Source organism: Haliotis rufescens, unplaced genomic scaffold, assembly GCF_023055435.1.
Source record: "Haliotis rufescens isolate VD_foot unplaced genomic scaffold, xgHalRufe1.0.p SCAF_8, whole genome shotgun sequence".
In the NCBI taxonomy this organism is placed as follows: domain Eukaryota; kingdom Metazoa; phylum Mollusca; class Gastropoda; order Lepetellida; family Haliotidae; genus Haliotis; species Haliotis rufescens.
In genome coordinates this window covers 42800053-42872141 of record NW_025964372.1, presented here as the reverse complement: position 1 = coordinate 42872141, position 72089 = coordinate 42800053, and the positions used below count along the sequence as shown (strand labels likewise).

Sequence of the window (72089 nt, the reverse complement as noted above, 5' to 3'; positions counted from 1 at the left end):
TTACCTTGAATTTTCAAGATTACAAAAAATGTTATGGCCCTGATGGGATTCCGTAAATTTGAGATGTCGTGAGAAACAAGAAATATATTTTAACACGCCAGATCATCATGAAATAAGAGCGAGGTGATGTGAGGAAACAGGTGCTCTTTTTTTCACAAAGAACTGTTTGATAGAAATGGAACAACTATTTCACGGGAAAATGTTTCAATAAAATTGAAATGAAATAATCATCATTTCTGATCGGTATCCCACAGTCAAACATTATTTGTGACCAGACCAGAGATCCAAACGATAATCATACTGAGCTGAAACTGCGTGTTTATTATAAACAAACTTCCAAGGTGCGGTACTTCAGTAAACAATAGCAGTAACCGCATCCCCAGACGTCCAACCATCCGATACCTGCGCCCAACCACACGCCCCCGTGGAAGAACTTGGCACACCTCGGTAACAACCTTAATGTAAAAGACAATACTACGGAATAGTGTACGGGACATTCTCGCATCCTCGCGTTCTCGTGATCTCGCGCTTTGGAAACAAGCTGGCAAAAATGAGAGAATGCGAAAACGCGAGATTTTGGCAATATTTTCGCGTTGTCGCATTCTCGTGTTTTTAGTGTTATTATGTTCCCTACAGCTTCCCATACAAAACACACATCGAGTCTGTGAATTGTATTACCCGTAACTCATCTCTCACGGACATCAGGTAGGAATGTTGATCTACATCGAGTCGCAGTTTGACACCCGAACACAACCTGGCTGACGCCCTCTGGCTGTTCTGTCATTTGATCTGACCCCCCTGACTGCCAAGAGCTATTCTGCTACCTGAACCCACTCCTTGTGGGGGGAGATGTTTATTGTGGAAAGTGCATCTGTTTATTACGTACCTGATACTGGAAATGTATCTTTTCTGTTGAAGTAGTGTTTATATATTGGTTTAAGATGCAACTTGAGTGCACGTGCATTGTGATATGTTTAAAGTTTTGTTTAAAGGAATAAATACAGAAAGTGTAAAGATATGATTCATTTCACGAAAAAAAATTGTTTTTTTTATAACGTTAAACCGAAGTCAACCGCTAAATTATATAAACAATCAAATATTACGACCTACCCACCAATATAGATTAATGCAGTGAAGAGTAAAATATTTTTTCACTCAGTCTGTTTAATGACAATACAACCATCAGACGCAAATAATTAATAAAAAATGACATAAAAATAACACAAATTTAACATTCCAGCGTGTTTGGTGTTCTTGTCTTGTACCCACAGTTTTAACATGAAAGTCATCCTAAATATTTCACTCATCCGTTCATGTAGTCTTACCATTATTTTGTCTTTTACGCCCAATGGAATCTGTTTCGGCGGATAATCGAGGCTGATTATTTTCTAGCGTTTACGGTTTATATGTATGCAGTTTTGGTATTTGGGAACTGGTGTAACTTCTAAAAGTAACCCTTACATATCAGGCGTGTTATCTTTTGCTTGTTTTGTTTGTTGTTTAACGCCGCACTCAGCAATATTCCAGCTATATGACGGCGGTCTGTAAATAATCGAGTCTGGGCCAGACAATCCAGTGATTGATATCATGAGCATCGATCTACGTAATTGGGATACGATGACATTCATCAACCAAGTCAGCGAGCCTGACCACCCGATCCCGTAAGACGCTTCTTTCTTTTCGTGGATCGATGCTATGTCAATCACTGGATTGTCTGGTCCAGACTCCAGTATTTACAGACCGCCGTCAATTAGCTGGGATATTGCTGGATGCGGCGTTAAACAACAAATAAACAACACTGGATACTCGAGGATGGTCTAGCGGCTGAAGAAGCCTAACGTTTTACCTGTGAATGATGCAATTTAGGACGCCCTGACCCAAAACCTGGATGACGTCAGTTGAATTTATTTTCAATAATGCGTTGATATGGGATTTTATGAGTAGTATCGAAAACAGTGAATATGGGATAATGTGTTTAAATTAGTCAATCATCATGAAGGAAACTTGTACGTCTCACAGTTTGACATAAATGTCCTTCAATATCGCCCCATGTCAATATATTAGGTTTCTATACATGTGTTAATTCGAAGAGTATGTATGTTAAATATTGTTATACTTCGAGTTTGAATTTGAATTGTGTTCTAAGGGGGACAACTGCAACGAACGTTTAAACAAGCCCTAAGCAGCGTTCTATCAATACATGCCACATGTATTAAGGTATTGATATTACATAATATATTTATTAAGAGAGTAAATATTAAACAGGAAGAATGCTTTATTTGTTAGTTTCCTTTGTAAACAAGTAATGTGTCAGAAAAATGTCAGATTGATAAATAATAAAATGCATATTTAAGTAATTTTTTTCATTACGTTTTTAGTACATGATAAAACATCCCTTTGAGTCACACAGCGATACAGGTACTTTAACAGTAAACGAGCGTTATGATGAAAGTGAAATTTGTTTTGATTATAAAGTAACTAAATTATTATGTTGCAATTGGTGATATTCCGTGAACTAATATCAGTATGTACACCATAGAAAACATGTATACAGGATAATGCGATATTCCTTAATGGCTTCCAAAGTCTCCAGTCCCTGCGTGTGATCGAAACTTTCAACGAGAATGTGGTTGATTCTCTGTCAACCAAGCATATTGTTAGTGTCTGAAGTTCATGTAAAATATACATTTATATCCAGCAAGCACACAAAAGAGTATACCCCATTTTCAGAGCGTTAGCATTTGCTTGAGGCCGATGTCTGCCAATGCCCGATGGAGTCCTTACTTATTAACAACAAGGGCCGGTGGGGTAGCCTAGTTGTTTAAGAGTTCGCTCGTCACGCCAAAGACTCGGGTTCGATTCCCCACATTGGTACATTATGTGAAGACCATTTCTAGTGTCCCCCGCCGTGATGTTGCTAGAACATTGGTAAAAGCGGATTAAAACCATACTCACTCACTCACTCACTTTTAACAACAAAAGAAAGGGATAAGATTTTTCTTTACATTTGCTAGCATTCTGTATTTTGTCATTAAACGAGAATTATTTTCTAAAATGTAAAACTTGAAACAAAACAATTGAGTCTGAACAACTGGTTGGGATTGTGATATCCAATACCGCCCGAATACGATGACAAGCACAATCAACCAAGTTACGAAGCCTGACATCCAACACACAAGCAATCGATTTATTCTGAGGACATCAGGATTTTTGGTAACGGACCATGTACAGTGGCAATGAATCGGTATCGCGATCGATCGTTTCACTCTTGAAGCCCAACCGCAATAATATATAGAGGTTATCACGTGATACAGGATGGTAATTACCCTGTATTAGGAATAAATATTGTATTTACCATCCCCAAACACACAAGCTTGATGACCTCTTTATCGTATTGTGTCATTCTTCAGGTCCGTGCTCGAAAATCTCTTACAAACATTACGTAAATATTGCACGTTTTCCTGGAATGTGCGCATTAATATATATTACGTGAGAGGGTAAGTGATGTGTCAGTCGGAGAGTGACAGTAGCCAGTATAGATCCAACTGAAACCCGTTTCTTACATTCGTGACCAACTCGTGTTATTCCGGGACATGGCCCCTCTCATGGCCATTTTGTGCGACCGGGTTCCGTCTTAGCGCAAACGGGCATACCTAAAACCATTGTCAACTCGTTGCGTAATGGTTCTCACATATTTCCCCATATATTATATATATTTCAGATGCAATTTAAAGCACATCGGGACGTGCGGAATTATACAGTGTGATTGAACACACTTAACTGTGTCTTGGGTATATTTTTAGACGCAGGGCATATGCAAAATCAAAAATTATTTCTGAGGGATTCTTTGATGAAGAACTTGAAATCATACGCGCATTCTGATTGGTTTGTCGTATTTTCGCACATAACATTCATCGATAGGGGGACGAGTCTTCTTGCAGGTTACGGAAAGGGGCGAGTGGTGACGAATGCCGTTTCTTATAAAGTGGTGAAACTACATAATTATGCACAAATCAACAATTGCCTACACACATTGTTATTACTTGCCTTTCGCGGCAATCCATCGGTCTGTCGAATAGAGTAACTGCCCTTTATCAAAGGGAAGCTACTCTAACCTTGGTCTATGAGACGTCACGGCCACAGTAAGACGTTGTTGACAGTCGGCCTGTCCTACCACAACGTTACGAAGTGCAGTCAGATGTACACAGCGACAAAACGAAACAAGGTAATTCGAACATATATCGGCCAAATCCAGCTATTTTAATTTGTGGAAAAGGTTCCAAGCTGTACAGGTCTACAAGCACAGATGGAAACTGATCCCGCTGAGCTAGTGCCCTTGCAAAATTGTTTCGCAATTTATATCTCCAAAGTTGCTGAAATTTGTAGAATGATTCAGCTACGTCACAGTTAGACACTGATTTTCAGTATAGAAGACTATTCTTTGGATAATGATAACAATTATCACAGTAGTTTCTCCAGATTCCCGATGGTTAATTCTGACTCGATCGCCGAATGACAAGGGCGACGACATGTCTGTTTATAAACACTGAAAGTAGTCCCTACTTGACCTTTGATATTTGCATCTCTATGACCCCATATGACCCCAACGAAAAACGTTTTTATCCGTTGGCTTTATCCTGCCGAGAAACCTACCTGTTATATGATAAATAAATGTTATCAATTTTATACATGTACGTGCTAGTGGATAGAAGTTGTCTCGATGGCATTTGGCGTCTTTGAAAAAATAGTGCCACGTTTACAGTTTACCACCTATTACGTCCATGGCGTCTTTATGTTGTGCCGAAAGCCTTTTTTGCTTACAGCTAACGATAGTCAATAATACAACATCTACACACGGCCAACAGAAACTTTACCAAAGTTAGAAAGAACATGGATGAAGTAAAATGCATTGAAAAGATCAAAGTCTCAACGAGTGAGTGAGAGAGTGAGTGAGTATGATTTTACGCCGCTTTTAGCAATATTCCAGCAATATCACGGCGGGGGACACCGGAAATGGGCTTCACACATTGTACCCATGTCAAAGTCTCAACGAAATCAGCATTTAAAATGACAGCTACAGCATCTGATGTTAGCATCTCAGTTTCCCCAATTGATGTAGGGCGAAGGTGTACCAGTCGTGGATGTTTATTTTGTGAAACGTTCTCTGGTTGGACTATCAATATATGCGGTTGTCCAATCATATTTAGCACAGGAAAGTAGGCTTGATGTGGCATGGGTGGAAACAGGACTTTGATAAAAAGGCTAGTGAACGCTCTTGCTTCGGAAAGATGTCTGTAACGTTGCATCAGGCTAGTGACAGCAATACGGGACCAACCAAGAGTTCTAACAATGTGGACATGGCTGACACCTGTCCGTATCATACCCAGGGCCCGCTCTCGTTGTTCAGGTGTCAGTCGTGGCATTTCTGTGATGTTCTTTTTATCAGTGTGAGTGTCTGACACGCCGTCCGTATCATTTATATACCATTATTGCACGTGTAGTTTCAGCTGCCCAAGCGACACGTGTTTTTCTCTTTTTCGCATTTTCTACAAACGAAAACGTGCCGTGGACGTGAAAATCTTTCTGCATAGAGCACTGTTGTGTTTGGACGATGTGTTTAGCATTTATATAGTTTGAACCTGTGTTTTTACATTTTCGCAAATTCATTTTTGAAGTGGTAAAGTTGTTTGGTCGTGAGTTTATTTCCTCATTTTAACGAAAAGTAACTTTGAAAATGAAAGAACACGATCTGGAGAATCGCTGTCATCAGACACAGATGACATTTGGCACGAATGAATTAGTAATCGATCACCGACCATCGATCACAGCCACAGTCTGTGACATTCTCAGTCAGACGTTGGTGGCATCTGTCAATGTGTGTCAGTGAGTGTCTATTTCTCGACGTGTATGCCCTGTTGTAGGACAAAAACCGTGCCTGTTGTGTCTTGGGACAAGTGTCTTGCCCGTTGTATCTTGGGACAAGTGTCTTGCCTATTGTATCTTGGGACAAGTGTCTTGCCTGTTGTATCTTGAGACAAGTGTCTTGCCTATTGTATCTTGGGACAAGTGTCTTGCCTGTTGTATCTTGAGACAAGGGTCTTGCCTACTGTATCTTGGGACAAGTGTCTTGCCTATTGTATCTTGGGACAAGTGTCTTGCCTGTTGTATCTTGGGACAAGTGTCTTGCCTGTTGTATCTTGAGACAAGTGTCTTGCCCGTTGTGCCCTGCCTGTTGTATCTATAGACAAGTACCTGGCCTGTTGTACCGTGGCATAAGCGTCTTGCCTGTCGTGTCATAGGACAACCGTCTTGCCTGTTGTATCTTGAGACAAGCGCTTTGCCTATTGTATCCTGGGACAAGCGTCGTGCCTCTTGTATCTTGTGACAGGCGTCTTGCCTGTTGTATCTTGGGACAAGTATTTACCTGTTGTGTCTTGAGACAAGTACCTTGTCTGTTGTATCTGGAGACAAGCGTCTTGCCTGTTGTATCTTGGGACAAGTATATTCCCTGTTTTGTCTTGAGACAAGTACCTTGTCTGTTGTATCTTGTGACAAGCGTCTTGCCTGTTGTACCTTTGGACAAGTATAATCCATGTTGTGTCTTGGGACAAGTACCTTTCCTGTTGTATCTTGAGACAAGCGTCTTGCCTGTTGTATCTTGGGACAAGTATAATCCATGTTGTATCTTGGGACAAGTATATTCCCTGTTGTATCTTGAGACAAGTACCTTGCCTGTTGTATCTTGGGACAAGCGTCTTGCTTGTTGTATCTTGAGACAAGTACCTTGCCTGTTGTATCTTGGGACGAGCGTCTTGCTTGTTGTATCTTGAGACAAGTACCTTGCCTGTTGTATCTTGGGACAAGTATAATCCATGTTGTGTCTTGAGACAAGTACCTTGCCTGTTGTATCTTTAGACAAGTACCTTGCCTGTTGTATCTTGGGACAAGTACCTTGCCTGTTGTATCTTGAGACAAGCGTCTTGCCTGTTGTATCTTGGGACAAGTATATTCCCTGTTGTATCTTGAGACAAGTACCTTGCCTGTTGTATCCTGGGGCAAGCGTCTTGCTTGTTGTATCTTTAGACAAGTACCTTGCCTGTTGTGACTTGGGACATATATCATAATAATGGTATCCTTTGAACCAGCAGAGTATTCTTGTCAATGTTCATATAAACACCGTCGTAGTTGTGGGCTACAAATAATTGGCTACAGATAATGGCAACACGTTCATCCTTGATGTGTAATTAAACCAAGGTTTCAGTCTGACACTATTTAAGGAGCGTCTGTATAGTAAACAAATGTGCATCAAATGCCTCGGGTTTTCCATCTGCCCTTTTTACAATTGATTGCCTATTCATACAAAGAGTTCGTGACAGCTCCATATCAGACAAGGTCCTCAGTATTCCTGCATGCCGTAAACTGCATCTAATGTTTGTTGTTTTATATTTTGGTTGTAACTTGGTTGTTTAACACCGCACTAGAAATAATCGTTTCTGGACCAGACATTCCAGTGATTGAGATACGAAAACCAATTCACCGTGCTTGACCACACGATGCATTTAGCCGGCTCTTATGACAAGGTCACTATATTCTAATGGAGATCGGACGGTTCCATATGTACCAGGCAGATCATTGCTCATGCCCTCATCCTTAGTGAGTTTGGTTTAACGCCGCTTTTAACAGTATTCCATTTATACCGCGGCGTGTCAGCTTAATGTGGGAGGAAAGCCCGAAGTGATGCAGGTCGAAGACGTTTACCACTTCGGTGAAACCCACGAGCACGGGTATGGTGCTGACAAACCTAGAAACATAATCGGGATTCGAACCCACAATCATAGGTTTCTGGCGTGCCCAAGGGACGCAACTCTGCACAGCGAATCGCAGCGCCTTAGACGACTGGGCCACCCCTGCCCTCACCCTTCAGCCTTAAGTTTGCCTGGTCGCTCGCTCACTAAGTACATAAACATTATGTTAGAAGCAGATTGCGACAGTTATATTTCCCTTTAAGTCTCAATTTGTTAATTACATACTACTTAAAGAGTTAAAGAACACCCGATTTTTTTATATGATTATTGTTAATGTAACATGGCATTCTAACTATAGTAATATGAAAGAATCGGGCTTTTGAGTAATATATTGACCCAATTTAATCGATCACATGACGTTGTGTAACTATGACGTTTACGCAACCGAAGGAGTGGGTATTGACTTGACTATTGACGTTACGGCCCTGCATAGAAGTCGTCGATAAAGCCTCTCTGAATGTGCATGTATTATGGAAGATTGAACAGGCTCCGTATTGTACTGGAGAACATCTGTTGCTATGCTGATTGTAGATTCGCTTTTGTCACACTCGGTGACTACATACCTGGGTTTACACTGTCGGCGACTTCTTACGCCCTGACAAGGGCTAAATCTTGAATTTTAATGTTAAATAGCTGCGCTAATGTCTCATCCCGACATCCCAGATTTCCCAGAGTGAGTGAGGCAGCAGGTGAAAGGTTAGTATTGTAGTTAACTTGTTATTCGCTAAATTTAGTCGTAAAATAGGTGGCAGCTGGCGGGATTGTGATCAAAGCGTTGCATTTCGCTGTGTCGAGTTGCCTCCCCGAATGACATCCAACTGATGACAGTTTCGAATCCCACATTCGTCCTGCTAATAGAATAATTGGTTTGTCAGTACCAAAGCCATTAGACCGCCTCCGTGGTCTAGTGGAAGGGCGTCCGCCCGGAGAGCGGAAGGTCTGGGGTTCAGTCCGAGGTCCGCGTCATACCGAAAAGACGTTAAAATATGGTATTTGTTGTTACCCAGTCTGGCGCTCGGCATTAGGGGGCTCAAACAAAGACTGGTCAGCTCGGAGTCAGTATTCTGTTTCTGAGTGGGGTATTCATGTTAAACTGCGGCATGGTATCTCAGTGAGCTAGCACTATAAATCGGCATCAGTCCGGACTAGTACAAGCAGCCCCCCCCCCCCCCCCCCCCACACACACACACACACACACACACGTGAATACGAATACAGTAAACTACGGTTATAACGAACTCAAAGGGACTACTAATTTTAGTTCGTTATAACCGTAATTCGTTATAAGCATATATACAGCATAACTACAGCATATAGTCGGGACTAAAAAGTTAGTTCGTTATATCCGTTAGTTCGTTATAACCGTGTTCGTTATAACCGTAATTTACTGTATATATTTTTGCAGATGTATCATCTGGTCCCGTCGCCTCATATAGGAAGGCTCGTCTGTCTGTCTGTCTTCATCAGCGTAATATTTAGTGCAATCCACGTTGTGATATACATACATGCTACACGAAAGACTCATGGCTTACGATCGAGGGAAGATGCACAACCGCAAATCAACTTGATCACCCCATTGGTCAGTGGAAATGTTTCCATAGCAACTATATCAAACAAATCTATCAAACTATATGCCAAAGACATACACACCAATGTTCCAAAAGAAAATGGCAACCAAAATATGCCATCAAAGACTGTAAATATCAGCGTCAATGGTAAAAAGGGATTACACTTGTCACATCTTTCCCAGTTCCGCAAAATTGGAAGTGAAACATTCAAACCCAAACCATACAAAAACATGGACGGAAACAAGAACAGGAACAGGAACGGGATTCAAAAGAACAACAACATCCCAAAAAACATGAATCAGACTGGTGTGCATGGTCACCACATGACAAAGACATTAACAGGACATGTTAGACCTCAGTGTAGAGACCTTATAGACGGAAACGTGAGTCAGATACAAGAAGCCATAGTGTATGGAGAGACTCACCCTTACAAGCCGACACTGTCGTTTACTGACATGACCAAGAACTGTACCAGATTCTTAAAGCAGAGGGGCTACATCATGGACGTTAGTGCTGAGGAGACTGGGTTCCCTCTCGCGTTTAGTATAGTAATGTACAAGAATGTGGAGCAGGTGGAGAGGCTTCTCAGAGCCATTTACAGACCATCCAACTTCTATTGTGTTCACGTGGACAAGAAAATGTATAAGAAGGACATGACTGATACTAAAGCTATTGTGGACTGTCTGCCTAATGTGTTTTTAGCATCAGCACAGATCAATGTGAGATGGGGCACCCTTTCCGTTCTGAAAGCGGATTTAAAGTGCATGGAGGACTTGTGGGCGTATCCACACTGGAAGTATTTTATCAATTTGACTGGGACTGAGTTTCCTCTCAAGACCAACCGTGAGATTGTCAGGATTCTGAAGACCCTCAAAGGTGCCAATATTGTTGATGCAGAGAAAGAAGTGTAAGTCTGTTTGTATTCATGGTTTAAAATATTCAGTGAACTCGAGTTAATGAGTGAGTTGGGTTTAACGCAGCTTTGAACAGCTTGGGCGTGTCAGCTTGTAAGGGGAGGGGAGGGTGGAGCTAGTGATGCAGGTCTGACACATTTATCACGGTTGTGAAAATTAAGAGCATGGGTATGGTGCTGAGTGAGTGGGTATGGTTTTACGCCGCTTTTAGCAATATTCCAGCATTATCACGGCGGGGGACACCAGAAATGGGCTTCACACATTGTACCCATGTCGGGATTCGAACCCGGGTCTTCGGCGTGACGAGCGAACGCTTTAACCCCTAGGCTACCCGACCGCCCCTGTATGGTGCTGAGAAACCTAGTAACATCATTAAGGCGAATCTTAGATTCGAACCCACGATCATAGGTGTCTGGGACGCCTTCGGGAGGCAACTCTGACAACTACGGGAGCCAACTCTGAGAACTACGGGAGGCAACTCTGCCAACTAAGGGAGGCAACTACAAATCGTTCACCTGTTAAACAAAGAGGCTCATATATGTGGTGACTAAGTGATTCCACAGAACTTAATAATGTGAGCACAACCGGTTAAACAAGATCTTGTATCGACGGGAAAAGAATTAGGATTGTTTTTGCTGGACTAAATAGCTCGCTTAGGGTATCCGGTAAAATATGAAACGTGAATGTCAACAGACCAAAATCTGCTGTGGTATTCTCCCAAAGGAGAAAGAGTTCCAGAAGTAGAGGATCATATGTTATCCAACAATTCAAAATATCTAAGATGGGTATTTTAGTCAAAATCCGGGTTCCGATTATAACAGGCCTCCTTCACTCTATTGCTGGTTGTAATTTTGTTGTTGTTTAACACAGCACAGATTTTAAGATACCACTGATTTTAAGACAATCCTGTGATTGATATCATAAGCATCGATCTACGTAATTGGGATACGATGACATGCATCAACCAAGTAAGCGAGCCTGACCAGCCAGCCAGTCCCGTTAGTCGCCTTACAAGCATGGGTTGCTGAAGACCTACCTATTCTGATCTTTATGGGTCCAGGCGTGTTATCAAGTTCAAACCATGTTAAGAATTTCTTTGCTATACATTATTGGCTAGGGATTTTAAAATACCAATATTTTTATTCCAAATACGGGACCAAATTAAATTTGACCCATGTCACTCAATCAGCCACTCACTGTATTATTTGTTTGTTTGTTAGTTTTGTAACGCCTCACTCAGCAATATTCTAGCTCTACGACGGCGGTAAATAATCGAGTCTGGACCAGACGATCCAGTGAATGACATCATGAGCATCGATCCACGCAATTGGAATACGATGACATGTATCAACCAAGTCAGCGACCCGGACCACCCGATCCCATAGCCGCCTCTTACGACAAGCATAGTCGCCTTTTACGGCAATCATGGATTCCCGAAGACTTTTTCTACCCGAATCTTCACGGGTCTTGCTAGTCGTGAGAGGCGATAAGGGGTTCGGGTGGACATTCTCTGTGAGTCGCTGCTGCCGACGACGCGTGTCGCTGCTCACGAGAACATCTGCTTGTCTCGTCCAGATTCGAATGTTTACAGGTCGTCGTGATGCAGCCGGAATATTGGGTGCGGCGTAAAACAACAACCAAACAAGCTACTCTCTCGTGTTCTTGCCAGGGAAAAGTGGAAGCGCATTCGATGGTCTGGAGCAGGACCTCCTCCAGCAGGCATCAGCCTACACAAGGGAAATACTCACGTTCTAGTTTCCAGAGAGTGTGTAGGCTATGTCCTCCACAGTCCTGTAGTCCACAACTTCACCATATGGCTGAGAAACACAAGGATACCGGACGAAACGTTCTTTCCCTCGCTAAATCACAGCCCGTCATTGAGAGTTCCGGGCTCATTTCTAGGTAAATAGTGAGTGAGTGAGTGAGTTGGGTTTAACGCCGCTTTTAACATTATTCCAGTTATATCACGGCGTGTCAGCTTAATGTGGGAGGAAAGCCCAGTGTGATGCAGGTCTCACGTTTACCACTTAGGTGAAACCAACGAGCACGGGTATGGTGCTGACAAACCTAGAAACATAATCGGGGCGAACCGGGATTCGAACCCACAATCATAGGTTTCTGGCGTGCCCAAGGGACGCAACTCTGCACAGCGAATCACTGCGCCTTAGACGACTGCGCCACCTGTGCCCCCTCAAGGTAAATAAACAGTAAACTACGGTTAAAATGAACTCAGAGGGGCTACTAAGTTTAGTTCGTTTTAACATATGTACATCGTTATAGGCATATGTACAGCATACAAAAGACAAATGGCCATAACCAAAACATAAGTTCGATATATCCGGCAGTTCGTTATAAGCGTGTTCGTTACAAACGTAGTTTACTGTGAATAGTCAATAACCAGCCTAGATTTTCTGCCGAAACAGATTCCATTTGACGTAAAAGGAAATTACCTGAGGACCTTCACGCCAGTAACAGCATAGGGTAAAGGACGCCCCGAGTGAGTGAGTGAGTGAGTGAGTGAGTGAGTGAGTGAGTGAGTGAGTGAGTGAGTGAGTGAGCTCTTCCTGCATTACTATGATCGGCACATTTTATATTTTGAGGAACGTTGAAAGGCTGTGGGATAGCCAAGTGGTTAATGCATTCGCTAGTCACGTAGAAGGACCGAGTTCAATTCTCCACATGGGCACCATTTGTAGGGTCCTCTGTGGCGATTTTGCTGAAATATTGCAACACGTGGCATATTCCAATGCTCATTTTCTCTGATGAACAAAATCCATTTGGGCTGCTTTCTACGGCAAACGCAGCTCCGCGATTATTGCTGTGATTGTAAACTATCAAGAACACCCACCACCCCACCCCCGCCCCGCCCCTCACCCCAATCTACCTTTTGGAGTGGTTTCGAATCCCGGTTCGCCCCGATTGTGTTTCCCTTTTTTTCAACACCATAACCGTGCTCGTGGGTTTCACTATAGTGGTAAATGCCTGAGACCTGCATCACTTCGGGTTTTCCTCCCACATTAAACTGACACGACGTGAATTGGAATACTGTTCAAAGCGGCGTTAAACCCAACCAACTCACTCATAGAACACCACCTGTCCTGGTTCTGGTACCCATACAAGGGCGGTGGGGTAGCCTAGTGGTTAAAGCGTTCGCTCGTCACGCCACAAAAACCCGGGTTCTATTCTCCACATTGGTTCAATGTGTGAAGCCTATTCCTGGTGTCCAACGCCGTGATATTGCTGGAATATTGCTAAAAGCGGCGTAAAACCAAACTCACTCACTCCACAGTCACTCACTCTGGTACCCGAAAGAATGCCGGCTTACTTCCTGTACTCTTTGTTTCAGGTGATGACTACGCCACAGATTATGACAATAAACCTTATATTGCTCGATTTAAAAACTGGGGCCCGAACGCTCCTGAGAAATCCTTTGAGTGGCCATGTCATGGTAAGCGCGTGCGTGAAATCTGCATTTTTGGCGTGGGTGATCTCCCCTTGCTCACGTCACGCCGAGAACTGTTTGCAAATAAGTTTTATATAAACTATCAGAGCCAGACACTGGATTGTATGGAAGAATGGTTGTCTAATAGGGCCAGGGAGGAGCAGAAAGGGCCGTTTCAGCTCAATGTAACTTTTTATGAACAAATGCCAAATCTAAAGAATGTATGTAGGCAAAATTGTACGAGGCTGTAACGGTATCGAAAAGGATTACCCCGGGTTTGAATCCGGATAAAATTCGTGCTTACCGATTTGCTGCAGAAATGAGGTGCCAGTTGCTACCCACACGAAGGAAGGTCAAGGTCACAACACAGTTGACTTCCATAATGTGAAGAAAATATGACATTACATTACCGATCACAAATCCAATCGGCGGTCATTTCTCAGAAGTAAATGTAGAAGTAAATGGACGTCTCAGAATGACAGTCATGTTGTGCCTCTTTTTAATCCTGACTTTAGTTCACTAAGCTCATCACAGCGATACATGTCCCGCGTCGTGATGGAGCTTGATTGCCGCTTGGCCTGAGGAATTCTGGACATCTGAGGACATTTGAGGACATCCGTTATCTGTCGCTGCTACAGCTGTTTGTTGATGCGTTGTTGTTTCTCTACAATATCCCTTTAATATCAACATGGGAACGACATGATTGATGTCTCATGTTAACAAAAATGACTCAACTCAATAAAGTAAAAAACATAACCTGAGTGACTGTAATTTCTAAAGTTTTGTTTTTGTTTTGTATTCCTGCCAGAACGCCTACACCTCCAGATGTTAGGATTATAATAGATATTATTCTAGTTTAACTCTACTTCGATCACCAGCTCCGAGGTCGAGTGGACAGAACGTGTCAGTGGTCCAGTAATCAGGCCGCGTCATACCAAAATACGTTAAAAGATGGTATTTGTTGTTCCCTGCCTGGCGTGCGGCATCAAGGGGCGAAAACAAGGACTGGTCGTCTCGGAGTAAGTATTATGTGTGTATTTGTGTGATATCCACGTTAAACGGCGACATGGTATCTCAATGGGGTGTCCCCATTAAACTAGAAGACCGAACTAGTATAAGCAATAAGCAAACACACACGTGCGTGCACGTAACTGTATGTGTACACGCGACTTTAAACCCATTTTCACTTCACACTTAGGTTCAAGCTACAACGCACCGTATGCACGGTCACACTACACTAATGCTCAAAGTTAATTCCCTTTATGGGCGATCTGTTAAGATTCGGGTTAGAGTAGGTCTTCAGCAACCCATGCTTGTCGTAAAAGGCGACTATTCTTGTCGTAAGAGGCGACTAACGGAACGGGTGGTCAGGCTCGCTGACTTGGTTGATGCATGTCATCGATCCCAATTGCGTGGATCGATGCTCATGATGTTAATCAATGGAATGTCTGGTTCAGACTCGATTATTTACAGACCGCCGTCATAAAGCTAGAATATTGCTGAGTGCGGCGTTAAACAACAAAGAAACAAACATATATAGGCAAGTGCAACCTGTTATCCACGCGTTTCTTAGGGAAAACACCCTTGACAATAAAAGTCGGACCCGTGTTAAGATGAAAGCGGAGCTTCATGTAGTACCAAGGGTGCAAATGCAGTTTTCCTGAAATGAGCAAGAACACCGTTATGGCGCGTGCAACCCGTGATGAACCCGCATCAGACCCGTGGGCCGAGTGTCCTCAACGCGGGAATGTAGTTCAAGGCGGTAGTGCTGGTTGTCAGGCAGGGTTTCAGTCAGGTTAAAGTTCTAGGACTTTGGCTGATTCTCATCAAAATATCCTAAAGATTTGTTCCAATTTGAGAATGTTATGGAAGAATATCCTTTCAAACAGTTAAAACCATAAAACTATCATTATGAGGTGTGTCTTTGTAAGATGAACTATTCGACCCGTATGTTAGTGAGTGAGTGAGTATGGTTTTACGCAGCTTTTAAGCAACATTCAAGCAATATAAACGCAAGAAATGGGTTTCACACATTGTACCCATGTCGGGAATCGAACCCGGGTATTCGGCGTGACGAGCCAACGCTTTAACCATAAGGCCATCCGACCGCCCCTATTCGACCCGTAAAGATCCGGGGTAGAATAGGTCTTCAGCAACCCATGCTTGCCTTGAATGGCGACTGTGCTAAGCGTAAAAGGCGATTAGCGGGATCAGGTGGTCAGACTCGATGACTTGGTTGATGCATGTCATCGATCCGCATTGCGTAGATCGATTCTCATGATGTCAGTCATTGGATTGTCTGGTCGAGGCTCGATTATTTACAGACCTCCGTCATATAGGTGGAATATTGCTGAGTCCGGCGTTAAACAACAAACAAACAAAAGGTGCTTCAGAAACATGTTTTAGATTGGCCGCTACGTGCCTTAAAATTCAATGAACAAACAATATTATATATATCAGGTGATCAATGGCAGTCGGGGAGCCTAGTGATAAAAGCGTTCTATCGTTATTCTCAAACCCGGTTGTAATCCCCATAAAGGTTCAAAGTTATAGTTATCACCGTCGTGGGATGTCTGTAATATTGATAAAAGCGGCATAAAATCACACTTACCCACTTACTCAGGAGACCATGCATACGTGAAACTCGGGACCACTCGGCTTCTTCCGTCACCTTATCAGTATGGCGTAGTGATATGGCATGTTTTCAATGTAAACCTCATACCGACCGATCCTTCCGCATATAGTTCGTACAACATGTGACCATTCGCTTTGCACCTGCCTTACGCCTTTGGCAATTTTTTATGAAGAGTAAAAATTGAAAAGATGAAACGTGTACGTCGAAATATCTTTTGGGTATACTGACAAATTACTTAGTGGATGTTTTTGAACAATTAACTTAATGGTCTTTAATTTATTCAAGCATTTACGGAAGGTGAGAAAGAGGGTCACTTCATATCTCATAAACCGTTTAATGTTTCTACAATAACAATCACTTGTCTTACTCACGAAGTCACCTGAATTTGAACCATTCACCCACCTGCAATGTTCATAAAACCAGATTTCACTGTTTTACAGACGTACACAGAAAGACACCCACAGACACACCCACACCCTCACCCTTCCCTAATATAAGATGACTGGTCTTTAACACAGAGCTGTCTTTAACACAGCCCATCTACCACACACATCCTTGATGAAATTGCCTATAGGCTATGAGGTAGCATGGTGGTCCATGCGCATTGTTACACGTGAAGTGAAGTAAAATTGTGTGTGTGTGTGTGTGTGTGTGAGAGAGAGAGAGAGAGAGAGAGAGAGAGAGAGAGAGAGAGAGAGAGAGAGAGAGAGAGAGAGTGCGTGCGTGCGTGCTTGTACTAGTCCGAACTGATGCCCATTTATACTGCTAACACACTGAGATATATTCCTATTGTGATCTAACCGTTGTTGGGAGTTAATGGGGCCAGCTATGTGTAACATCTGGCGTAAGTGGCCCGTCGATACTCACACGTTCTTCTAGAAATCAATATACTGTTCACAACGTGTTCAAACTTCGTTATGCATAATAACTATTTCACTATTTTAATGTACCACTTTGTGTCCGTCAAGAAATTATATAAAATAAATTCCTTACTAAAATTAATGGTAAAATGAAAATTCACCCTGAAAATCAGAATGATCAAATATAACGGTATATCGTTAAATAAATATCAGTTAATCACTAGAAGCCAATTATCAGATCCTCGTTATGACAATAACTACCTTTGTCTTGAATTCGACTAATTTCGGTACATTATTGAATAACAAATCATAGCTACATGTCAATATATTCGCTATATAAAACTAATGCTAAAATATACCAACAATTTTGATAACAACCCTGAGGTCATCGTGAACATATATGAGAAAACCGTTCTCAAACAAATAGCTCAAATTGGCAGGTCAGTTGTAAAAGAGTCGGCACATCCACCTGTTTATTGATTAGGTACAGAATAATTGGGGCACAGCTGTTGCAGTGTGTCGTTGGCGTCATAGTATTGAACGTGGAAGCTGGTGGGTACAGCCGTTAATGCAGCGACTGCGGTGACGGAACATGTGATGGGATCACGCATATAACGAGGGTAAGTAGTTTATAATTACTGTAACCATCGGGTACCCAGTTTAGTACAGGTCCACAACACTTCCGTGCTCTGTCCCAACAAGCGTGGTTACAAATTATTCGAAAATTAAGCCTGCCTATTGACGGGCTGGTTGTGACTGAAGTAAATCCTCGAATAATATTGCATTTGTTAGTCATGTTAATTGTGTTGACATCATGTGTTGAAATGAGTGTTTGTTTGTTTGTTGTTTAACGCCGCACTCAGCAATATTCCACCTATATGACGGCGGTCTGTAAATAATCGAGTCTGGGCCAGGCAATCCAGTAATTGACATCATGAGCATCGATCCACGCAATTGGGATACGATGAAATGCATCAACCAAGTCAGCGAGCCTGACCAACCGATCCCCTTAGTCGCCTCTTACGACAAGCACAGTCGCCTTTTACGGCACGCATGGGTTGCTGAAGACCTATTCTACCCTGGCTCTTCACGGGACGATGAAATGAGTGAGTTTCGATACTCTTAACTATATACCCGAGCACGCATGTACAACCCACATTGTATAAATGTTTAGTAGGATTTCAAAAGGAGAAGGGGTTAGACTTCCTTCATGCTTGTATTGGTTTCTCTGTAACCCAAACTTAATACCTTAAGCTTTGCTGGTTGTACGAGCCGACTGAAACGAGGGTGGTTTTAATGTATGACGTAGCTGATTGCGCGTTCCCGATGGCGTGGATAGTAGCTCATGTTATCACTCACTTGTTTCCCTGGTCCACACTTGATTATTTACGTTCTGCTATAGCTGGGATATTGCTGCGGTGTTCATCAACATTCAACAATAAAGGAACTCTCATGTATTGACATGAGGTGAGGTGAGGTGAAATGAGGTTTAACGTCGCGTCCAAGATTATTGCACTTATATAGCGACGTGCATGTACGTGTGTGTGTTTGTGTGGCTGCTTGTACTAGTCCGGACTGATGCCGATTTATAGTGCTAGCTCACTGAGATACCATGCCGCAGTTTAACATGAATACCCCACTCAGACACAGTATACTGACTCCGAGCCGACCAGTCCTTGTTTTAGCACCTCATGCCGAGCGCCAGACAGGGTAACAACAAGTACCATCTTTTAACGTCTTTTGGTATGACGCGGTCGGGGATCGAACCCCAGACCTTCCGCTCTCCGGGCGGACGCTCTACCACTAGACCACGGAGGCGGTCTGTATTGACATGAGAGTGAGTGACTCGGTGTGTCTTTACACCGCTTTTAGCATTGAACCAGTCATCAACATGATTGTAAGCTAGCATATTATATCGCAAATGTTTTCGTTCAATTAATATGATTTCAGTTAATTAGTATTATAACAATTCAGATTCAGTCTATTAACTCCAGGATAATAGTTTTAGGAATGTTTTTGTGGTTTTCTAACTACATCATAACAATTCACAAAAAAGCACATATTTCTCGATGTCCTAGATTTCTATCTTCTATTCACGAGGGGCACAGATGGTCCAGTCGTCTAAGGCGCCATTATTCCTTGTGCAGAGTTACGTCCCCTGAGACGTACCAGAATCCAATGATCTTTAACTTGAAATGCACTGTGTTCGTAGGTTTCACTCAAATGGAGAAATCGTACATGACCTGCTCTCCTCCCCTATGGCCTATCAAGACACACAAAAGGTCACTGAAATAAGGTTTCAAGCTGCATCAACCCATATTCCCGAGGCAAGGGAGTTAACTGACTATAAAAGTCCAGTTGCCACCCTTGCCGAACTAGGCTGGAATTACAGAGTTATATTTTGGCTGGACTAACGAGCCTTTGCATAGTCCAATCAAAATGATGTAACGAAATCAACATCCGGTTCATACACTGCCGTGCAGATTTTGGTCGATTGCAGGATTTGCAAAGCATGTGTACCGTCAGCTTAGCTTCAACAGATATTTTTTTTCATGCTCTTAATCAAGGTGCTCAAGTGATTTCATGCACTGCACCCGTTTTATTACAATACAGATCTTGATACCAATCAGATCGTCTTCACTGGGCTCCGCCATTTTGCTTTGAAGCAAGTGATATGAGACACGGAATCTGATTAGTCAATAGGAGGGACAAAGAAGGATATAACTCGTAATAGCCACTGGTGGCACTAGGATCGAACCCAGAAATTCCTGCCTAGTTCGGCAAGAGTTGAAACTGGACTTTTACAGTTAGTTGACTCCCTTGCCTTGGGAAGCTGTACAAACTCATAAAGCACATCTGGTGCCAGTCGTTTCAGCTCTATGTATACTTAACATCTTATATACTTTGAAAATTGGTACTCGTGTTTGGGGAGTTACATTGAGGTGAGGTGAAATTGGGTTTAACGTCGCGTCCAAGATTATTGCACTTATATAGCGACATGCATGCACGTGTGTGTGTGTGTGTGTGTGTGTGTGTGTGTGTGTGGCTGCTTGTACTAGTCCGGACTGATGCCGATTTATCAGTGCTCACTGAGATACCATGCCGCCGTTTAACATGAATACCCCACTCAGACACAGTATACTGACTCCGAGCCGACCAGTCCTTGTTTTAGCCCCTTAATATCGAGCGCCAGACAGGGTAACAACAAGTACCATCTTTTAACGTCTTTTTGTATGACGCGGCCGGGGATCGAACCCCGGACCTTTCGCTCTCCGGGCGGACGCTCTACCACTAGACCAAGGAGGCGTCGGAGTTACATTGATAAGTACGTACATTTTGTGTTGGTGACGGGGCGTAAGTCTGGACAAACGCCGATTATATAGTGTTAGCCCTCTGAGATACCGGAGATAACATGGATACCCTATTCAGATACTGTAAACTCGACCAGTCCTTTTTCGTCCCCTTAATGTCCCAAGTCCCATCTTTTGAAGTACATGTAGTTTGTTCTTTTGGCTAGGGGTTCGAACCACCGACCTTCTGCTCTCCGGGCAGGTGCACTATCCATTAGACAACAGAGGGGGCCTCCACATTGAGTTGTAAGCCCGTGTAGCGTGAATGAGTGAATATGGTTTTACGCCGCTTTTAGCAATATTCCCGCAATATCACGGCGGGGGACACCAGTAATGGGCCTCGCTCATTGTTACCAAGTGGGGAATCGAACCGAGGTCATTGGCGTTACGAGCGGACGCTTAAACCACTAGGGTACTCAACGCCCACAAGTAGCAATTTCATGCATTTAGCTTTGGTTCGTTGTGGCGACCTTCTAACAGAAATGGTAGATAATTCAGCGGCTTAGAGGTTTTCATAATCATGCTCATATTTCTATCTCTAGATGTAGCGCCGGTGACATATCCAAGGCGGTGAAGCGTCAGCTCATCAGGTCAAACGCTTGGGTTCGATTCCCCATCTGTGTACAATGTCTCCAACCCATAACCTTCTGTACCCCTGGTAAGGGGCCCTCCATTGCCTCGCTCCCATGAAATGATGATGTGTGTTTATTTTGTAGACTTCCTGTGCTGAAAGCTGCATTGGTCGTACAAAACAGGAGGGACAAAGAAGGATATAATTCGTAATAGCCACTGGTTGCACTAGGATCGAAATCAGAAATTCCTGCCTAGTTCGGCATGAGTGTAAACTGGACTTTTACGGTTAATTTACTCCCTTGCCTTGGGAAGCTGCACAAACTCATAAAGCCCACCTGGTCATAGCCAAGGTGGTGAAGCGTCAGCTCATCAGGTCAAACGCTTGGGTTCGATTCCCCTTCCTGTGTACAATGTCTTCAACCTATTTCCTTTGTACCCCTCTGGTTAGGGGCCCTCCATCGCCTCGTTCCCATGAAATGATGACGTGTGTTTATTTTCTAGACTTTCTGTGCTGAAAGCTGCAATGGTCGTACACAAAAGGATCAAATATGTCCTTGTTGCATTGACAGTAACCTCAGTAGCACTCAGTGCAGGATTATACGCGTTGCTAGGAAACGTAAAGAAACAAATAAATGTGACCGTGCTTATTGAAGGGAAAGCAGAACGAAGAACGCTGATCAGACATGTGAGTTTGCCTGAATCAAAGTTCTCAAAATCATCGCTTGTCAAATCAAGCCAAATGACTCGTTTAAATGTGACATTTGATGAGAAACCGCCCTGCGAAGCTCTAATAGAAGGAGATGGGGAACGGATAAGGAGAGCTTTTAGTTATGCCAAACGCCATCCCTATACACGGAACACTCATTGCTTAAATATGGCGAGGGACTGCGAAACATTTTTAAAGGAGTGTCCATATATCCTAAACGCAAGCGCCGAAGAGACTGGGTTCCCTCTTGCGTTTAGTATAGTGATGTACAAGGATGTGGAGCAGGTGGAGAGGCTTCTGAGAACCATTTATAGACCAACGAACTTCTATTGTATTCATGTCGACAAAAATGCATCTGAGTTGGTCAAAAATGATATAAAACACATTGTGAACTGTTTGCCAAATGTGTTCACTCCTACAAAGGTGTTCGGTGTTGTGTGGGGGGAGTTTTCAGTCCTTGGGGCCGATCTGTCGTGTATGGAAGACCTGCTGGGACATCCAGGGTGGCGATACTTTATCAATCTGACCGGGCAGGAATATCCTCTCAAGACCAATCTCGAAATTGTCAGGATTTTGAAGATAATGAAAGGAGCTAACATCGTTGATGCAAATAGTCAGTCGTAAGTATATATCACGTCACACGCTGTGTCACATTTCTCAAGGGGGCGGTCGGGTAGCCAAGTGGTTAAAGCGTTCGTTCGTCACGCCGAAGACCCGGGTTCGATTCCCGACATGGGTACAATGTGTGAAGCCCATTTCTGGTGTCCCCCGCCGTGATATTGCTGGAATATTGCTAAAAGCGGCGTAAAACCATACTCACTCACTCACTCACATTTCTAAAGATATTAGGGGGCACTGTTTTAGTCCTCTAAGGCGCCGCGACTTGCTGTGCAGAGTTGCGTCCCTTGGACACGCCAGAAACCTATGATTGTGGGTTCGAATCCCGGTTTGCCCCGTTTAGGTTTCTATGTCAGCATCATACTCGTAGGCTTCACTGATCGAAGTGGTAAACTTCTGAGAACTGCATCACTTCGGGCTTTCCTCCAACATTAAGCTGACACGCCGTGATATAACTAGAATAATGTTAAAAGCAGCGTTAAACCAAACTCACTCACTCTATATAAAAAACCTTGGTACAGAGAAACCTCGTCAGCCTGGACTCCCGTGAGTACATACGGCCACTTTGATGTGAAGTCCCTATACACTACGTTCCTCCATCTCCCGTGAATACATACGGCCACTTTGTTGTGAAGTCCCTATACACTACGTTCCTCCATCTCCCGTGAATACATACGGCCACTTTGTTGTGAAGTCCCTATACACTACGTTCCTCCATCTCCCGTGAATACATACGACTACTTTGTTGTGAAGTCCCTATACACTACGTTCCTCCATCTCCCGTGAATACATACGGCCACTTTGATGTGAAGTCCCTATACACTACGTTCCTCCATCTCCCGTGAATACATACGGCCACTTTGTTGTGAAGTCCCTATACACTACGTTCCTCCATCTCCCGTGAATACATACGGCCACTTTGTTGTGAAGTCCCTATACACTACGTTCCTCCATCTCCCGTGAATACATACGGCCACTTTGTTGTGAAGTCCCTAAACACTACGTTCCTCCATCTCCCGTGAATACATACGGCCACTTTGTTGTGAAGTCCCTATACATTACGTTCCTCCATCTCCCGTGAATACATACGGCCACTTTGATGTGAAGTCCCTATACACTACGTTCCTCCATCTCCCGTGAATACATACGACTATTTTATTGTGAAGTCCCTATACACTACGTTCCTCCATCTGCCGTGAATACATACGGCCACTTTGTTGTGAAGTCCCTATACACTACGTTCTTCCATCTCTCGTGAATACATACGGTTGCTATGCAGTGCAGTGGGGACGCGTGTGTGTTTTCAGCAAACTAATGAAACGAGGCCGTAAAGGCTCATTACTCTCTCTTAATACAGACCTCCACAGCCTATATTATAAAATTACCCCCATTCCACACTAAATCCGATCACGCTCTCAACTGTAGGAGCCTACACACGCCTTGATGGAGGAACGTCGTAATACAAACCCGTGATGTATTGACGTTATATAATACAGCTGATATAGACCATAAATTAGTTGAAAGGGCCATGTACTAAGGTCATTGATTCATACTAATGAATGAAATCATTAATGGGTTAATGGACAGTACCATTCTACACAACAGGGGTGTGGAAGTAACCATTTGTATTTAGTGTAGGCCAGATGAGGTGTAGGCGATATAAGGTGTAGGCCAGATGAGGTGTAGGCGATATAAGGTGTAGGCCAGATGAGGTGTAGGCGATATAGGGTGTAGGCCAGATGAGGTGTAGGGGATATAAGGTGTAGGCCAGATGAGGTGTAGGGGATATAAGGTGTAGGCCAGATAAGGGCAAGCTAATGGATTAACCGACTAAGAGCCATCTTGTCTCTTCACTGCAGGCGATGGAGATGGCGTCGTTGGGACATGGCGGGTCCTCCGCCCCACAACATCTCGCTCTACAAAGGCAACGTCCATGTTGCTGTAAACAGGGACTTCGTCGACTACGCCATCAACAACCCCATTGCAAAGGACTTTACAAGATGGCTAACACACACTAAAGTTCCCGATGAAACGTTTTTCGCCACTTTGAATCACAATCCGCAACTCCACATCCCCGGATCATCAACAGGTAAAGTTGGTTTCGAAATGCCGAAATGGATTACAACCGAAATAAGATGATTGTTTACAAACAGTTTGGAGCGCAAAAATCGCAAAGAATATCACAATAAATATATGATTTACCAGGGTAAAATAATTCTCAAAATAGATCGGTTATGAATTTTGAATAAAAAACTGATGAAAATAACTCTCATCAATTGTTAGAGCGTGTACATAGTTCCTTGGCGGGTCCACTGCTTCCATACAGGTTGACCATTCTAAACTCAGCGAGTGTTAACGTCCTACTTCAATAAACGGGCATGAGCAGGACACCCACGCATAGCTATTCAAACCTAGAGTCACTACACCACACCAGCCACATCCTCACTCATGAACCCACTCACTCACTCAATGTATACACGCAACTAATCACATCCTCACTCATGAACCCACTCACTCACTCAATGTATACACGCAACTAATCACATCCTCACTCATGAACCCACTCACTCACTCACTGTATACACGCAACTAGTTCACATCCTCACTCATTAATCCCTTTCATCCCTTAAATGTATACATCCAATGAACCACATTATGATTCATAAACCCACTTCAATTTCTTTATTCAACGTACTGAGGAGGCCACAGGCCTATAGTACAATCATGATTACAGGAGCAATTGGTACAATCATATAAGTTCCAAACTTGATTTTCTTTGTATAAAAGCATGATATATGTACATAGAAAGATTTCTTATGGTTTCGATGTTGCTAGTGGTCAATAATAGTTTAAACTTAAATGTACAATGGTACTATAGGCCTGTGGCCTCCTCAGTACGTTGAATAAAGAAATTGAAATTGAAATTGAAACCCACTTACTCACACAATTCATACACCCAACCAACCACATACTCATTCATAATCCCACTCACTCATTCAATGTATACACCCAATGAACCACATTATGATTCATAAACCCACTCACTCACACAATGTATACACCCAACCAACCACATTCTCATTCATAAACCCATTCACTCACACAATGTATACACCCAACCAACCACATTAATATTCTCATTCATAAACCCACTCACTCACATAATTCATACATCCAACCAACCACATACTAATTCATAAACCCACTCACTCACTCAAACATAAACCGACACAACCAATCACTCGTACGGCACACTCCCTCACTCATTCAACCACTAACCTATCAAATTCTCACAGGTGTCCAATCCTCAAGGTACTAACCTACCAAACCACTAACTTTCACGCCGATACTAAATATATCAGGGGGTATGGCTGGTCCTGTTGTCTAAAGCGACGCAATTTGCTATGAAGAGTTGCATCCCTTATGCTTGCCAGAACCCTATGATCTTGGGTTCGAATCCAGCGTTGACTGATTATGTTTATAGGCTTGTCAGGTAAGCTCTACACCCGTGCTCCTGGGTTTCCCCACATAGACATACACACAGACACAGACAGACAGACAGACAGACACACAGACACACACACACACACACACACACACACACACACAATGTCCAAACGAAACCATGTGTTGTTTGAAAGGTAATGGAAGAAAAGCAAAACCATATATAAAATTTACATTGGTATATTTCATTAGAGCAATCTTTTAACATCATGTGCACAAAACGTGATTACATCAAACCTTAACATGGAGACGGACAGGCCAATAAAGACGCAGTTGAACGTTCTATTTCTTTGGTGTGCTTTTTGGTGTCGGTTCTGCAGTTTTATAAGTAGATCTGCACGTGCATTTCGTGCTACGGCACCTGACATCGTTTTTGCAAAGTGCCAAATGCTTACACAAATTGTCATATTTTCCCGCTTTTCCCCGCCAATTATATTTGGCTTGGTACGTTGGATATGTTTAAGTATGTTTTCATATAAAATGAAACACTTATAACAAAAATATTTAAAAAAAAATTAGTTCGTATCGTTTGTTTTGGACATTGGTTTAGCCGACAGGCTGTGATATCACTGGAATACTGTTCAAAGCGGCGTTAGGCCCTACTCACTCGCTCACGCACAGTTCACTACTGAGGCGGTCGGGTAGCCTAGCGGTTAAAGCGTTCGTCACGCCGAAGACCCGGGTTCGATTCCCGACATGGGTACAATGTGTGAAGCCCATTTCTGGTGTCCCCCGCCTTGATATTGCTGGAATATTGCTAAAAGCGGCGTAAAACCATACTCACTCACTCACAGTTCACTGCTTCACGTCACTACTTCAGATTTTCCTCACATATAAAGTAGATACGCTGTGATATAACTGGAATACTGTTCAAAGTGGCGTCAGACCAATTTCACCGACTCACCAAATAGTTAAGAGACTAAGTCCTGCATCAATTCAGGCTTTCCTCATGCATAAAGCTGACACACAGAAATATCTTTCAAAGCGGCATTAACAAACATAATTCACCCATTCACTTTTTCCTTGCAGGTCCGGTGGACACGGATTATGACAAGAAACCCTATATAGCTCGCTTCAAAAATTGGGGACCTCAATGGGGAGAGAAGTCTTTTGATTGGCCCTGCGGCGGTGTACGCAACCATAACGTTTGCGTGTTTGGTATGAGTGATCTCCCCTTGTTGACGTCGAGGAGGGAATTATTTGCCAACAAGTTTTATGTCGACTATCAGCCACAGACATTCGACTGCATGGAGGAATGGTTGAGAAACAGGACTGCCCTAGAATATAAAGGAATGTTTGAGTTCAATTACACATTTTACCGAACTATGCCTCATCTTAACTTTGTATATAGGCCTGATACGTGAAAAAAAATCCAAACAAGTTTTTCTTTGTTTTTATTAAAAGGGACGACGCGTTGAAAAGTATTTCGTTTTTATTACGACTTGTCAGCATCATGTTAGGGAAAAGATGGTGCTGCCACACCAAGAAACATAATCAGGACAAATCGGAATTCGAACCCACCATCACAGGTTTCTTCCACCGTGTCCCTTTTAGTATTGAACGTCACCACTAATGAACGTCGTCAGTATTGAACGTCACCACTAATGAACGTCGTCAGTATTGAACGTCACCACTAATGAACGTCGTCAGTATTGAACGTCACCACTAATGAACGTCGTCAGTATTGAACGTCACCAGTAATGAACGTCGTCAGTATTGAACGTCACCAGTAATGAACGTCGTCAGTATTGAACGTCACCAGTAATGAACGTCGTCAGTATTGAACGTCATCACTAATGAACGTCGTCAGTATTGAACGTCACCACTAATGAACGTCGTCAGTATTGAACGTCACCAGTAATGAACGTCGTCAGTATTGAACGTCACCACTAATGAACGTCGTCAGTATTCAACGTCACCAGTAATGAACGTCGTCAGTATTGAACGTCACCACTAATGAACGTTGTCAGTATTGAACGTCACCACTAATGAACGTCGTCAGTATTGAACGTCACCACTAATGAACGTCGTCAGTATTGAACGTCACCACTAATGAACGTCGTCAGTAATGAACGTCGTCAGTATTGAACGTCGTCAGTATTGAACGTCACCACTAATGAACGTCGTCAGTATTGAACGTCATTACTAATGAACGTCGTCAGTATTGAACGTCACGACTAATGAACGTCGTCAGTATTGAACGTCACCACCAATGAACGTCGTCAGTAATGAACGTCGTCAGTATTCAACGTCGTCAGTATTGAACGTCACCACTAATGAACGTCGTCAGTATTGAACGTCACCACTAATGAACGTCGTCAGTATTGAACGTCGTCAGTATTGAACGTCACCACTAATGAACATCGTCAGTATTGAACGTCATCACTAATGAACGTCGTCAGTATTGAACGTCGTCAGTATTGAACGTCATCCCTAATGAACGTCACCACTAATGAACGTCGTCAGTATTGAACGTCACCACTAATGAACGTCGTCAGTATTGAACGTCATTACTAATGAACGTCGTCAGTACTGAACGTCACCACTAATGAACGTCGTCAGTATTGAACGTAACCACTAATGAACGTCGTCAGTATTGAACGTCATTACTAATGAACGTCGTCAGTACTGAACGTCACCAGTAATGAACGTCGTCAGTATTGAACGTCATTACTAATGAACGCCGGCAGTATTGAACGTCGTCAGTATTGAACGTCACCACTAATGAACATCGTCAGTATTGAAGTCATCACTAATGAACGTCATTACTAATGAACATCGTCAGTATTGAACGTCACCACTAATGAACGTCGTCAGTATTGAACGTCACCACTAATGAACATCGTCAGTATTGAACGTCATCACTAATGAACGTCGTCAGTATTGAACGTCATTACTAATGAACATCGTCAGTATTGAACGTCACCACTAATGAACATCGTCAGTATTGAACGTCATCACTAATGAACGTCGTCAGTATTGAACGCCATTACTAATGAACGTCGTCAGTATTGAACGTCACCACTAATGAACATCGTCAGTATTGAACGTCATCAGTATTAAACGTCATCACTAATGAACGTCGTCAATATTGAACGTCATCACTAATGAACGTCATCACTAATGAGTGAGTGAGTGAGTATGGTTTTACGCCGCTTTTAGCAATATTCCAGGAATATCACGGCGGGGGACACCAGAAATGGGCTTCACACATTGTACCCATGTCGGGAATCGAACCCGGGTCTGCGGCATGACGAGCTAACGCTTTAACCACTAGGCTACCCGACCGCCCCTCATCACTAATGAACGTCGTCAGTATTGAACGTCATCACTAATGAACGTCGTCAGTATTGAACGTCACCACAAATGAACGTCGTCAGTATTGAACGTCATCACTAGTGAACATCGTCTGTATTGAACGTCATCACTAATGAACGTCGTCAGTTTTCAACGTCGTCAGTATTGAACGTCATCACTAATGAACGTCATCAGTATTGAACGTCATAACTAATGAACGTCGTCAGTATTGAACGTCATCACTAATGAACGTCTTCAGTATTGAACGTCATCGCTAATGAACGTCGTCAGTATTGAATGTCATCACTAATGAACATCGTCAGTATTGAACGTCATCACTAATGAACGTTGTCAGTATTCAACGTCATCAGTATTGAACGTCACCACTAATGAACATCGTCAATATTGAACGTCATCACTAATGAACGTTGTCAGGATTCAACGTCATCAGTATTGAACGTCACCACTAATGAACGTCGTCAGTATTCAACGTCACCACTGTTAAATAGCGTTGGACGCTGGTGGAAACGCCTGACTCTTTGAGTGAGTGAGTGAGTGAGTATGGTTTTATGCCGCTTTTAGCAATATTCCAGCAATATCACAGCGGGGGACACCAGAAATGGGCTTCACACATTGTACCCATGTCGGGAATCGAACCAGGGTCTTCGGCGTGACTAGCGACAGCTTTGAACACTGGGCTACCCGACCGCCCCACTGACTCTTTGAAATAATTTATATCTCATTCCTTACATGTGACTGACATCGATGAACAGCAGATCTATAACTCGTGCAGGGGCTAGTCTTGCTCTGTTGCTCTGTTACCACTACCGAACATCGTCACTAGTCAATGACACCACTATTGAACGTTACCGCTACTGAACGTCACCACCATCGTCAGTATTGAACGTTACTACTGAACGTCACTACTATTGAACGTCACTACTATTGAACGTCATCACTAATGAACGTCACTAGTATTGAACGTCGTCAGTATTGAAAGTCATAACTAAAGAACGTCGTCAGTATTGAACGTCACTACTACTGAATGTCACTACCACTGAACGTCACAACTATTGAACGTCATCACTAATGAACGTCACTATTATTGAACGTCACTGCTACTGAACGTCGTTAGTACTGAAAGTCATAACTAAAGAACGTCGTCAGTATTAAAAGTCACTACTATTGAACATCATTACTACTGAACGTCGTCAGTATTGAACGTCACTACTACTAAACATCACTTCTATTGAACGTCGGCAGTATTAAAAGTCACTTCTACTAAACGTCACTTCTATTGAACGTCGGCAGTATTGAACGTCACTACTACTGAACGTCGTCAGTATTGAACGTCACTACTATTGAACGTTACTGCTACTAAACGTCACTTCTATTGAACGTCGGCAGTATTGAACGTCACTACTACTGAATATCACTTCTATTGAACGTTACTACTACTAAACGTCACTTCTATTGAACGTCGTCAGTATTGAACGTCACTACTACTAAACATCACTTCTATTGAACGTCGGCAGTATTGAAAGTCACTTCTACTCAACGTCAATACTACTGAACATCGTCAGTACTCAGAGTCATAACTAAAAGAAAGGCCGTCGTCAGTATTGAACGTCACTACTATTGAACGTTACTACTACTGAACGTCGTCAGTATTGAACGTCACTACTACTAAAGGTCACTTCTATTGAACGTCGTCAGTATTGAACGTCACTACTACTGAACGTCGTCAGTATTGAACGTCACTACTACTGAACGTCACTGCTACTGAACGTCGTCAGTATTGAACGTCACTACTACTGAAGGTCACTGCTACTGAACGTCGTCAGTATTGAACGTCACTACTACTGAAGGTCACTGCTACTGAACGTCGTCAGTATTGAACGTCACTACTACTGAACGTCACTGCTACTGAACGTCGTCAGTATTGAACGTCACTACTACTGAAGGTCACTGCTACTGAACGTCGTCAGTATTGAACGTCACTACTACTGAACGTCACTGCTACTGAACGTCGTCAGTATTGAACGTCACTACTACTGAACGTCACTGCTACTGAACGTCGTCAGTATTGAACGTCACTACTACTGAACGTCACTGCTACTGAACGTCGTCAGTATTGAACGTCACTGCTACTGAACGTCGTCAGTATTGAACGTCACTACTACTGAAGGTCACTGCTACTGAACGTCGTCAGTATTGAACGTCACTACTACTGAACGTCACTACTACTGAACGTCGTCAGTATTGAACGTCACTACTACTGAACGTCACTGCTACTGAACGTCGTCAGTATTGAACGTCACTACTACTGAAGGTCACTGCTACTGAACGTCGTCAGTATTGAACGTCACTACTACTGAAGGTCACTGCTACTGAACGTCGTCAGTATTGAACGTCACTACTACTGAAGGTCACTGCTACTGAACGTCGTCAGTATTGAACGTCACTGCTACTGAACGTCGTCAGTATTGAACGTCACTACTACTGAAGGTCACTGCTACTGAACGTCGTCAGTATTGAACGTCACTACTACTGAACGTCACTGCTACTGAACGTCGTCAGTATTGAACGTCACTACTACTGAAGGTCACTGCTACTGAACGTCGTCAGTATTGAACGTCACTACTACTGAAGGTCACTGCTACTGAACGTCGTCAGTATTGAACGTCACTACTACTGAACGTCACTGCTACTGAACGTCGTCAGTATTGAACGTCACTACTACTGAACGTCACTGCTACTGAACGTCGTCAGTATTGAACGTCACTGCTACTGAACGTCGTCAGTATTGAACGTCACTACTACTGAAGGTCACTGCTACTGAACGTCGTCAGTATTGAACGTCACTACTACTGAACGTCACTGCTACTGAACGTCGTCAGTATTGAACGTCACTACTACTGAAGGTCACTGCTACTGAACGTCGTCAGTATTGAACGTCACTACTACTGAAGGTCACTGCTACTGAACGTCGTCAGTATTGAACGTCACTACTACTGAACGTCACTGCTACTGAACGTCGTCAGTATTGAACGTCACTACTACTGAACGTCACTGCTACTGAACGTCGTCAGTATTGAACGTCACTGCTACTGAACGTCGTCAGTATTGAACGTCACTACTACTGAAGGTCACTGCTACTGAACGTCGTCAGTATTGAACGTCACTACTACTGAACGTCACTGCTACTGAACGTCGTCAGTATTGAACGTCACTACTACTGAAGGTCACTGCTACTGAACGTCGTCAGTATTGAACGTCACTGCTACTGAACGTCGTCAGTATTGAACGTCACTACTACTGAACGTCGTCAGTATTGAACGTCACTACTACTGAACCGTATCCCGACCGGGTGGATCGTTGCTCGTAATATCAAAAACTGGATCATCTAGTCTAGACTCGATCATCTAAAGACCGCCATAATATGGCTGGAATATGACAAACAGCAAACATACATACAAAGAGTCCTTACTGAGATGACAGAGGCAACGTTCACCCAGCATGGACTTGTACCCAATCTATAGCTCACGATGTCCCCCGCCCTGAGAACGGAGATATGAATGCACAAAGACCCGCTGGCCGGAGAAAAACCCATAAGGAACATGCTCCTTTGTGAATCTAGCTTGAATGAGACGCCAGTTCTGCCTGGTATGAGCCCTCCATTGTAAAGGACAAGGTAGGATACAGGCCCTGACCTCCATTATTTAAGAAATGAAGCAACTTTTTTAGGATTGATTGTGTATTCTTTTCGGTTCATTGAGGTACATATCGAAAAACCGATGTGCAAAATGTATGAATCCGCGTAGCTGATTCTTAGAAAAGTTTGCACATCGGGTTTTCGATTCATACCTTAATGAGCCGAAAAGAATACACAGTCAGTGCTTATAATTGAATTCGACAACGAGAACATGTTTTATCTACAATAGTTTAGGCAGAAACAGTATATATAAAATCAGACAAAAATGACGAGATTGATAAACATTCCAGATGTAGGAATACATACTATGGCGTGACATGAGTCAGGCGATTGTTTAATTTATGCACATAACTTGACACGCCTACAAAGTCAGTAGCCAATCAAAGGAGAGTAAGATCAAAACAATGTTCATAGGACCTGTCAATCAAGGCAAGAGGCGCGAAGAACTGCAAAAGCCAGACAAATATGTACGGGGGAAGGCGGCTGTTTCAGTTACTGCCATATCAAACATTAGGTCCCTAAGAACGGGAAGACACAGTTTGAGAAATGGAAGTTAGAAATGAAACCCGAAGACATGAAAGTTGTGGAACCCAGGCGAGCGGGAAAAAACAGGCGAGCGAGCCTGCACGTTTGCTGTTTCATTCCTTCTCCATCTTCGGTCTCAAAGGGTTTTTGGACAATGAATATGCATGAATTTCGCTAAATGTCCTGTTGATGACGATACTCGTGAATAGAAAGGAAACAAAGGGAATATTTGAAAATGAGAAAATCACACTATTTTTCTCACAATATGTAAAGACACAACAAACACCTTGTATAAACACTCGTCTCACGGACTTCTACCTTAATGGTCACTGTAACCATTCTAATGATCTTGATCACGCCAGAAGTAACGGAAGGTACGTGCGTATGAAAGGAACAATAATTTTTAAACATTATTACTAAGTTTTCCGCAACTGAAAATTTTAACATTGTCAATGGGCCAAAGAGAGCCCTGATTCCTCCTCCTCAACCTTTCTGACAACAGTTGCCTTTGAAGAAAAAAAACCCGGAACACCGTCAGGCATCGTCAATATCTCGGCGATATGAAGACTTGCTTTCCCAAGTTAAGGCTGTATAGTAGACAAGAAAAAGATCCGGGGTAGAATAGGTCTTTAGCAACCCATGCTTGCCGTAAAATGCGACTATGTTTGTCGTAAGAGGCGACAAGCGGGATCGGGTGGTCAGGACCTGGTTGATACATGTCATCGTTTTCCAATTGCGTTGGTCGATGTTCATGATGTCAATCACTGAATTGTCTGGTCGAGACTCGATTATTTACAGACCGCCGTCATAAAGCTTGAATATTGCTGAGAGCGGCGTTGACCGACCAACCAACCACTGCCACTGGTACTGTGATAAAATGGACCGTGGACAATCGATCAGTGCCCCATCTGTCACCTCGCCGCTGTCTGGACCACCGTATTTTGGGGAGTGATACGCCAACACCCTCAAAGTACTTTTTTAAAGAGAGTGATCAGACAATTTCGCGAGCGAACACTGGTTTGCAACGGGTGTCCCCGGTAGGGCAGTATTTGCTCAGCTTTTTTTAATAGTGATTCATAAGCACATGCTCATGTTAAAGTCGGTATTGTTCTGTAGACACTACTTTTGATAGAGATTTCTTATGATTTCGAAATTTTTTGTCGCATTTATTTACTTAAATAGGCCAATGTATACAGCGAAGCGTCAAATGATTTTGAATGAATGTTAGCAGTTCCATTTATCAGCGATCCCAAAACGCAGACCTGCTTAAATAACAATATTATGGTAGAGTCCACCATTAATCTCAAATCTAACAGTAATTGCATCTTTCAGTTTTAGTCATTTTCCCGAGGCAAGAGAGTTAATTGATTTTAAAAGTCCAACTTCCACCCTTGACGATCTAGGCTGGAATTCCTGGGCTCGATCGTAGCGCCGCCAGTGGCTATTACGAGTTATGTCCCTCCTATGCCTCTCCTATGGACCAATCAGATTCCACATCTCGTATGACAACCACGATCAAGGAAGTGTAAAATGAATCGGGACTCATCTGATAACATGACATGTGACCAGGGACGATTACCCGAGTTTCGACGTTCTGTACACAACGAATGTTGGCAACATGACGGAGGCTGCACAACATGTAGCATCGAGCACGCAGATGAGCTGAATGTAGACGATATCTATTCCTCTCACGTGGACTGATGAAAATTTGCAGCAACTTCATTCGCCGTTTGAGACTTATTTCGTAGGGCCTGGTTTTGGATCAATCGATCCCGAACTCTTGTCGTTGATCTGGAACGCCCTGAACGTGTTCGATCGTCAACAGTTTGGGCTTCCTGGTACATACTCCATAGTCTGCAAATCACACAATGTGAACCATTGAACCTAGTGGCCACTGCACGCTGACTTCTGCCATCGCTAGTTCATACAGAAACAATGAATGAAATGAAGTAAATCACAACTGTAAGGTAATTAGAATCAATAATATTGGTAGAAATAATGGTTCACAGAGATAAATCGACCTTCCTTGAAAGTGTCAAAACCAGGAATGATACCCTTCGCATGTGTGGTGCTACTGCGTCAGGCACGTGCAAACTATGGGATGTGTTTTGGTGTTAAGGTTGAAAGACATAGACGTTCTCAGGATGTTTGTCGTCAACACTTGTCAATGTTCTAATACTATTAACATTTTTATTTCATAACCCCCTACATTTGGAAAGTATATATCCCCTATCACACTTCGAGGTGGGGGATGATAAACAGGGAATCTATGTATACAAAGAATGTTTGTTTATGTAATTGTCAATCTGTATAAATACTTTAATGTTGCAGAAATAACATGATGGGTCTCAAGTGTGCAATTAGAGTCATCATTCTCCTGCTCACAACGACTGTGATCATCATTTGTCTCTTCATGGAGTCAGCTGTGGTTCCCCCAAAAAGAAAAGATACCAGTTCCTCATAAAATGGATGCAAAAGGAAAAATGACCATGAAAGGATCTCTTGAAAGAACAAGATCAAACATTTTAACCTATGATGTATCTAATAATAAAATAAGGAGGAGAAATATTTACTTTGTGTTGCAAGTCAAAATAGTGTAAATTGCACGATTACCAAACAAGTGACTTATCAAAACGACGTCACCATTACTAACGCAAACCCACAAAGATTCCTACATTTCCTTATTATTTCCAAAACTGTATTTCATTTTGTTGATCAATGTGACCATGCGCCCCTATACTATTAATAAAAGTGACAAATGCGCTTACGAATTGCGCAGCACAGGTCGCGAACTAGTCTAGGTTTCTGCTATATCATCCGGGTACTCACGGGAAAAAAAACAATAACAAAGGCAACAACCAGTCCTGGAGATTTGCTTAAGATCACTTCCCCTTTGAGCGTGATTGGGAGAGCCTTGAAGACAACCCCGTCCCGGAAGGCCTGTGACGTCAGCAACACCCGAACTGATCCAAAGAATCCACACTATGATGATTGTCCTGCTGCGTTTTCTAACATATCAATGATAATATGTGATGTCATGTTTGTGACAAAGGATTCACTACGTTTTTCAGTCCAGATATGTATTTGTTTTAACTGTTTGCCAGTAGAGGTGGAAATGACAATCCTGTCGTGCTTAATACTCACCTTGACAGGTAAATGTTCAGATATTATTTTAAATTCTGAAATATTGTGAAAAAGATTTTATTGATGCTAAAGCATAGTCTATAACACTGCATCCTAAGTGTCCGATGAAAGGGAAGTTACCTGATGTTACTCCAAATCTTCCATTTAGTTCATGTATGTCGAGAAGGGTACTCAACTCAAGTGGGGATCAACCTTACGTGTTCTATCTTGAGGTCAGAGGAAAATCCTGGTTTTCAAATGGAGTTGAACCGTCACGAAAATGATCATCCCCTTCAACATAACACGTACTATTGTCGATGACGTAATCGTCGTCTTTGACAGTTCTGCTGTTAAAGTCTCCAAACATCAAAACGGATACCGATGTATCCTCTTCGAGCACACAAAGTAATAAGTTCAATAATAATTCCGCTCCATTTCACCAGTCTTTGACGTCATACCAAGATGAGCCTTCTGGACGGACATGACTAAATACAAATAAAATATCCATATTATAACCGGGGTGGGGTTGGGTGGGGGTGGGGGTGGGGGTGGGGGTGGGGGTGGGGGTGGGGGTGGGGTCTTATCAAACATCACTATTTACGCTAAATCTAACATCATTTATGTACTGTATGGTGAGACATGCAGGAGTAGTGATATGCAGATTTGATGATAGCCCATCTCTGTATTCTGGGAGATGCCGTAGCGGATATACCCTTTGTCTCTGCACAGAGGTACTGCAATGGATTATGATAGTTTGAGATCAGGGTCCACTTGCACAAAGCGATCTTAGCGCTAAGATGATCTTAACTCCCATACTTTGACATAGGCTTACAATAGTCTTAGCGCTAAGATCGCTTTGTGCAAGTGGACCCAGAAAGTGGCACCTATAAAGATACTGGTGGATTTTTTGTAAACATATGGGTAAGGGTACTGACCACGTACCATTGTCTTGTGGATAGAACAGCTGTGGGTTAGCGGTGGTGGTGAAATGGGGATTAACGTCGCGTCCAAGATTATTGCACTTATATAGCGACGTGCATGTACGTGTGTGTGTTTGTGTGGCTGCTTGTATTAGTCCGGACTGATGCCGATTTATAGTGCTAGCTCACTGAGATACCATGCCGCAGTTGAACATGAATACCCCACTCAGACACAGTATACTGACTCCGAGCCGACCAGTCCTTGTTTTAGCCCCTTAATGCCGAGCGCCAGACAGGGTAACAACAAGTACCATCTTTTAACGTCTTTTGGTACGACGCGGCCAGGGTGTGGGTTAGCACTAGAAAACCGGCATCAGTGAGGTTCAGTAAAAGTAGTAACGCTCAAACTTGCATGCACGTCGCTATGTCACGTGGTGAATATTGACTCGTCTGCTAGAAACAAGATGGCATTTCGGTACAACAAAACAAATAATGACAACGTCAATATGCGACCGCGTGGAGAGCAATTATTTGTATGTTATGTAACGCCTCTGGGGATCAGTCCCGTGGGCAGAAATGAAACTATTATTCAAAAGCACAATAGCTGAATAGGTAACATTTGTAAACGGTTCAGAGGTTCATCTAATTATTGATGAAGTCGTACATAAGAATAGGGGCACATCTGTTTCAGTGTGTCGTTGTTGTCATAAAAGTATTGAACGTGGAATACGCCAGTTATGCAACCAGTTATGTAACGACTGCAGTGACAGGGCGTGTGATGGTGCATGAGGATAACGAGGGTAACGAGGGTAAGTAGTAGTGTTTATAATTACTGTAACCATTGGGTACCCAGTTCAGCACAGGTCCACAACACGCCCCTGCTCTGACCCAACAAGCGGTTTCAGTTTATTGGAAAAATAGGTGTGCATCACAAGCCAACGTACACGGGTTTGGTGAATAAACAAATCCTCGAAAAAATGTCTCAGCATAGGGAGTCTCACTCCTCTTGCAGCGCCTGGCCAAGTTAAGCCAACGCGTTCTCCCTGTAGTGTCTCAGACGTGTTCAGTGGAGGAAAGGTCTCGACTCATTGAGAGCCATGACATTACATGGATGTTTTGCTGTTGTTCGAGATAGGCACTGATGATTCGTGCACGGTCGCTGCGGGCGTAGTCGTCCTGAAAGACAAAACGTTGACCCACGCGCCATACAAACGGGACAACAACTGGTGTCAATATGTTAACCCGATAGTACTGTCCAGTGACCTCCATGCACAATATGGAGTGGGATTCGCTCAATCATAGTGATGCCACCCCACACCATAACTGATCTACCCCAAAATTGTATGAGGTTCAAGGTTGAATTTGGCTTAATGTTCATTTCGACGTCGCCAGACACAACCACGATCAAGGAATTAAAAATGAAAACATGACATGTGACCAGCGACAATTACCCTAGTTTCGACGTTGTGTTCACCATTGACGAATGTTGGCAACATGATGCGGGGGCTGCACAACACCAGGCATCGAACACACAGATGAGCTGCATGTAGACGATTTCTATTCCCCTTACCCGTAACTCGTAATCAAGTGGACTGGTGAAAATTTGCAGGAAATTGATTGGTCGTTTGAGACATATTTCGGAGAGCCTGGTTTTGGTTCAACCGATCCTGAACTCTTGTCGTTGTTCTAGGACGCCCTGAACGTGTTCGGTCGTCAACATTTTGGGCTTGTTTGTCTGCTAATCAAACACTGCGAAACATTGAACCTAGTGGTCACTGCAGGCTGACTTCTGCCAGTTTCCAGCATGCCCATTGCCCACAGACGCTCTGCGCATTGCAGACGCAGCATCGCTAGTTCATATACAAACAATGAATGAAATGAAGTTAATGTATGGTAATTAGAGTCAATAAGATTGGCAGAAATAATGGTCCACAGAGATAAATCGACCTTCCTTGAAAGTGTCAAAACCAGGAATGATACCCTTCGCATTTGTGGTGCTACTGCGTCAGGCACGTGCAAACTATGGGATGTGTTTTGGTGTTAAGGTTGAAAGACATAGACGTTCTCAGGATGTTTGTCGTCAACACTTGTCAATGTTCTAATACTATTAACATTTATATTTCATAACCCCCTACTTTTGGAAAGTATATATCCCCTATCACACTTCGAGGTGGGGGATGATAAACAGGTAATCTATGTTTACAAAGAATGTTTGTTTATGTAATTGTCCATCTGTATAAATACTCTAATTTTGCAGAAATAATACGATGGAACTCATGTTTGCAATTAGAGTCATCTTCTTCCTGCTCACAACGACTGTGATCATCATTTGTCTCTTCATGGAGTCAGCCGTGGTTCCCCCAAAAGAAAAGATACCAGTTCCTCATAAAATGGGTGCCAAAGGAAAAATGACCATGAAAAGATCTCTTGAAAGAACACGATCGAACATTTTAAACTGTGATGTATCTAATAATAGATCTATTGAAGAAGGCCAACTTCCTGAAGGGGCAATTTCACACAACACAGTAGGATTAACAATGCTCATCTCAAAGCCATCTTGCAAAGCTTTGATTTCAGGAAAAGACGCGGAATACAATGAAATGAAAACACAGATCTTTACCTATAAGTATCCATATAGGCCAAAGACTGATTACCAATTGGTGACGCGAAACTGCCATAATTTTCTCCGAGATCGAGGATATATACTAAACGTAACCAGTGAAGAGATTGGGTTCCCACTTGCCTACAATATACTAATGTTCAAGGACGTGGAGCAGGTGGAGCGACTGCTCAGAGCTATTTACAGACCTTCCAATTTCTACTGCATCCACGTAGACCGGAAGGCACACTTCAAGGTAAAGCTTCAGATAATGAGCATTGTGAGGTGCTTCCCTAACGTATTCCTGTCATCGAGACAGATGAAAGTAGAGTGGGCTGGATACTCTGTCTTAGAGGCGGAAATGGCGTGTATGAAGGACTTGCTACAACGTCCTGGGTGGAAATATTTCATCAATTTGACAGGACAGGAATATCCCCTCAAGACGAATCTGGAGATTGTCCGAATTCTGAAGATCCTGAATGGTGCAAACAGTATAGATGCTACCACGAACAAGTAAGCATATGCTCTTTTTATTTAAACCCAAGGGAGGAAAGTATAGCTCTACTTAATTTAATTTCTTTCCATTTACCGTCTTACTGAAGTTTTTCATTCGGGCAAGAAATCATTCATGTATTTCTATTAAATTTTATACGAAGACATTTATTAAAGAAAAGCCAATTGGATTTGTTTCTGTGTATATTCTTCTGAGACAAGACCAATTTAATATATTGATGTAACCGTCTACACGTTTTACTGAGACGACCCAAGAAAATCCAAGTAAGAATTGGTCTCCAGTAACCTATATTTATCATAACAGGTGTTGCAAGTCGATTCCCAAAATGGAACAAGATGTTCTGTCTCATGTTACCAGGCATCCGTTTTATTAATGAATTTATCTTGATAAAACACTCATCAAAAGAATGACCAAATACTATGTTGTTATTTCAATATCATAACATTTACACCACTTTATAGCAAAGTTACTTTTTCCCCCTAGTATATATTTATACATTTTCACAAAGACAAGGCCAAAGCAATATATTGGTTTTATAAAGGCAAGCCTAAAAATTCAGTTGGACAAGACCGATTAATTGAAGAATGTATATATTGTTTCTGTTTGTTTTGTAGGAAGTGGAAAAAACTATGGAAGCACTTGGGGAATCCGCATCATAAAATACGTACTTACAAGGGCAACACTCATATCGTGGCGTGTAGGGGATTTGTGGACTACATCATGAACAACCCAATCGCAAAAGACTTTGCAAAGTGGGTAAAAAACGCAGTGGTTCCGGATGAAACATTTTTCCCGTCTCTTAATCACAACCCGCACCTCAAGGTGCCAGGCTCAGCCTTAGGTAAGACGACAATCGCCTCCATGTACACAGTCAGTGGGTGAGTGAGTGGGTAAATAATGTTCTTCGCCGGTATCCTGTGTCAGGATTACGCTTCTTGAGATGAGAAAACAACAACATATATGTAACATGACAACATAAATACCGAACGTGACATTTGCAACATGGATGTTCTGGTGGCTTATTGACACTCACTGAATTCATGACGAGTATTCTTTCAGACCAGTAATAGGTGAGAGAATAGGTATGGTTTGACGCCGCTTTTAGCAATTTTCAAGCAATATCACGGCGGGGGACACCAGAAATGGGCTTCTCATATTGTACACATATGGGGAATCGAACCCGGGCCTTTGGCGTGACGAGCGAACTCTTTAACACTAGGCTATCCCGCATCCCTTATTCTGTGAGATCGTCATTCTATACAGTATCACTGCGCTGCTTTCTGTACGTTTTACAGACCATCCATGGAAGTGATATAAATTCACTTGGCTCAATGGATTAGCTACCCATCAAACGTTCCTGTAAACGTTGTAGCGCCAGATCCCCGAATTCAGATCGTATAACGGTCCTACCATTTTATTTCTCTCGGGTAGGGTTGGGTTTATCTTTAACTCCACACAAGTCCCAGCCCATCTACCCCTCCCCAACCTCAGAACATTAAATAGTTGGTCCGTAAATTGACTACCGTTTTTGAAAGCAGGCTGTTCTTGGCTGTACAGATAGGATATACACCTTTAGCTGAAAACAAATGAAACCGGGAAATAATGAAACAATTGTGTTTGGTTCACGACCAAATTACGTTGTCCTTTGGAATTGAGATGAGCTGAGTGGGCTGTGCATGTCATGACAACGTGTCATTCGAACGAGTTTTAGGAATCCTGTGTAAGGCAAGGATGGTTCTGCGTCCTTTCCTTTGCATGCAATGCACACATGTTTTTATTTTATGTTTCTTTTCTTCCCAGTACATATACAAACGAATACACGGAAACCCTACATTGCTCGGTTCAAGAATTGGGGAGCTGCTTGGGGAGACGGTATTATGAATTGGCCCTGTAAAGGAAAGCGCGTGAGGGATATCTGCATATTTGGTGTAGGCGATCTCCGTCTGTTGACGTCACGCATGGAACTGTTTGCCAACAAGTTCTACATCAATTATCAGCCACGAACATTTGAATGCATAGAGGAGTGGCTGAGAGAAAGAGCCATGAATGAAGACAAACAGAACAACACCATCGACTATGAATATTACCGAAATATGGAATATCTGAAATATATCTATAGAAATGGCACACTTGTGTAGACGTGTAGGTTTGGGACTTATGACACTGAAATGTTTGGTTTGTAGAGCATGATAACATCAGCGTCCCACGGATACAGAAACTCACCTTTTGGGTGTTTTTAAACTTTCTTTTACTGAAATATACACATTGATTTAAAAGCCATTTCATATGTTGCCAAATGTTTACATTTTGGATACTTCATAGATTTGTGGGGCTGTCGGGTAGCCTTGTGGTTAAAGCGTTCGCTCATCACGCCGAAGACCCGGGTTCGATTCCCGACATGGTTACAATGTGTGAAGCTCATTTCTGGTGTCCCCCACCATGATATTGCTGAAATATTGCGGCGTGAAACCAAATTCACTCGCTCAAAGGTTTGTACTCAATACGTTTCCTCATCACCCGTGAATACAGGGTTATAGTCAAAACGGCCTCAAAAGTCAGTCAAAACGGCCAATGTGAGCAGGACATGTACAGAATATACATGACAGATGTTGTTGTTAATAACAAATAAATATCCAATGTGAGCAGGACATGTACAGAATATACATGATAGATGTTGTTGTTAATAACAAATAAATATCCAATGTGAGCAGGACATGTACAGAATATACATGACAGATGTTGTTGTTAATAACAAATAAATATCCAATGTGAGCAGGACATGTACAGAATATACATGATAGATGTTGTTGTTAATAACAAATAAATATCCAATGTGAGCAGGACATGTACAGAATATACACGATAGATGTTGTTATTACAATGAATATCTTGCAGTAGTGATCACGTGTTGTTTTAACCATTGCAATTTACTTACGATCTCTCTACAGACCAATGTACCAATCTGAATAAACGTTTATCGTAATGAGTAAACCTTTCAGTGTTTTTTATTGGAAATCTAATCCATTCGGGAGTAGTAATGCCTATGAAGTGTGTTAAGTGCGTGAAAACAGCGAGAAATAACCAGTATGCTTTTGCTTGATCAACAGGACGTGTGGGACTGAAATGACAGAGATATTTTCCTCCACCTCCGCCAAAATTCCAAATTCCAAATTCTTCAAACACTAAATATGCAACCAAAACGCCCCCTCGGCCGAAGTCCTCCTCCCATTTTTGGCAAACCACACTAAACGGCCTGACTGGTCCATGTGCGAAACATGCATAATGTCGGAAAGCACACGTAATATCTTCCAAATCCTCCTCATCATCAGTGATGAAGAATAGTCATTTGTTTGTCCGCCTAGAGCGAACGCTTTCAACACTAGGCTACCCCACCGCCCATATTTATGTCAAGGGGCCAGAACAGTAGATAAGCCTAATGATGATTGAAGTATTCATTTGGCTAGGATTGAACTCTGGCCAACGAATCGCACTGTCTTAAAAGACTGGGCCAGCCGTGCCCCCTATTCTTAAGAGTCGATTGTATGATTCCGACTTTGTCATGAGCAGCTGTTTATGAATCCTATCAAATAGTGATGATACCAGGTATTAGCGAAAAGGTGAGTAAAGAATATAACTAAAGGCCAATGTTGGATCAGTGTGTCTTCAGGGTCTTAACACTAAAACCTGTCTTCAAGGACTTAACATCAAAACCTATGGAGAATTGAGTACAACACAAGAGAATGATGTCCCTTCTTATGCAATCATAAAAAGGCGGGCAACAAAGTTTAAAGGGCCATTGATCTAAAGCAATTCCCCGGGACTGGTTGTTGCCTTTGTCATTGTTTTTTCCCCCGTGAGTACCCGGATGATACGCAACGCAACCAAGCGTGACAAGAGACTGGGCTATCGTCTGCAAGGACAGCTAAATACACTTGGAGGCAATATTTGTTTTACTTATTTTTGAACACTGATTGGTTAACCGTGATCTATAAAGGGCGCATGTTAATTAATTTCTTCAGCCTAAACAAATTGACGAAAAGAACGCCGGAGCTCATCGGATGTCGTCATTTGGAAAAAAACCTTGATGGGTATAGTTTAATGATAAATAAGGATCCATGCAGTGAAAGCATTTTCGGATTTCGGATTGCGTCGATAATACGATTATTACTCCCTTGTTTTCATCCACGTTTTCTGAAACCCTTGCGCATTTGTCGTCATTCACTTGATGCTCAGTTAATGAATTTATTACAGGTATGATTAGTGATAACACCACTCAGAATACCCGACAGGTTCCCATTTGGCATTTCTTGTGTCTGGGGTAATGATTTCAAACTAAATCCAGGTTTGAAGAGAGTTGATATGTGTGTTATGTAATATGCACGTGGCAGCCCAGCAAGTGGATATGTCAAAAGTGAGTGTTTACATGTCTAGGTTTACTAAAACAAAGGGAATACACTCATGTCATGGCGTGAAGTGCCGCCATACTTTGTTCAAAGGGTTAACCGATAATACGTTGATTGATTGCTCATTGTTATCTAACTCAATGGATTTTTTTAGGAACCGTGGACGTTATGAAAATAGTTGTTACGTGGGCTTTCTCAGCCGACCTTTGAGACTTGACAGTCACCTATGTGAAACACCTGAAACATTCTAAACGATCAGTTGAGAAACGAAAACGGGTTATAATATCCCGAAACGATATCCATATATTTTAAAATGTTTGATTGTTACAGAGAATAATTTTGTGTGTGTGGATATTCACGGATACGTTCCTCGAACAAGGAAGCTGCCTAAAATTATACACATATATTTGATAGGTTGTAATTATGATATTCGGATTTTGTTTTCCTTCATTTGATGTAGCATTGAACAGATTCATTCTTGTTCCTCTACGTCTTGGTTGGGAAATTCTTCGACGCGCGATAGACGCGAAAGACGTTGTTTTCACAAGTCTTTTCCTTTGTAAGTGTGTATATATTGCAGTCAATTTGTAAAATGTCATTCTCTCAGGCAATTTATAAAATGTGTAAATATTAAAGTAATTTTGACTGAAAAATCTGTCCATTTCTTTAACAGATTGACTAAAATTGATTAAGACGATCAAAAGGGCCTCAATACATCACAATAGATTATTATGTAGGATTAAAAACCAAATAATATAGAAATGTTCTTTTCTTCGTGACAGTTTTAGTCACTTGCTGATGATATTAAACATAGAGAATGTTTGAAATTCGTTGTCATTATATAACAGATGAACATAATTTTCAGTCAGTTTGTAAAATAACTGAATATTCAGGTGTTTAATAAATTTCCTAAGTGAAACTTTTGCACATTTTGACTGCAAAAATATAAACATGATAAAATAAGGAGAAATATTTACTTTGTGTTGAAAAAATGGTTCACAGAGATAAATCGACCTTCCTTGAAAGTGTCAAAAACAGGAATGATTCTCTTCGCATTTGTGGTGCTACTGCGTCAGGCACGTGCAAACTATGGGATGTGTTTTGGTGTTAGGGTTGAAAGACAAAGACGTTCTCAGGATGTTTGTCGTCAACACTTGTCAATGTTCTAATACTATTAACATTTATATTTCATAACCCCCTACTTTTGGAAAGTATATATCCCCTATCACACTTCGAGGTGGGGGATGACAAACAGGTAATCTATGTATACAAAGAATGTTTGTTTATGTAATTGTCCATCTGTATAGATACTTTTATGTTGCAGAAATAATACGATGGAACTTATGTTTGCAATTAGAGTCATCTTCCTCCTGCTCACAACGACTGTGATCATCATTTGTCTCTTCATGGAGTCAGCTGTGGTTCCCCCAAAAAGAAAAGATACCAGTTCCTCATAAAATGGATGCCAAAGGAAAAATGACCATGAAAATATCTCTTGAAAGAACAAGATCAAACATTTTAACCTATGATGTATCTAATAATAAAATTAGGAGGAGAAATATTTACTTTGTGTTGTTGTCAAAATAGTGTAAATTGCACGATTACCAAGCAAGTGACTTATCAAAACGTCGTCACCATTACTAACGTAAACCCACAAAGATTCCTACATTTCCTTATTATTTCCAAAACTGTATTTCACTTTGTTGATCAATGTGACCATACGCCCTTATAATATACGAATTGCGCAGCACAGGTCGCGAACTAGTCTAGGTTTCTGCTATATCATCCGGGTACTCACGGGAAAAACAAAACAATAACAAAGGCAACAACCAGTCCCGGAGATTTGCTTAAGATCACTTCCCCTTTGAGCGTGATTGGGAGAACCTTGAAGACAACCCCGTCCCGGAAGGCCTGTGACGTCAGCAACACCCGAAATGATCCAAAGAATCCACACTATGATGATTGTCCTGCTGCGTTTTCTAACATATCAATGATAATATGTGATGACATGTTTGTGACAAAGGATTCACTAAGTTTTTCAGTCCAGATATGTATTTGTTTTAACTGTTTGCCAGTAGAGGTGGAAATGACAATCCTGTCGTGCTTAATACTCACCTTGACAGGTAAATGTTCAGATATTATTTTAAATTCTGAAATATTGTGAAAAAGATTTTATTGATGCTAAAGCATAGTCTATAACACTGCATCCTAAGTGTCCGATGAAAGGGAAGTCACCTGATGTTACTCCAAATCTTCCATTTAGTTCATGTATGTCGAGAAGGGTAATCAACTCAAATGGGGATCAACCTTACGTGTTCTATCTTGAGGTCAGAGGAAAGAAATCTTGGTTTTCAAATTGAGTTGAACCGTCACGAAAATGATCATCCCTTTCAACATAACACGTACTATTGTCGTTGACGTAGTCGTCGTCTTTGACAGTTCTGCTGTTAAAGTCTCCAAACATCAAAACGGATACCGATGTATACTCTTCGAGCACACAAAGTAATAAGTTCAATACTAATTCCGCTCCATTTCACCAGTCTTTGTCGTCATACCAAGATGAGCCTTCTGGACGGACATGACTAAATACAAATAAAATATCCATATTATAACCGGGGTGGGGTTGGGTGGGGGTGGGGGTGGGGTCTTATCAAACATCACTATTTACGCTAAATCTAACATCATTTATGTACTGTATGGTGAGACATGCAGGAGTAGTGATATGCAGATTTGATGATAGCCCATCTCTGTATTCTGGGAGATGCCGTAACGGATATACCCTTTGTCTCTGCACAGAGGTACTGCAATGGATTATGATAGTTTGAGATCAGGGTCCACTTGCACAAAGCGATCTTAGCGCTAAGATGATCTTAACTCCCATACTTTAACATAGGCTTACAATAGTCTTAGCGCTAAGATCGCTTTGTGCAAGTGGACCCAAAAAGTGGCACCTACAAAGATACTGGTGGATTTTTTGTAAACATATGGGTAAGGGTACTGACCACGTACCATTGTCTTGTGGATAGAACAGCTGTGGGTTAGCGGTGGTGGTGAAATGGGGATTAACGTCGCGTCCAAGATTATTGCACTTATATAGCGACGTGCATGTACGTGTGTGTCTTTGTGTGGCTGCCTGTACTAGTCCGGACTGATGCCGATTTATAGTGCTAGCTTACTGAGATACCATGCCGCAGTTTAACATGAATACCCCACTCAGACACAGTATACTGACTCCGAGCCGACCAGTCCTTGTTTTAGCCCCTTAATGCCGAGCGCCAGACAGTGTAACAACAAGTACCATCTTTTAACGTCTTTTGGTATGCCGCGGCCAGGGTGTGGGTTAGCACTAGAAAACCGGCATCAGTGAGGTTCAGTAAAAGTAGTAACGCTCACACTTGCATACACGTCGCTATGTCACGTGGTGAATATTGACTCGTCTGCTAGAAACAAGATGGTGTCTGGCACAAACATGTCAAGGTAATAAATGGCATTTCGGTACAACAAAGCAAACAATTACTCTTGACGACGTCAATATGCGACCGCGTGGAGAGCAATTATTTGTATGTTATGTAACACCTCTGGGGTCAGTCCCGTGGGCAGAAATGAAAATATTATTCAAAAGCACAATAGCTGAATAGGTAACATTTGTAAACGGTTCAGAGGTTCATCTAATTATTGATGAAGTCGTACATAAGAATAGGGGCACATCTGTTTCAGTGTGTCGTTGTTGTCATAAAAGTATTGAACGTGGAATACGCCAGTTATGCAACCAGTTATGTAACGACTGCAGTGACAGGGCGTGTGATGGTGCATGAGGATAACGAGGGTAACGAGGGTAAGTAGTAGTGTTTATAATTACTGTAACCATTGGGTACCCAGTTCAGCACAGGTCCACAACACGCCCCTGCTCTGACCCAACAAGCGGGTTCAGTTTATTGGAAAAATAGGTGTGCATCACAAGCCAACGTACACGGGTTTGGTGAATAAACAAATCCTCGAAAAAATGTCTCAGCATAGGGAGTCTCACTCCTCTTGCAGCGCCTGGCCAAGTTAAGCCAACGCTGTAGCGTCTCAGACGTGTTCAGTGGAGGAAAGGTCTCGACTCATTGCGAGCCATGACATTACATGGATGTTTTGCTGTTGGAGGTAGGCACTGATGATTTGTGCACGGTCGCTGCGCGCGTAGTCGTCCTGAAAGACAAAACGTTGACCCACACGCCATACAAACGGGACAACAACTGGTGTCAATATGTTAACCCGATAGTACTGTCCAGTGACCTCCATGCACAATATGGAGTGGGATTCGCTCAATCATAGTGATGCCACCCCACACCATAACTGATCTACCCCAAAATTGTATGAGGTTCAAAGTTGAATTTGGCTTAATGTTCATTTCGACGTCGCCAGACACAACCACGATCAAGGAATTAAAAATGAAAACATGACATGTGACCAGCGACGATTACCCTAGTTTCGACGTGGTGTTCACCATTGACGAATGTTGGCAACATGATGCGGGGGCTGCACAACACCAGGCATCGAACACACAGATGAGCTGCATGTAGACGATTTCTATTCCCCTCACCCGTAACTCGTAATCAAGTGGACTGGTGAAAATTTGCAGCAACTTGATTGGTCGTTTGAGACATATTTCGAAGAGCCTGGTTTTGGATCAACCGATCCTGAACTCTTGTCGTTGTTCTGGGACGCCCTGAACGTGTTCGGTCGTCAACATTTTGGGCTTGTTTGTCTGCTAATCAAACACTGCGAAACATTGAACCTAGTGGTCACTGCAGGCTGACTTCTGCCAGCTTCCAGCATGCCCATTGCCCACAGACGCTCTGCGCATTGCAGACGCAGCATCGCTAGTTCATACACAAACAATGAATGAAATGAAGTTAATGTATGGTAATTAGAGTCAATAAGATTGGCAGAAATAATGGTCCACAGAGATAAGTCGACCTTCCAGGAATGATACCCTTCGCATTTGTGGTGCTACTGCGTCAGGCACGTACAAACTATGGGATGTGTTTTGGTGTTAAGGTTGAAAGACATAGACGTTCTCAGGATGTTTGTCGTCAACACTTGTCAATGTTCTAATACTATTAACTTTTTTATTTCAAAACCCCCTACTTTTGGAAAGTATATATCCCCTATCACACTTCGAGGTGGGGGATGACAAACAGGTAATCTATGTATACAAAGAATGTTTGTTTATGTAATTGTCCATCTGTATAAATACTTTAATGTTGCAGAAATAATACGATGGAACTCATGTTTGCAATTAGAGTCATCTTCTTCCTGCTCACAACGACTGTGATCATCATTTGTCTCTTCATGGAGTCAGCCGTGGTTCCCCCAAAAGAAAAGATACCAGTTCCTCATAAAATGGATGCCAAAGGAAAAATGACCATGAAAGGATCTCTTGAAAGAACACGATCGAACATTTTAAACTGTGATGTATCTAATAATAGATCTATTGAAGAAGGCCAACTTCCTGAAGGGGCAATTTCACACAACACAGTAGGATTAACAATGCTCATCTCAAAGCCATCTTGCAAAGCTTTGATTTCAGGAAAAGACGCGGAATACAATGAAATGAAAACACAGATCTTTACCTATAAGTATCCATATAGGCCAAAGACTGATTACCAATTGGTGACGCGAAACTGCCATAATTTTCTCCGAGATCGAGGATATATACTAAACGTAACCAGTGAAGAGATTGGGTTCCCACTTGCCTACAATATACTAATGTTCAAGGACGTGGAGCAGGTGGAGCGACTGCTCAGAGCTATTTACAGACCTTCCAATTTCTACTGCATCCACGTAGACCGGAAGGCACACTTCAAGGTAAAGCTTCAGATAATGAGCATTGTGAGGTGCTTCCCTAACGTATTCCTGTCATCGAGACAGATGAAAGTAGAGTGGGCTGGATACTCTGTCTTAGAGGCGGAAATGGCGTGTATGAAGGACTTGCTACAACGGCCTGGGTGGAAATATTTCATCAATTTGACAGGACAGGAATATCCCCTCAAGACGAATCTCGAGATTGTCCGAATTCTGAAGATCCTGAATGGTGCAAACAGTATAGATGCTACCACGAACAAGTAAGCATATCCTCTTTTTATTTAAACCCAAGGTAGGAAAGTATAGCTCTACTTAATTTAATTTTTTTCCATTAACCGTCTTACTGAAGTTTTTCATTCGGGCAAGAAATCATTCATGTATTTCTATTAAATTTTATACGAAGACATTTATTAAAGAAAAGCCAATTGGATTTGTTTCTGTGTATATTCTTCTGAGACAAGACCAATTTAATATATTGATGTAACCGTCTACACGTTTTACTGAGACGACCCAAGAAAATCCAAGTAAGAATTGGTCTCCAGTAACCTATATTTATCATAACAGGTGTTGCAAGTCGATTCCCAAATTGGAACAAGATGTTCTGTCTCATGTTACCAGGCATCCGTTTTATTAATGAATTTATCTTGATAAAACACTCATCAAAAGAATGACCAAATACTATGTTGTTATTTCAATATCATAACATTTACACCACTTTATAGCAAAGTTACTTTTTCCCCCTAGTATATATTTATACATTTTCACAAAGACAAGGCCAAAGCAATATATTGGTTTTATAAAGGCAAGCCTAAAAATTCAGTTGGACAAGACCGATTAATTGAAGAATGTATATATTGTTTCTGTTTGTTTTGTAGGAAGTGGAAAAAACTATGGAAGCACTTGGGGAATCCGCATCATAAAATACGTACTTACAAGGGCAACACTCATATCGTGGCGTGTAGGGGATTTGTGGACTACATCATGAACAACCCAATCGCAAAAGACTTTGCAAAGTGGGTAAAAAACGCAGTGGTCCCGGATGAAACATTTTTCCCGTCTCTTAATCACAACCCGCACCTCAAGGTGCCAGGCTCAGCCTTAGGTAAGACGACAATCGCCTCCATGTACACAGTCAGTGGGTGAGTGAGTGGGTAAATAATGTTCTTCGCCGGTATCCTGTGTCAGGATTACGCTTCTTGAGATGAGAAAACAACAACATATTTGTAACATGACAACATAAATACCGAACGTGACATTTGCAACATGGATGTTCTGGTGGCTTATTGACACTCACTGAATTCATGACGAGTATTCTTTCAGACCAGTAATAGGTGAGAGAATAGGTATGGTTTGACGCCGCTTTTAGCAATTTTCAAGCAATATCACGGCGGGGGACACCAGAAATGGGCTTCTCATATTGTGCACATATGGGGAATCGAACCCGGGCCTTTGGCGTGACGAGCGAACGCTTTAACACTAGGCTATCCCGCATCCCTTATTCTGTGAGATCGTCATTCTATACAGTATCACTGCGCTGCTTTCTGTACGTTTTACAGACCATTCATGGAAGTGATATAAATTCACTTGGCTCAATGGATTAGCTACCCATCAAACGTTCCTGTAAACGTTGTAGCGCCAGATCCCCGAATTCAGATCGTATAACGGTCCTACCATTTTATTTCTCTCGGGTAGGGTTGGATTTATCTTTAACTCCATACAAGTCCCAGCCCATCTACCCCTCCCCAAGCTCAGAACATTAAATAGTTGGTCCGTAAATTGACTACCGTTTTTGAAAGCAGGCTGTTCTTGGCTGTACAGATAGGATATACACCTTTAGCTGAAAACAAATGAAACCGGGAAATAATGAAACAATTGTGTTTGGTTCACGACCAAATTACGTTGTCCTTTGGAATTGAGATGAGCTGAGTGGGCTGTGCATGTCATGACAACGTGTCATTCGAACGAGTTTTAGGAATCCTGCGTAAGGCAAGGATGGTTCTGCGTCCTTTCCTTTGCATGCAATGCACACATGTTTTTATTTTATGTTTCTTTTCTTCCCAGTACATATACAAACGAATACACGGAAACCCTACATTGCTCGGTTCAAGAATTGGGGAGCTGCTTGGGGAGACGGTATTATGAATTGGCCCTGTAAAGGAAAGCGCGTGAGGGATATCTGCATATTTGGTGTAGGCGATCTCCGTCTGTTGACGTCACGCATGGAACTGTTTGCCAACAAGTTCTACATCAATTATCAGCCACGAACATTTGAATGCATAGAGGAGTGGCTGAGAGAAAGAGCCATGAATGGAGACAAACAGAACAACACCATCGACTATGAATATTACCGAAATATGGAATATCTGAAATATATCTATAGAAATGGCACACTTGTGTAGACGTGTAGGTTTGGGACTTATGACACTGGAATGTTTAGTTTGTAGAGCATGATAACATCAGCGTCCCACGGATACAGAAACTCACCTTTTGGGTGTTTTTAAACTTTCTTTTACTGAAATATACACATTGATTTCAAAGTCATTTCATATGTTGCCAAATGTTTACGTTTTGGATACTTCATAGATTTGTGGGGCGGTCGGGTAGCCTTGTGGTTAAAGCGTTCGCTCATCAGGCCGAAGACCCGGGTTCGATTCCCGACATGGTTACAATGTGTGAAGCTCATTTCTGGTGTCCCCCACCATGATATTGCTGAAATATTGCGGCGTGAAACCAAATTCACTCGCTCAAAGGTTTGTACTCAATACGTTTCCTCATCACCCGTGAATACAGGGTTATAGTCAAAACGGCCTCAAAAGTCAGTCAAAACGGCCAATGTGAGCAGGACATGTACAGAATAGGCATGATAGATGTTGTTGTTAATAACAAATAAATATCCAATGTGAGCAGGACATGTACAGAATATACATGATAGATGTTGTTGTTAATAACAAATAAATATCCAATGTGAGCAGGACATGTACAGAATATACATGATAGATGTTGTTGTTAATAACAAATAAATATCCAATGTGAGCAGGACATGTACAAAATATACATGATAGATGTTGTTGTTAATAACAAATAAATATCCAATGTGAGCAGGACATGTACAGAATAGGCATGATAGATGTTGTTGTTAATAACAAATAAATATCCAATGTGAGCAGGACATGTACAAAATATACATGATAGATGTTGTTGTTAATAACAAATAAATATCCAATGTGAGCAGGACATGTACAGAATATACATGACAGATGTTGTTGTGAATAACAAATAAATATCCAATGTGAGCAGGACATGTACAGAATATACATGACAGATGTTGTTGTGAATAACAAATAGATATCCAATGTGAGCAGGACATGTACAGAATAGACATGATAGATGTTGTTGTTAATAACAAATAAATATCCAATGTGAGCAGGACATGTACAGAATATACATGACAGATGTTGTTGTTAATAACAAATAAATATCCAATGTGAGCAGGACATGTACAGAATATACATGGTAGATGTTGTTGTTAATAACAAATAAATATCCAATGTGAGCAGGACATGTACAGAATATACATGACAGATGTTGTTGTTAATAACAAATAAATATCCTATGTGAGCAGGGCATGTACAGAATAGACATGATAGATGTTGTTGTTAATAACAAATAAATATCCAATGTGAGCAGGACATGTACAAAATATACATGATAGATGTTGTTGTTAATAACAAATAAATATCCAATGTGAGCAGGACATGTACAGAATATACATGATAGATGTTGTTGTTAATAACAAATAAATATCCAATGTGAGCAGGACATGTACAAAATATACATGATAGATGTTGTTGTTAATAACAAATAAATATCCAATGTGAGCAGGACATGTACAAAATATACATGATAGATGTTGTTGTTAATAACAAATAAATATCCAATGTGAGCAGGACATGTACAGAATAGGCATGATAGATGTTGTTGTTAATAACAAATAAATATCCAATGTGAGCAGGATATGTACAGAATATACATGGTAGATGTTGTTGTTAATAACAAATAAATATCCAATGTGAGCAGGACATGTACAGAATATACATGACAGATGTTGTTGTTAATAACAAATAAATATCCAATGTGAGCAGGACATGTACAGAATATACATGTACATGATAGATGTTGTTGTTAATAACAAATAAATATCCAATGTGAGCAGGACATGTACAGAATATACATGACAGATGTTGTTGTTAATAACAAATAAATATCCAATGTGAGCAGGACATGTACAGAATATACATGATAGATGTTGTTGTTAATAACAAATAAATATCCAATGTGAGCAGGACATGTACAGAATATACACGATAGATGTTGTTGTTAATAACAAATAAATATCCAATGTGAGCAGGACATGTACAGAATATACATGGTAGATGTTGTTGTTAATAACAAATAAATATCCAATGTGAGCAGGACATGTACAGAATATACATGATAGATGTTGTTGTTAATAACAAATAAATATCCAATGTGAGCAGGACATGTACAGAATATACATGACAGATGTTGTTGTTAATAACAAATAAATATCCAATGTGAGCAGGACATGTACAGAATATACATGATAGATGTTGTTTTTACAATGAATATCTTGCATTAGTGATCACGTGTTGTTTTAACCATTGCAATTTACTTACGATCTCTCTACAGACCAATGTACCAATCTGAATAAACGTTTATCGTAATGAGTAAACCTTTCAGTGTTTTTTAGTGGAAATCTAATCCATTCGTGAGTAGTAACGCCTATGAAGTGTGTTAAGTGCGTGAAAACAGCGAGATATAACCAGTATGCTTTGGCTTGATCAACAGGACGTGTGAGCCAGAAATGACAGAGATATGTTCCTCCACCTCTGCCAAAATTCCAAATTCCAAATTCTTCAAACTTTAAATATGCAACCCAAACGCCCCCTCGGCCGAAGTCCTCCTCCCATTTGTGGCAAACCACACTAAACGGCCTGACGGGTCCATGTGCGAAACATGCATAATGTCGGAAAGCGCACGTAATATCTTCCAAATCCTCCTCCTCATCAGTGATGAAGAATAGTCATTCGTTTGTCCGCCTAGAGCGAACGCTTTCAACACTAGGCTACCCCACCGCCCATATTTACGTCAAGGGGCCAGAACAGTAGATAAGCCTAATGATGATTGAAGTATTCATTCGGCTAGGATTGAACTCTGGCCAGCGAATCGCACTGTCTTAAACGACTGGGCCAGCCGTGCCCCCTATTCTTAAGAGTCGATTGTATGATTCCGACTTTGTCATGAGCAGCTGTTGATGAATCCTATCAAATAGTGATGATACCAGGTATTAGCGAAAAGGTGAGTAAAGAATATAACTAAAGGCCAATGTTGGATCAGTGTGTCTTCAGGGTCTTAACACTAAAACCTGTCTTCAAGGACTTAACACCAAAACCTATGGAGAATTGAGTACAACACAAGAGAATGATGTCCCTTCTTATGCAACCATAAAAAGGCGGGCAACAAAGTTTAAAGGGGCACTGATCTAAAGCAATTCCCCGGGATTGGTTGTTGCCTTTGTCATTGTTTTTTTCCCCGTGAGTACCCGGATGATACGCAACGCAACTGAGCGTGACAAGAGACTGGGCTATCGTCTGCAAGAACAGCTAAATACACTTGGAGGCAATATTTGTTTTACTCATTTTTGAACACTGATTGGTTAACCGTGATCTATAAAGGGCGCATGTTAATTAATTTCTTCAGCCTAAACAAATTGACGAAAAGAACGCCGGAGCTCATCTGATGTCATCATTTGGAAAAAACCTTGATGGGTATAGTTTAATGATAAATAAGGATCCATGCAGTGAAAGCATTTTCGGATTTCGGATTGCGTCGATAATACGATTATTACTCCCTTGTTGTCATCCATGTTTCCTGGTACACTTGCGCATTTGTCGTCATTCACTTGATGCTCAGTTAATGAATTTATAACAGGTATGATTAGTGATAACACCACTCAGAATACCCGACAAAGGTTCCCATTTGGCATTTCTTGTGTCTGGGGTAATGATTTCAAACTAAATCCAGGTTTGAAGAGAGGTGAAATGTGTGTTATGTAATATGCACGTGGCAGCCCAGCAAGTGGATATGTCAAAAATGAGTGTTTACATGTCTAGGTTTACTAAAACAAAGGGAATACACTCATGTCATGGCGTGAAGTGCCGCCATACTTTGTTCAAAGGGTTAACCGATAATACCTTGATTGATTGCTTATTGTTATCTAACTCAATGGATTTTTTTAGGAACTGTGGACGTTATGAAAATAATTGTTACGTGGGCTTTCTCAGTCGACCTTTGAGACTTGACAGTCACCTATGTGAAACACCTGAAACATTCTAAATGATCAGTTGAGAAACGAAAACTGGTTATAATATCCCGAAACGATATCTATATATTTTAAAATGTTTGATTGTTACAGAGAATAATTTTGTGTGTGTGGATATTCACGGATACGTCCCTCGAACAAGGAAGCTGCCTAAAATTATACACATATATTTGATAGGTTGTAATTATGATATTTGGATTTTGTTTTCCTTCATTTGATGTAGCATTGAACAGATTCATTCTTGTTCCTCTACGTCTTGGTTGGGAAATTCTTCGATGCGCGATAGACGCGATAGACGTTGTTTTCACAAATCTTTTCCTTTGTAAGTGTGTATATATTGCAGTCAATTTGTAAAATGTCATTCTCTTAGGCAATTTATAAAATGTGTAAATATTAAAGTAATTTTGACTGAAAAATCTGTCCATTTCTTTAACAGATTGACTAAAATTGATTAAGACGATCAAAAGGGCCTCAATACATCACAATAGATTATTATGTAGGATTAAAAACCAAATAATATAGAAATGTTCTTTTCTTCGTAACAGTTTTAGTCACTTGCTGATGATATTAAACATAAAGAATGTTTGAAATTCGTTGTCATAATAATACAGATGGACATAATTTTCAGTCAGTTTGTAAAATAACTGAATATTCAGGTGTTTAATAAATTTCCTAAGTGAAACTTTTGCACATTTTGACTGCAAAAATATAAACACGATAAAATAAGGAGGAGAAATATTTACTTTGTGTTGTTGTCAAAATGGTGTAAATTGCACGATTACCAAGCAAGTGACTTATCAAAACGTCGTCACCATTACTAACGCAAACCCACAAAGATTCCTACATTTCCTTATTATTTCCAAAACTGTATTTCATTTTGTTGATCTAAATGACCATGCGCCCTTATAATATTAATAAAGAGTGACAAATACGCTTACGAATTGCGCAGCACAGGTCGCGAACTAGTCTAGGTTTCTGCTATATCATCCGGGTACTCACGGGAAAAAAAACAATAACAAAGGCAACAACCAGTCCTGGAGTTTTGCTTAAGATCACTTCCCCTTTGAGCGTGATTGGGAGAACCTTGAAGACAACCCCGTCCCGGAAGGCCTGTGACGTCAGCAACACCTGAAATGATCCAAAGAATCCACACTATGATGATTGTCCTGCTGCGTTTTCTAACATATCAATGATAATATGTGATGACATGTTTGTGACAAAGGATTCATTAAGTTTTCAGTCCAGATATGTATTTGTTTTAACTGTTTGCCAGTAGAGGTGGAAATGACAATCCTGTCGTGCTTAATACTCACCTTGACAGGTAAATGTTCAGATATTATTTTAAATTCTGAAATATTGTGAAAAAGATTTTATTGATGCTAAAGCATAGTCTATAACACTGCATCCTAAGTGTCCGATGAAAGGGAAGTTACCTGATGTTACTCCAAATCTTCCATTTAGTTCATGTACATGTATGTCGAGAAGGGTACTCAACTCAAGTGGGGATCAACCTTACGTGTTCTATCTTGAGGTCAGAGGAAAATCCTGGTTTTCAAATGGAGTTGAACCGTCACGAAAATGATCACCCCCTTCAACATAACACGTACTATTGTCGATGACGTAATCGTCGTCTTTGACAGTTCTGCTGTTAAAGTCTCCAAACATCAAAACGGATACCGATGTATCCTCTTCGAGCACACAAAGTAATAAGTTCAATACTAATTCCGCTCCATTTCACCAGTCTTTGTCGGCATACCAAGATGAGCCTTCTGGACGGATATCCATATTATAACCGGGTCTGGGGTGGGGGTGGGGGTGGGGGTGGGGGTGGGGGCTTATCAAACATCACTATTTACGCTAAATCTAACATCATTTATGAACTGAATGGTGTGTACTTGAAGGAGTAGTGATATGCAGATTTGATGATAGCCCATCTCTGTAATCTGGGAGAAGCCGTAGCGAATATACCCTTTGTCTCTGCACAGAGGTACTGCAATGGATTATGATAGTTTGAGATCAGGGTCCACTTGCACAAAGCGATCTTAGCGCTAAGATGATCTTAACTCCCATACTTTAACATAGGCTTACAATAGTCTTAGCGCTAAGATCGCTTTGTGCAAGTGGACCCAGAAAGTGGCACCTATAAAGATACTGGTGGATATTTTGTAAACATATGGGTAAGGGTACTGACCACGTACCATTGTCTTGTGGATAGAACAGCTGTGGGTTAGCGGTGGTGGTGAAATGGGGATTAACGTCGCGTCCAAGATTATTGCACTTATATAGCGACGTGCATGTACGTGTGTGTGTTTGTGTGGCTGCTTGTATTAGTCCGGACTGATGCCGATTTAAAGTGCTAGCTCACAGAGATACCATGCCGCAGTTTAACATGAATACCCCACTCAGACACAGTATACTGACTTCGAGCCGACCAGTCCTTGTTTTAGCCCCTTAATGCCGAGCGCCAGACAGGGTAACAACAAGTACCATCTTTTAACGTCTTTTGGTACGACGCGGCCAGGGTGTGGGTTAGCACTAGAAAACCGGCATCAGTGAGGTTCAGTAAAAGTAGTAACGCTCAAACTTGCATGCACGTCGCTATGTCACGTGGTGAATATTGACTCGTCTGCTAGAAACAAGATGGCATTTCGGTACAACAAAACAAATAATGACGACGTCAATATGCGACCGCGTGGAGAGCAATTATTTGTATGTTATGTAACGCCTCTGGGGATCAGTCCCGTGGGCAGAAATGAAACTATTATTCAAAAGCACAATAGCTGAATAGGTAACATTTGTAAACGGTTCAGAGGTTCATCTAATTATTGATGAAGTCGTACATAAGAATAGGGGCACATCTGTTTCAGTGTGTCGTTGTTGTCATAAAAGTATTGAACGTGGAATACGCCAGTTATGCAACCAGTTATGTAACGACTGCAGTGACAGGGCGTGTGATGGTGCATGAGGATAACGAGGGTAACGAGGGTAAGTAGTAGTGTTTATAATTACTGTAACCATTGGGTACCCAGTTCAGCACAGGTCCACAACACGCCCCTGCTCTGACCCAACAAGCGGTTTCAGTTTATTGGAAAAATAGGTGTGCATCACAAGCCAACGTACACGGGTTTGGTGAATAAACAAATCCTCGAAAAAATGTCTCAGCATAGGGAGTCTCACTCCTCTTGCAGCGCCTGGCCAAGTTAAGCCAACGCGTTCTCCCTGTAGTGTCTCAGACGTGTTCAGTGGAGGAAAGGTCTCGACTCATTGCGAGCCATGACATTACATGGATGTTTTGCTGTTGGAGGTAGGCACTGATGATTTGTGCACGGTCGCTGCGGGCGTAGTCGTCCTGAAAGACAAAACGTTGACCCACACGCCATACAAACGGGACAACAACTGGTGTCAATATGTTAACCCGATAGTACTGTCCAGTGACCTCCATGCACAATATGGAGTGGGATTCGCTCAATCATAGTGATGCAACCCCACACCATAACTGATCTACCCCCAAATTGTATGAGGTTCAAGGTTGAATTTGGCTTAATGTTCATTTCGACGTCGCCAGACACAACCACGATCAAGGAATTAAAAATGAAAACATGACATGTGACCAGCGACGATTACCCTAGTTTCGACGTGGTGTTCACCATTGACGAATGTTGGCAACATGATGCGGGGGCTGCACAACACCAGGCATCGAACACACAGATGAGCTGCATGTAGACGATTTCTATTCCCCTTACCCGTAACTCGTAATCAAGTGGACTGGTGAAAATTTGCAGGAAATTGATTGGTCGTTTGAGACATATTTCGGAGAGCCTGGTTTTGGTTCAACCGATCCTGAACTCTTGTCGTTGTTCTGGGACGCCCTGAACGTGTTCGGTCGTCAACATTTTGGGCTTGTTTGTCTGCTAATCAAACACTGCGAAACATTGAACCTAGTGGTCACTGCAGGCTGACTTCTGCCAGTTTCCAGCATGCCCATTGCCCACAGACGCTCTGCGCATTGCAGACGCAGCATCGCTAGTTCATACACAAACAATGAATGAAATGAAGTTAATGTATGGTAATTAGAGTCAATAAGATCCACAGAGATAAATCGACCTTCCTTGAAAGTGTCAAAACCAGGAATGATACCCTTCGCATTTGTGGTGCTACTGCGTCAGGCACGTGCAAACTATGGGATGTGTTTTGGTGTTAAGGTTGAAAGACATAGACGTTCTCAGGATGTTTGTCGTCAACACTTGTCAATGTTCTAATACTATTAACATTTATATTTCATAACCCCCTACTTTTGGAAAGTATATATCCCCTATCACACTTCGAGGTGGGGGATGATAAACAGGGAATCTATGTTTACAAAGAATGTTTGTTTATGTAATGTCCATCTGTATAAATACTTTAATGTTGCAGAAATAATACGATGGAACTCATGTGTGCAATTAGAGTCATTTTCTTCCTGCTCACAACGACTGTGATCATCATTTGTCTCTTCATGGAGTCAGCCGTGGTTCCCCCAAAAGAAAAGATACCAGTTCCTCATAAAATGGATGCCAAAGGAAAAATGACCATGAAAAGATCTCTTGAAAGAACACGATCGAACATTTTAAACTGTGATGTATCTAATAATAGATCTATTGAAGAAGGTCAACTTCCTGAAGGGGCAATTTCACACAACACAGTAGGATTAACAATGCTCATCTCAAAGCCATCTTGCAAAGCTTTGATTTCAGGAAAAGACGCGGAATACAATGAAATGAAAACACAGATCTTTACCTATAAGTATCCATATAGGCCAAAGACTGATTACCAATTGGTGACGCGAAACTGCCATAATTTTCTCCGAGATCGAGGATATATACTAAACGTAACCAGTGAAGAGATTGGGTTCCCACTTGCCTACAATATACTAATGTTCAAGGACGTGGAGCAGGTGGAGCGACTGCTCAGAGCTATTTACAGACCTTCCAATTTCTACTGCATCCACGTAGACCGGAAGGCGCACTTCAAGGTAAAGCTTCAGATAATGAGCATTGTGAGGTGCTTCCCTAACGTATTCCTGTCATCGAGACAGATGAAAGTAGAGTGGGCTGGATACTCTGTCTTAGAGGCGGAAATGGCGTGTATGAAGGACTTGCTACAACGGCCTGGGTGGAAATATTTCATCAATTTGACAGGACAGGAATATCCCCTCAAGACGAATCTGGAGATTGTCCGAATTCTGAAGATCCTGAATGGTGCAAACAGTATAGATGCTACCACGAACAAGTAAGCATATTCTCTTTTTATTTAAACCCAAGGAAGGAAAGTATAGCTCTACTTAATTTAATTTCTTTCCATTTACCGTCTTACTGAAGTTTTTCATTCGGGCAAGAAATCATTCATGTATTTCTATTAAATTTTATACTTATTAAAGAAAAGCCAATTGGATTTGTTTCTGTGTATATTCTTCTGAGACAAGACCAATTTAATATATTGATGTAACCGTCTACACGTTTTACTGAGACGACCCAAGAAAATCCAAGGAAGAATTGGTCTCCAGTAACCTATATTTATCATAACAGGTGTTGCAAGTCGATTCCAAAATTGGAACAAGATGTTCTGTCTCATGTTACCAGGCATCCGTTTTATTAATGAATTTATCTTGATAAAACACTCATCAAAAGAATGACCAAATACTATGTTGTTATTTCAATATCATAACATTTACACCACTTTATAGCAAAGTTACTTTTTCCCCTTAGTATATAGTTATACATTTTCACAAAGACAAGGCCAAAGCAATATATTGGTTTTATAAAGGCAAGCCTAAAAATTCAGTTGGACAAGACCGATTAATTGAAGAATGTATATATTGTTTCTGTTTGTTTTGTAGGAAGTGGAAAAAACTATGGAAGCACTTGGGGAATCCGCCTCATAAAATACGTACTTACAAGGGCAACACTCATATCGTGGCGTGTAGGGGATTTGTGGACTACATCATGAACAACCCAATCGCAAAAGACTTTGCAAAGTGGGTGAAAAACGCAGTGGTCCCGGACGAAACATTTTTCCCTTCTCTTAATCACAACCCGCACCTCAAGGTGCCAGGCTCAGCCTTAGGTAAGACGACAATCGCCTCCATGTACACAGTCAGTGGGTGAGTGAGTGGGTAAATAATGTTCTTCGCCGGTATCCTGTGTCAGGATTACGCTTCTTGAGATGGGAAAACAACAACATATATGTAACATGATAACATAAATACCAAACGTGACATTTGCAACATGGATGTTGTGGTGGCTTATTGACACTCACTGAATTCATGACGAGTATTCTTTCAGACCAGTATTAGGTGAGAGAATAGGTATGGTTTGACGCCGCTTTTAGCAATTTTCAAGCAATATCACGGCGGGGGACACCAGAAATGGGTTTCTCATATTGTACACATATGGGGAATCGACCCCGGGCCTTTGGCGTGACGAGCGAACGCTTTAACACTAGGCTATCCCGCATCCCTTATTCTGTGAGATCGTCATTCTATACAGTATCGACCGCCTCCGTGGTCTTGTGGTAGAGCGTCCGCCCGGAGAGCGGAAGGTCCAGGGTTCGATCCCGGGCCGCGTCATACAAAAAGACGTTAAAAGATTGTACTTGTTGTTACCTTACCCTGTCTGGCGCTCGGCATTAAGGGGCTAAAACAAGGACTGGTCGGCTCGGAGTCAGTATACTGTGTCTGAGTGGGGTATTCATGTTAAACTGCGGCATGGTATCTCAGTGAGCTAGCACTATAAATCGGCATCAGTCCGGACTAGTACAAGCAGCCACACACACACATACAAGTGCATGCACGTCACTATATAAGTGCAATAATCTTGGACGCGACGTTAAACCCAATTTCACCTCACCTATACAGTATCACTGCGCTGCTTTCTGTACGTTTTACAGACCATTCATGGAAGTGATATAAATTCACTTGGCTCAGTGGAATAGCTACCCATCAAACGTTCCTGTCTTGAAAATAACATTTTAAATCCAACAATGGAAAAACAAAGTCATTATTTCCAGTATGGCTGCTTTGGTGTTCCACCTATTGGCTTATTGCGCCAACTTCGTCATATCTGGGGAAGCAATGGAGTAGTGTTATTGCAGGCGTTCACTGTAAACGTTGTAACGCCAGATCCCCGAATTCAGATCGTATAACGGTCCTACCATTTTATTTCTCTGGGGTAGGGTTGGGTTTATCTTTATCTCCACACAAGTCCCAGCCCATCTACCCCTCCCCACCTCAGAACATTAAATAGTTGGTCCGTAAATTGACTACCGTTTTTGAAAGCAGGCTGTTCTTGGCTGTACAGATAGGATATACACCTTTAGCTGAAAACAAATGAAACCGGGAAATAATGGAACAATTGTGTTTGGTTCACGACCAAATTACGTTGTTCTTTGGAATTGAGATGAGCTGAGTGGGCTGTGCATGTCATGACAACGTGTCATTCGAACGAGTTTTAGGAATCCTGCGTAAGGCAAGGATGGTTCTGCGTCCTTTCCTTTGCATGCAATGCACACATGTTTTTATTTTATGTTTCTTTTCTTCCCAGTACATATACAAACGAATACACGGAAACCCTACATTGCTCGGTTCAAGAATTGGGGAGCTGCTTGGGGAGACGGTATTATGAATTGGCCCTGTAAAGGAAAGCGCGTGAGGGATATCTGCATATTTGGTGTAGGCGATCTCCGTCTGTTGACGTCACGCATGGAACTGTTTGCCAACAAGTTCTACATCAATTATCAGCCACGAACATTTGAATGCATAGAGGAGTGGCTGAGAGAAAGAGCCATGAATGAAGACAAACAGAACAACACCATCGACTATGAATATTACCGAAATATGGAATATCTGAAATATATCTATAGAAATGGCACACTTGTGTAGACGTGTAGGTTTGGGACTTATGACACTGAAATGTTTGGTTTGTAGAGCATGATAACATCAGCGTCCCACGGATACAGAAACTCACCTTTTGGGTGTTTTTAAACTTTCTTTTACTGAAATATACACATTGATTTAAAAGCCATTTCATATGTTGCCAAATGTTTACATTTTGGATACTTCATAGATTTGTGGGGCTGTCGGGTAGCCTTGTGGTTAAAGCGTTCGCTCATCACGCCGAAGACCCGGGTTCGATTCCCGACATGGTTACAATGTGTGAAGCTCATTTCTGGTGTCCCCCACCATGATATTGCTGAAATATTGCGGCGTGAAACCAAATTCACTCGCTCAAAGGTTTGTACTCAATACGTTTCCTCATCACCCGTGAATACAGGGTTATAGTCAAAACGGCCTCAAAAGTCAGTCAAAACGGCCAATGTGAGCAGGACATGTACAGAATAGACATGATAGATGTTGTTGTTAATAACAAATAAATATCCAATGTGAGCAGGACATGTACAGAATATACATGGTAGATGTTGTTGTTAATAACAAATAAATATCCAATGTGAGCAGGACATGTACAGAATATACATGGTAGATGTTGTTGTTAATAACAAATAAATATCCAATGTGAGCAGGACATGTACAGAATATACATGAGAGATGTTGTTGTTAATAACAAATAAATATCCAATGTGAGCAGGACATGTACAGAATATACATGACAGATGTTGTTGTTAATAACAAATAAATATCCAATGTGAGCAGGACATGTACAAAATATACATGATAGATGTTGTTGTTAATAACAAATAAATATCCAATGTGAGCAGGACATGTACAGAATATACATGGTAGATGTTGTTGTTAATAACAAATAAATATCCAATGTGAGCAGGACATGTACAGAATATACATGGTAGATGTTGTTGTTAATAACAAATAAATATCCAATGTGAGCAGGACATGTACAGAATATACATGAGAGATGTTGTTGTTAATAACAAATAAATATCCAATGTGAGCAGGACATGTACAGAATAGACATGATAGATGTTGTTGTTAATAACAAATAAATATCCAATGTGAGCAGGACATGTACAGAATATACATGATAGATGTTGTTGTTAATAACAAATAAATATACAATGTGAGCAGGACATGTACAGAACATACATGACAGATGTTGTTGTTAATAACAAATAAATATCCAATGTGAGCAGGACATGTACAGAATATACATGATAGATGTTGTTGTTAATAACAAATAAATATCCAATGTGAGCAGGACATGTACAGAATATACATGATAGATGTTGTTGTTAATAACAAATAAATAACCAATGTGAGCAGGACATGTACAGAATATACATGACAGATGTTGTTGTTAATAACAAATAAATATCCAATGTGAGCAGGACATGTACAGAATATACATGATAGATGTTGTTGTTAATAACAAATAAATATCCAATGTGAGCAGGACATGTACAGAATATACATGATAGATGTTGTTGTTAATAACAAATAAATATCCAATGTGAGCAGGACATGTACATAATATACATGATAGATGTTGTTGTTAATAACAAATAAATATCCAATGTGAGCAGGACATGTACAGAATATACATGATAGATGTTGTTTTTACAATGAATATCTTGCATTAGTGATCACGTGTTGTTTTAACCATTGCAATTTACTTACGATCTCTCTACAGACCGATGTACCAATCTGAATAAACGTTTATCGTAATGAGTAAACCTTTTTTTTTATTGGAAACCTAATCCATTCGTGAGTACAGTCAACTACGTTTATAACGAACACTCTTATAACGAACTGGCAGATATAACGAACCTTCTTTTTAGTCACTAAAATCTGCTGTAGTTATGCTGTATATATGCATATAACGAACTACGGTTATAACGAACTAAAATTAGGGGTCCCTTTGAGTTCGTTATAACCGTAGTTTACTGTAGTAATGCCTGTGAAGTGTGTTAAGTGCGTGAAAACAGCGAGAAATAACCAGCATGCTTTTGCTTGATCAACAGGACGTGTGAGCCAGAAATGACAGAGATATTTTCCTCCACCTCCGCAAAAATTTCAAATTCCAAATTCTTCAAACTCTAAATATGCAACCCAAACGCCCCCTCGGACGAAGCCTTCCTCTCATTTTTGGCAAACCACACTAAATGGCCTGACTGGTCCATGTGCGAAATATGCTTAATGTCGGAAAGCGTACGTAAAATCTTCCAAATCCTCCTCATCATCAGTGATGAAGAATATTCATTTGTTTGTCCGCCATGTTTGGCATCCTCCGACCTAGCAACTATGTTTGGCATCCTCCGACCTAGCAACCATGTTTGGCATCCTCCGACCGCCGATATCTACCTCCATTTTGATTTCAGAATATTTGTTAACTCTTAATCTCGGGCTTAGCTAAAAATCGACAGTAAGTAAGGGAAAGGTGTAAATCATGCTGGGGAACCATGCAGGTAGCAGAGGTACCGTAAGTCCCCTTGGTCCCAAGTATGGTGACCTTACATTTGTTGATCGCGACCTATATCGTATTGTTGGCAATAAATCGGTTTTTAATGTTCTACAACTAGTTTTAAGTCAATCTGTGATATCTTTCAAGTTATTATATTGTCATTTGCCGACATTTTAAAAATACAATATTGTATAACTTGTTTAAGTCACACTGTTACTGAAATATTGACAACGTGACTTGAGGTTAAATTCACTCTCTAACTTGATACGTTTTATTGTAATATTGCTCTTGACAGGCAGATTGTCATATATTTATGTGACAGTGAGTGAGTGAGTGAGTGAGTGAGTGAGTATGGTTTTACGCCGCTTTAAGCAATATTGCAGCACTATCACGGCGGGGGTCACCTGAAATGGGCTTCACACATTGTACCCATGTCGGGAATCGAACCCGGGTCTTCGGCGTGACGAGCGAACGCTTTAACCACTAGGCTACCCGATCGACCCTATAAAAAAAGGTACAGAAATGTCGAAATATGCATCAGTGATGTTGATAAAGTAACAAAGTACGACCAAAACATGTATCGGTTCTTTGTACTGACTGAAACAAATGTTATCATGTATGTTTGTGTTATAAGAGTAAAGAACGTGGTGTTTTGTTTATATATAACAAACTATTTTGACTTATTTGCACTGGTGAATTCATGGTCATTGATCTCATTTGTAGAATATGTTAAAGTGTATTCATTTTGTTCCTGTATAAAAATATATTGTTCATCAAAAAGATGGTATAAATTAGGCCGTTGTTATTAGACCGTTTGAATTAGACAAGAGGACATATCACTCAGTATTGAATTTAAATCATAACTCGAACTCATTTGCTCGAAAAAAGAGTTACAAATTACAAATAATTTAAAACCTGCGCATCAATTAAAGAATGTGTTATACAAAATAGTACACGTAAAACATGAAATATGGAATATAAACCTCAAATTTTACAAATGTGTGAATATATACGAAAAGGTTGCAAATGTATACATGAGAAACACACGTTCACAGACATAATCCACCTATGTCCAACATGAATATACATATATGCCCACAGAGGACCCACTTAGAGACCCGTGAAGATTCCGGGGTAGAATAGGTCTTCAACAACCCATGCTTGTCGTAAAAGGTGACTATGCTTGTCGTAAAAGGCGACTTAAGAGATCGGGTGGTAAGGCTCGCTGACTTGGTTGATGCATGTCATCGATCCCAATTGCGTTGATCGATGCTCATGATATTAATCACTGGATTATCTGGTCCCGGATCGATTATTTACAGACCGCCGTCATATAGCTGGAATATTGCTGAGTGCGGCGTTAAACAACCAACCAACCAACCAACCAACCCACTTAGAGCCTATGGACAAATAGGAAAGGGTCCACAAGGGACTACTCAGTGAGGACATATTCCCAGCCCACGTCATATTGAAGTGGATCTGTACATGTACGACATTTCTAAGTAGTAGTGGTGCCCATGTAAACCTAGTGAGTAATTATAACTAAGGTTAAACACCACTTAGGACTAAATGCAACGCATGTGACAAAGGGTTAAATTTAGAGGTTTACTTGAACAGTATGTCTAGTATTTGAAAATGAACAAAGCTGTGTTTTCTTAGGACAATTAGGGAAAGACAAAACAAACAAATATTACCCCTTCACGAACAAGGTTCTTTGAATGACTCAAACAATAATAGAGGTATTGTTTTATCAAGCATTTTTAGTAAAATATTTTCACTTTTCAAAAATTGATGATGCTCAGTCAGGCTTTAGAAAGAGGATACACTACAATTGATAATTTTTCATGTTACACTCAAAAATACAAATATATCTGACAAAGAAGGTGGAAAATTCTATGTACTTTTTGTCGGCTTTTGACTCTGTTGACAGAAACAAATTATAGTATCGTTTCAAATCGCATGGTCATAGCAGTAAAATTGGTAAGTTGTTGTGCAATATGTATCATAGTGTAAAGGTTTGTGTGCGAAATGATGGTACTATATCTGATACCTATAAAAAAGTAACGTCGGCGTGAAACAAGGATGCATAATGAGTCCTCTTCTATTTCATTCTTTATTCATGAATTAGCACAACAAAAATAAAATAAATTGTAATATTAAAGTTTCACCTCGAGACAGTAAAGATATTTCTCCTTCTATTTGCCGATGTTATAGTAATGTTTTCAAGCACAATACCAGGTATACAAAAAACACTTAATGAATTGGAAAAATATTGTCAAAAATGGCGTTTGTCGGTAAACCTCAATAAAGCCAAAATCATAGTTTTCAAGAAAGGTGGCACTTTATCTAAGAGAGACAAATGATATTACCAAGGCACTGGAATAGAATGTGTATCATCATATAAGTATCTAGGTGTGTATTTTACAAACATGCTGTCATGGACCGTGCATGCAAATACTGCTGCAACGCAAGCAAGAGCAATTTTAATTGAAATCCTTCAAAATATTAAAACACTTGGGAATGTTTCGTATACCACATTTTATGTACAAAAATAAGTACTATTTCACTATATGGAGCCGATATTTGGGGAATGGAATTATATAATCCAGTGGAGAATTTACATCTCTATGCATGTAAGCAATTCCTTGTTGTCAAACCTGGTACTAAGGACGATATCCCTTACATATTTTTGGTTAAAAATTAATATGTATGCAATTTAAAAGGTACCCGAAAAAATGTTATGATATGATGCTACGTTTTGACACGCAAGGTAGTTGTTATAGGGTAACTTACGTCAGAAGCCGTCTTAAATCTTGTGGCCATCGAAACATATGGTTCAATCAGCATTCTTTTAACATTTAGACCAGTTATCATTGTGGGCCCTTATTGTGTTTTTAAACAGTAATGGCCACGTTTTGTCTTCAGGTAACACCCGTTTTTGTGCAGGTGAATCGATCAAAATCATGTGCACAGCACTATTGTGGCAAAAGTGGTTTTTCACGTGCAACTGGTCACGTGGCAATAATACCGCACGTGTTTTCAGCCATACTTGTTAGCAGACATTAACAAAAAAAGAAAAACACAAGAAAACAAAAGTCTTTACGGCCATTTGTCATGCCACGCCTTTTAAATGTGCAACGTGAACGTGCCATCGGCATTTTGCAGACGGGAACGTCCGTAGCTGAAGGTGAGGTGAGGTGAAATTGGGTTTAACGTCGCGTCCAAGATTATTGCACTTATATAGCGACGTGCATGCACGTGTATGTGTGTGTGTGGCTGCTTGTACTAGTCCGGACTGAAGCCGATTTATAGTGCTAGCTCACTGAGATACCATGCCGCAGTTTAACATGGATACCCCGCTCAGACACAGTATACTGACTCCGAGCCGACCAGTCCTTGTTTTAGCCCCTTAATGCCGAGCGCCAGACAGGGTAACAACAAGTACAATCTTTTAACGTCTTTTTGTATGACGCGGCCCGGGATCGAACCCTGGACCTTCCGCTCTCCGGGCGGACGCTCTACCACAAGACCACGGAGGCGGTCCCGTAGCTGAAGTCGCAAGGACGATGGGTTGTAGTCGACGGACTGTTTATGATTTACAGACGCGTCTACAGCAAACGGGTACCACCGCTGATCGCCCTCGGCAAGGTCGACCACGTGTGACGTCACATGCAGAGGATCGTCAGATTGTCTTACGTCACCTCCGTAACCGATTTTTGACGGCTACATCAACCAGAAATGAACTGTTTAGGGGTAGACTGAGTGCGCAAACTGTTCGAAACCGTCTGAGAACTGCTCACCTTCAAGCACGACGGCCATACTGCGGGCCGATTCTGACTCAATTACACAGACGTCAACGTCAATTGTGGGAACAGCGACAGTTACGATGGACTTAGAGGAATAGGAATCAAGTCGTCTTCAGTGATGAATCTCGATTTTATCTTCGATTTGCTGATGGTAGGGCGAGGGTGTGGAGGCGCCGTCATGAACGTTACGCCCTGTGTTGTGTACAGGAAGTTGACAGATTTCGAGGCGGAAGTGTCATGGTGTGGGGTGCTTTCTGTGGCAATGCACGTTCCAGGCTTCTTGTCATCCGTGGCAACCTCAACGGTGCTGCTTACCGCGACCAGGTACTGGCACCGGAACTTCTGCCTTTTATGGCAGCACATGGACCCGGTTTGATCTTCCAACACGACAATGCCAGACCCCACACAGCAATTTTGACAAGGAATTTCCTTCAGAATGCGGGAGTCAACGTCATGGACTGGCCGTCAAGGTCTCCCGACCTCAATCCCATCGAACACGTCTGGGATGCTCTTGGCAGAAGTCTGTGCACTCTCCAGAACCAACCACAGAGTT

General features: G+C 41.5%; 6 protein-coding genes across 6 annotated transcripts; all 6 read left to right on the top strand.

Annotated features, from left to right (window-relative positions):
- The first annotated feature begins 8373 nt into the window (after window positions 1–8373).
- LOC124120253 (beta-1,3-galactosyl-O-glycosyl-glycoprotein beta-1,6-N-acetylglucosaminyltransferase-like) lies at window positions 8374–14485 on the top strand. Its single transcript, XM_046483032.2, has 4 exons — window positions 8374–8501; window positions 9211–10280; window positions 11957–12189; window positions 13634–14485. Exons 2-4 carry the CDS (start codon window positions 9211–9213, stop codon window positions 13978–13980), a joined length of 1650 nt encoding a protein of 549 aa, XP_046338988.2. The 5' UTR covers window positions 8374–8501; the 3' UTR covers window positions 13981–14485.
- A 3214-nt stretch (window positions 14486–17699) lies between these two features.
- On the top strand, window positions 17700–27356 carry LOC124120252 (beta-1,3-galactosyl-O-glycosyl-glycoprotein beta-1,6-N-acetylglucosaminyltransferase-like). Its single transcript, XM_046483031.2, has 4 exons — window positions 17700–17844; window positions 21291–22473; window positions 24331–24560; window positions 27005–27356. The coding sequence occupies exons 2-4, from the start codon at window positions 21671–21673 to the stop codon at window positions 27337–27339; spliced, it is 1368 nt and encodes a 455-aa protein (XP_046338987.2). The 5' UTR covers window positions 17700–17844; window positions 21291–21670; the 3' UTR covers window positions 27340–27356.
- Window positions 27357–40515: 13159 nt separating this feature from the next.
- LOC124120246 (beta-1,3-galactosyl-O-glycosyl-glycoprotein beta-1,6-N-acetylglucosaminyltransferase 3-like) lies at window positions 40516–42806 on the top strand. The gene is made up of 3 exons (XM_046483025.2): window positions 40516–40667; window positions 41283–41509; window positions 42469–42806. Exons 1-3 carry the CDS (start codon window positions 40516–40518, stop codon window positions 42804–42806), a joined length of 717 nt encoding a protein of 238 aa, XP_046338981.2.
- Window positions 42807–48826: 6020 nt separating this feature from the next.
- On the top strand, window positions 48827–51185 carry LOC124120233 (beta-1,3-galactosyl-O-glycosyl-glycoprotein beta-1,6-N-acetylglucosaminyltransferase-like). Its single transcript, XM_046483005.2, has 2 exons — window positions 48827–48906; window positions 50327–51185. The coding sequence occupies exon 2, from the start codon at window positions 50337–50339 to the stop codon at window positions 51183–51185; it is 849 nt and encodes a 282-aa protein (XP_046338961.2). The 5' UTR covers window positions 48827–48906; window positions 50327–50336.
- A 678-nt stretch (window positions 51186–51863) lies between these two features.
- On the top strand, window positions 51864–54147 carry LOC125376931 (beta-1,3-galactosyl-O-glycosyl-glycoprotein beta-1,6-N-acetylglucosaminyltransferase 3-like). The gene is made up of 2 exons (XM_048389526.1): window positions 51864–52023; window positions 52983–54147. Exons 1-2 carry the CDS (start codon window positions 51903–51905, stop codon window positions 53318–53320), a joined length of 459 nt encoding a protein of 152 aa, XP_048245483.1. The 5' UTR covers window positions 51864–51902; the 3' UTR covers window positions 53321–54147.
- A 7600-nt stretch (window positions 54148–61747) lies between these two features.
- LOC124120235 (beta-1,3-galactosyl-O-glycosyl-glycoprotein beta-1,6-N-acetylglucosaminyltransferase-like) lies at window positions 61748–63467 on the top strand. Its single transcript, XM_048389823.1, has 2 exons — window positions 61748–62592; window positions 63200–63467. Exons 1-2 carry the CDS (start codon window positions 61748–61750, stop codon window positions 63465–63467), a joined length of 1113 nt encoding a protein of 370 aa, XP_048245780.1.
- Window positions 63468–72089: the final 8622 nt, after the last annotated feature.

What these genes read in the sequence shown, in the direction of transcription:
- LOC124120253 (XM_046483032.2), top strand. Translation starts at nt 9,211, where the DNA reads ATGTATCATCTGGTCCCGTCGCCTCATATAGGAAGGCTCGTCTGTCTG. An exon ending in GTTGATGCAGAGAAAGAAGT is followed by an intron (nt 10,281 to 11,956) that starts GTAAGTCTGTTT and finishes TGTTCTTGCCAG; the next exon opens with GGAAAAGTGGAAGCGCATTC. An exon ending in AGTTCCGGGCTCATTTCTAG is followed by an intron (nt 12,190 to 13,633) that starts GTAAATAGTGAG and finishes TCTTTGTTTCAG; the next exon opens with GTGATGACTACGCCACAGAT.
- LOC124120252 (XM_046483031.2), top strand. Translation starts at nt 21,671, where the DNA reads ATGGTCGTACACAAAAGGATCAAATATGTCCTTGTTGCATTGACAGTA. An exon ending in GTTGATGCAAATAGTCAGTC is followed by an intron (nt 22,474 to 24,330) that starts GTAAGTATATAT and finishes TCTTCACTGCAG; the next exon opens with GCGATGGAGATGGCGTCGTT. An exon ending in CATCCCCGGATCATCAACAG is followed by an intron (nt 24,561 to 27,004) that starts GTAAAGTTGGTT and finishes TTTTCCTTGCAG; the next exon opens with GTCCGGTGGACACGGATTAT.
- LOC124120246 (XM_046483025.2), top strand. Translation starts at nt 40,516, where the DNA reads ATGGCGTGTATGAAGGACTTGCTACAACGTCCTGGGTGGAAATATTTC. An exon ending in ATAGATGCTACCACGAACAA is followed by an intron (nt 40,668 to 41,282) that starts GTAAGCATATGC and finishes TTTGTTTTGTAG; the next exon opens with GAAGTGGAAAAAACTATGGA. An exon ending in GGTGCCAGGCTCAGCCTTAG is followed by an intron (nt 41,510 to 42,468) that starts GTAAGACGACAA and finishes TTTTCTTCCCAG; the next exon opens with TACATATACAAACGAATACA.
- LOC124120233 (XM_046483005.2), top strand. Translation starts at nt 50,337, where the DNA reads ATGGAACTCATGTTTGCAATTAGAGTCATCTTCTTCCTGCTCACAACG.
- LOC125376931 (XM_048389526.1), top strand. Translation starts at nt 51,903, where the DNA reads ATGAACAACCCAATCGCAAAAGACTTTGCAAAGTGGGTAAAAAACGCA. An exon ending in GGTGCCAGGCTCAGCCTTAG is followed by an intron (nt 52,024 to 52,982) that starts GTAAGACGACAA and finishes TTTTCTTCCCAG; the next exon opens with TACATATACAAACGAATACA.
- LOC124120235 (XM_048389823.1), top strand. Translation starts at nt 61,748, where the DNA reads ATGGAACTCATGTGTGCAATTAGAGTCATTTTCTTCCTGCTCACAACG. An exon ending in ATAGATGCTACCACGAACAA is followed by an intron (nt 62,593 to 63,199) that starts GTAAGCATATTC and finishes TTTGTTTTGTAG; the next exon opens with GAAGTGGAAAAAACTATGGA.